Below are 72,089 nucleotides of genomic sequence, written 5' to 3'. Positions count from 1 at the left end.
GTCCTAGGCACTGAGGTTTTACCCAGAGCACCACCCGCGTCCCAATAATAATAATAATTAATAATAATTCTGAGCAGGCATCAAAAACAAAACAGTGAAGGCATCTTTCTAATATCAACAACTTCCCAATCATTTTGGCCACAAAATAAGCCATGTTCCATATTCCTGTCTACTGTAGTCAAAACTGAGGTGTGTGCTACCACCATCATTTTCTTTCCAAAGTGCTATGCTTAAAATAAGAAGTGAGCAGAGAATTCTCAAAGCAGTACTCACTCTTGTCTTGTTTGACTCATTACCTCAAATTCTACATCTCATCCTAGGAAAATAAAATAGGTTGAGACAAGGCTAATAGTTCTTGGCATTGGTATTCTGGGTGATCCTGCCTGAGTGACTTAATAACTCCACATCCAATTGCCTGCCAGGCTAACAAGGCAAACAAGAGGCGGCATTTCCTCCTGAATTTATTCCAAAGGGCATCAGTAGGCTCTTGTTGCCTCTTATCTGCAGTCTTTAGAGTAAAAGAGCCAAGATGCTCAACCTGGCATAGCATATCTACTGTAGCTTAAAAAAAAAAATATGCTTAATTTTGTGATGGCTTTAGAAAGGGGGGGGGGGTTGCAATCAGCCGGATGCTTCAGCCAAATCAGATAATTGGCATCTCATAAATCTGCTGTTAGGGACTCATTTTTAAATATACCGTTAATAGCTTCTAAACTAGGCATTAAAATGCCCACAACATTACTCACGAAAGTAAAAAAAAAAGAGCTATATATAAAAAAGGTCTGCTTGGTTTTCTTTAAGTTCCTCTTTGAGATTTAATGGATAGCCTGGGTAGGCATAATTACCGTAAATTTTGATTAATAGACCTTTAGTATATCTGCAGAATGAGAATTATTAAGGATATTGAAATAATTAACATCAAGTGTTTTAATGCATTCTAGTTTATTGCTTTTGGAGAGGATGAGAAAGAAACAGGATTCTATTTAAAACCATGTCAGGCTTATGCAAACAGAAAGTTCCCTCTCCCTCCCCCTCACCTCCGCCCTACCTCTGTACATCCTGCAAATGGCTCGAGGGAAGTATAAAATATGCAAACCTGTCTGGTCCAGAAATCTGTGGACAGTAGGAGATGTATTGGATTTAAGCAGATGTTAAAAAGCGGGCAGGCGGGCAGGCGGGCAGGCGGGCAGGCAGGGTATTTCGGCCAGGGTTGGTGCAGACAACACACAGGATTCAAGAAGGTGTTTGGAGATACTTACACGATGAGTTCGCCAGGACACCAGACAGCAATTGCGTGTTCAGACCCAGAAACCTCCCCCCTAAATAAATTCACACACGACTCAAATTTTGGTTTGGTTTTTGACAGAATTTAGGCCACAACTTTATTGATTACAGAAAGTGACTGGTTGCATAGGCTCTGGTTGGACTAGCTCCCTGCCATGCAAGTAGCGCTGACCCAAGGTTCCAGCATAGGTCAGCCAAGGGTGAACATCTGGATAAGCGGAAAGCCAGGAACAGGCTATCTCTGCCACCCAAATGTCCCCCTGGACTCAGGCATGGCAAAACCCCCTCACAGGGTTGACCAAACCATCAAGTCCCTGGATTCCTTTAACAGAATACCCTTCACATAGGGATGGCGAGAGCGTTTTCCCATCACTATCACCTGAACAAGAGCCTATCCACAACCTTACAAGTTGTGACGATTTGCTATGTGGCAGGCAAAACCCAAATGGCAACGGCCAATCAGTCAAGTGGGGAAAATTCCTGCCATGCCCCTGTCCCAATGACAGAGGACACATGACAGCATAGCAAGGTCAAGGGCAGAGCCCTAAAAGTAGGGAGAGGTGGGCGGGTGTTCCGAATGCATGCGCCGAAAGAGGAAGCTCTGAGTCACATGCCTGGGTATAAATAGGTCCCTCAAACCGTTTGGACTGCGTCCCATTGGCCAGATTGCACCCAGCTATGAGGGACCTGCCAATTGGGTGTTGCGGCTGACCAATCGTACCCACCCACAACACAGGGTGTCCAGGTCTCACCGCAATACATGCCCTCTTTAAGGAAGGACCCGATTTATGAGCAAATGTCTTTATTAAGTGGGGCATCCACTCACTCATTATCATGGAAATTGAAAGGCAAAAGGTCTGCCCCTCTCCAGCACCATCTGAGTGCAAAAAATAAAATAAAAAAATCTATCATTCATTACATTCTCTTCATATTCAGGAGAGACTTTCTGAAACTGAGTTGGCAACTTCCTTGAATGACAGGGGCAGCAAAGATTGCTGACAGAGTTGTGGTGTGTGCGTTTGTGTTTGTGATATGGCATTCCCCGACTTGGAAATGAAAAAGACACCGTGTCTTCCCCTCATTTCGCCCCTTGCTTTGAAGTAGCTGATCCAAATGAGCGTTGGGAGAAAAAAGGCCTGAAACAACCTGCTGCAAGCTGTCACTTCTGTGGCCTGGAGTATTCCAGCAGCGAAAAGAAAAGAAATGAAGAAAAGAAAAGGGAAACAAAGTGTAATGCCATGTCAAGTGAGACATTTTGACTACTTAAGAGGCAAACTAGATGTGACATTAATGGTGTACGAGCAATTAACCTGCAAGGTGCAGGACTATCCTGTGTGGGCATTTAACTCTTGCTCACCCAGCATGGTCCTGGAAGAGCAATAAGAACTATTAGAGGGAAGTTCAGCTCTCACTGTCACCAAAGGGAACTTTCCTCCTGAAGTTTATGAGGGCAAGCAGGTTCATTGACATTGGTTTGTGTGTGTGTGTGTGTGTGTGTATGCTTAATTCCTTGTGTTTTGGGGTACTGATCTTGTGCTACTGACCCCGTTCACTCATCCAACCTCCATGTTGGCTATTTGGCAACCTCCATGTTGGGGTCTGTGTGGAGAGGGTAACAACGTTCAGATTTTTGGGCATTGAATTACAAGAGGATCTGTCCTGGAGTGTCAACACAAGGGGGCTTGTGAAGAAGGCGCAGCAGAGACTGTACTTTTTGAGAATACTAAGGAAAAACCATCTTCCGCAGAAACTGCTGCTTGCCTTCTATCACTGTGCCATTGAGAGCGTGCTCACTTATGGCTTACATGTGTGATACGGAAGCTGTACTACCCAGGACAGGATGGGGTTGTGCAGGGTTGTTAAGGCAGCAGAGAGCATTGTTGGCTGCCCACTCTCCACCTTAGAGAGGATTTATGCCACAAGGTGCCATAGGAAGGCACTGGACATAGTAAAAGATCCATCGCATCCTGGTCACTGTCTATTCGAGCTCTTGCCGTCGGGACGGAGATACAGGACGATGAAGACAAGAACGAGCCGTCTTAAGAACAGCTTCTTCTCCAGAGCGATCTCGGCCCTGAATGGGAAGCCCGGACTTTGAAAGTCATCTAATCTCCCTTGCTGTATTATACTGTATTGTTTAATTAGTGTTTTTATGGAGCAGTCAAGTAATTTCGTTGTCCCCGAAGGGGGCAATGACAATAAAGATATTATTATTATTATTATTATTATTATTATTATTATTATTATTATTATTATTAAAGTTTGAATCACACGCACATGGAATGCTACCTTCCATGCATTTAGCTTCATGTCCAGTTTAGCTGTAATGCTAATATGATAAAAGTTCTTTATCTCCTTCAAGATTGCAAGCTAGAGGAGACAACGAAGATTCACAATGAGCCAAAGGGATGTGGGTGATCGGATAAGGACCACAGTACTGGTGGAGATTAATCCCTTTCTGTAACATTTATTTATCAACTGTTTGCAAATGTTAAAAAACAAACAAACAGAACAATCCCAAGGTGGCTTCAAATAATCAATACACAATATAAAGAACCATAAGCTTCAGCACAATAAAACCATAACACAAAAAGGAATTAGAAGGAAGAACTAGCAATAAGACTAAAACATATCCACCCTGGTAAAAGTGGTAAGATGCAATAAATGAACAACTTACTCAGTTGCAATCACAAGTCCACTTACCTTGGAGTAAGTGGGAGTAAGTCCCACTGATGTCTTCTCTGTTAGGAATGCAGGCTAAGTAACTAAAACAGTTTTATTAAATCTTGTTTAAGAAAACACAGCTGAAAACATGTAAGCCTTTGGGACATTTTAAAAGGCCTGAACTGATGGGTCTGATGTACCCCCTACATAGGAGCCAACTCCTCAGGGATTATCTACCCCCCCAACAAAATATTTAAGGGGGCTGGGCAATTGGCATTGGCACCTGAAGTGCAGCTGGTACAATATAGATGTCAAATGATCCAGCCACCTGGATTTCACCACCACTTGGACAGCTGTACCACATGATGCATCCGAATCGACTTGAAAGGTGGTCCCACAAGGAGTGTATTACAATAGTCCAGTCTGAATGTCACTGGTACACAAATAACTGAGAGGGCCACAGTAAGTGAACCAGTCTAAATTAATAAAAATCACACTATCCACTATTTGAGCTTTGTCAGTTTAAGAATAGCCATTGTGGCTAGCAGCCATTGATAGACTGTTCCACTAACATGTCCAACACACACAGAGGTTTTCTTTTCAGCCTCACAGTTTCTCTAGTAGGTCCCTTTAAAAGGTAAAGGGACACCTGACCGTTAGGTCCAGTCATGGACGACTCTGGGGCTGTGACTGTCTTCTCACTTTACAGGCTGAGGGAACCGGCATACAGCTTGCAGGTCATGTGGCCAGCATGACTAAGCTGCTTCAGGCAAACCAGAGCAGTGAACAGAAATGGCGCTCACCTTCCTGCCGGAAGTAGCTAGCCTATTTAGCTACTTGCACTTTGATGTGCTTTCGAACTGTTAGGTTGGCAGGTAGATAGACCCCTTTACTTGGTCCTATATATGTGAGTGGTTATTAGTCATTCCTCTGAGGAGGAAATACAGTGGTACCTCGGCTTACAGACGCTTCAAGTTACAGATGCTTCAGGTTACAGATTCTGCTAACCCAGAAATAGTACCTCGGGTTAAGAACTTTGCTTCAAGATGAGAACAGAAATCGTGTGGCGGTGGCGCGGCGGCAGCGGGAGGCCCCATTAGCTAAAGTGGTACCTCAGGTTAAGAATAGTTTCAGGTTAAGAACGGACCTCTGGAACGAATTAAGTTCTGAACCCGAGGTACCACTGGGACACTATTTGGGGAAACCAAAACTCCACCCCCCAAGATACTATGAGCTAGCTCTAAGGGATCCTATTTGGTGTGTGTGTGTGTGTGTGTGTGTGTGTGAGAGAGAGAGAGAGAGAGAGAGAGAGAGAGAGAGAGAGAGAGAGACTGCACACACATGCGTGCAGTTCTTTAGAAATAGAAACCTTCCTTTCATGCACAGAGACAGAACACAATGGCAGGCATTTTTTCTGGATAGAAATAAACTTCAGCAGCAGCGATGACTGAGCAACAGAATCAAAGAACGGAAATGCCTGGCCCACAAGGCCTGTTTTCCCTGGTTGTACCCACAGTGTGTCTGCATGTTGTTTGTCTTCCGCTTTGTCTAAAGGTGCTTGTTCTGCAGATATTGATGTTGTTTCTGACCCTGACGACATGAAGCATGGCAAGCACTTTTTAACAGAAGCAGAGCGCAAGCAAAGGCACCCCTCTGCAGCTTTGTGCTCCCTATGCAAAGTGCATTTGCAGCTTTTCTACTGTTCCCAGCCCAAGTACATGGTATATGCAAAGTTCAAAACAAAACATAATATGTGAGACCCACATTGTTTTTCCTCTATGCTAAAATGCAATTTCTCTTGTGTCGTGGAGTAATTTGAAGAGAACCCACTGAGTTTGCTAAGGAGAGGTTCCATTCCCTTATTATTTCCTGGAGAGCTCAATGCAAAACCCAAAGCAGAAAATGTCAAGGCCACTAAACATACAGAGGCCACCCCTAGGGTTGCCATATTTCAAAAAGTGAAAACCTGGACACAAAAGTTGTTGGACTTTTTAAAGTTTGTCCAAGTTCGTTGAGCTTTTTTAAAGCAAAATAACAAGAAGGGGAAAAATGAAATTTTGGAGCTATTTTTAAGGAAAATCATTGAAAACAACACCGCATAGCCGGAATACTGCAGTCAGAAGCAGCGTCTGGGTGGAAATCACAAAATAAATATAAAAAATGGCTGGGAAAATCTGGACGTATGGCAACCCAAGCCACCCCAGAATGTTGAGAAACAACTAGGAGGCCCTACCTGCATTACGTTTGTGATATGAGATATGAGAACCACGACTGTATACCACAAAGTTTGCATCCAGCCATACTTTGTCCTGTGATTTCAAGTGACTTCAAGCCACAGGTCCAAGAGGTGGTTTTTTTTGTCTCCCTGTTTTACCCAGGCAAACACTGTTTACTCTTGAATCAGAACAGTATGAAACATGATTGCCATTTCTTCCAATTCAGCAGTAAGCAGTGGATTTTTTTTTCAGGGGAAAGCGGTGGAACAAAAACCCCTAACATCTTGTACCCATGACTTGAAATCACTTGAAATCACAGGACAAAATCTGAAGTGTGGGTGAGCCCTTTGGAGGAGGGATGTGGGACAAAATCAGGTTTCATTGTTAAATTTATTACTTGCCCTTCCCCAGGAGATTCCCAGGGCAGGCTACAACAATTTGAAATCTATAATTCAAAACAGTTAAAACAGATTACGTTGGCAAATACAGCCACAAAATGGGTCCTGAAAATACACATCTCAGGCCAAGCTAAAGAGGTGTTCAGCTGAATAGCAAAGAGTCCAGACCCACCTCTGGGCTTCGGTCACAGGAGAGCAGAGAGATTTATGGAGATACAGAGTGGTGAGCTCTTCAACACTGGAAGTCTTGAAGCAGAGGCTGGTCAGCCATCCGCTGGATATGTTCTAGCTATGCTTTTTCTTGTATCCAACAGTGGGTTTATCATGGCTGACAAGGCCCTCTTTACCACATCCTATAATGTGTAATAGGGATGCGGGTGGCGCTGTGGGTTAAACCCCAGAGCCTAGGACTTGCCGATCAGAAGGTCGGTGGTTCGAATCCCAGGGACGGGGTGAGTTCCCGTTGCTTGGTCCCTGCTCCTGCCAACCTAGCAGTTCAAAAGCACATCATAGTGCAAGTAGATAAAGAGGTACCACCCTGGCGGGAAGGTAAACGGCGTTTCCGTGCGCTGCTCTGGTTTGCCAGAAGCGGCTTAGTCATGCTGGCCACATGACTCGGAAGTTGTACGCTGGCTCCCTCGGCCAATAAAGCAAGATGAGCGCCACAACCCCAGAGTCGGCCACAACTGGACCTAATGGTCAGGGGTCCCTTTACCCTTTACCTTTATAATGTGTAATAATCTACCCATTATTCTGTCCTATTATCTATCTCTGTTTTCCCCTAATTATCTATTCATGGTTCTATCCTATTGTAGGGTGTATATTATAATTTTGTATTAGTGGACAAAATATCACAGGTCTTGTTCACACACAGTGGGGCATGGGAGCAGATCTTGTGGCTCTGTACCCTTCCCCACTATGCATAGTGCCTCCAGTGTGAATCAGACTCTCTGAGTATAAATGTGCACTTATATAGGCTCCACTCAGGCCAGGCCCATTATTTCTGAGTCCCATCATGTGACATGTGAAATCACAATACTGTACCACTCAATTATATAATTTCCCAGAGGATTGTACAGCATAGAGGTTGCATCATGTGCTTGGCCCCATTTCTATGGACAGGTACAAAAAGGTAAAGGTAAATGACCCCTGGATAGATTAAGTCCAGTCGAAAGCAACTATAGGGTGCGGAACTCATCTCGCTTCAGGCCGAGGGAGCCGGCATTTGTCCACAGACAGCTTTCCGAGTCATGGGGCTAGCATGACAAAACCGCTTCTGGCACAAGAGGACACCGTAATGAGTGCCAGAATGCACGGAAACATCATTTACCTTCCTGCCACAGTGGTACCTATTTATCTATTTGCACTGCTATACTTTCGAACTGCTGGGTTGGCAGGAGCTGGGACAGTGCAACAGGAGCTCACCCCGTCACGGGGATTCGAACTGCTGACCTTCTGATCAGCAAGCCCAAGAGGATCCATGGTTTAGACCACAGCGCCACCCACGTCCCTGGATTCTAGGGACAATATGATGACTGAATAGGACTATATATTTGATGCTGTGAGCTGCTCTGAGATCCACAGCTAAAGGGTAGTATACAAATTTAATAAATAATAATAGATATGTTTTCCCTTCCAATGTCTCCCTGCCCAACCTTGACTTCCGCACTTCCTGCCCGCTGTCTCTGCTATATTCCTGGCTCTTCCGAATGGTCCACATGATGTATATCAGAGATGGGTTATGCTGTCTAGCCACAGCTGCTGCACTTCATGTTTCAGAATAGTTTACTCACTCTCTTCCTAGGCAGCTGTGACACTTTGGCTGCGACAGTAGAGGTTCCAGCAAGGAAAGCCTTGCATGTTGCTGTTCATGAGCTGGAAACTGTGTTGCTAGGGAAGCTGGCCCTGTTGCAGAGTGTTGAGGCGCACAGTGTGATGTGCCCTCTGCGTTGTGACCACTGGTGGGGCCTTTGGCTGTGTGTTGTGATCCCGTGTGGTCATCTGAGTTGTCCAAACCTTGGCATCATTCCCATCTGGAAGATTGTTTAAAAATAATTGTATCATGGCCTAACCTTTATTCTTGCTTTGGTGAGCAGCATGCCTTTGTCTCTTCTGATTAGCAGCGGCTGAGGCTCACAGGGCTGGCCCCAGTGCAGCACTTCTCCCGTATTAATGTGAGATAATAGTTGCCTGAAGACTTCTTTTTCTTCTGAGCTCCGCGGCTTATGCATCATCCCCAGAGGTCAGCGACCGCTACAGCCTTCCTGAACTGCTGAAAGCTGGTGTGAATTCAGCTTCCGAAGCTGCAAATGAAGCTGAGAGGAGCGACTCTGCTTATAACCCTTCATCACTGAGGAATTCTGCGTCTTTCTGTGTGTGCAGTGCACAAAACCCTAAAGACGTATAAAGGGCCGTTTGGTGAAATGTGTGGTGCCAGCAATCCCTCAAACAAAGGGAAAACATAGGACGTTTCCTTGACAGGCCTAAGAGCAAAAGCTGTGTGTGTATTTAATGGAATTGGGAGAAAGTGTGTAAAATTATTTCCCCTGTGTGGCAGATCGACTGGTTTACTTTCAGAAATATCGAACGTCGCTTCAGGAAACTCAAATGACAAGAAGGCTAGCCTTTGACTGGAGCCCATTTTGGACTGGGGACTTCTTGTGTGTGGTTAGAGGAAGACCTCGGGAGAGAAGCATTTCTTGGTAACATGAAGAAAGCTTATTTGTGTGTAAAACACATGTCTTTAATTTTTACTATGACCCACCAAGTCCTTGGAGATGGCGCACTGTGACCTTCCTTGGTTTGTTTTGCTTTTCCCCCTCGGGCTAGCTATAATTTGGATAATGTGGGCAAATAAATCTGCTGTTAAATTAGGAGTATTTGGTTATCAGATGTCCAGCTCTATAGTTCTGAAGAATTAATCGAAACTCCCCCTACAAGCCTCTGGACAGAAAGGCACGCAAGCACACACCAGTTGTTAAAGGATGCCAGCTGTAGACAATTGTTATGAAATATTACCTTGATGTGAGAACTGAAGTTGTGTGCATTTGCTACCTAATGAAGCACAGGAAAGGGTTTTGTTTCAAGTTCAGGAACCAGCTATTAAGACTATACCCTCCTTTTAAAAATTGATTCCTGGGCAAATTCAGCCTGGGGATTTGCTATACATCATTCAAAGCAAAGGGTACAGTTTAACCCTTGCTATCATCTTAAGGCAGCACTCCCACTGAAGTAGATGGTGTTAGTGCCAGCGATGATTTATGGCCCCCAAAACTGCAATGCAGTGGGTGGGTGCCCTGGATGTATCAAAGAGGGTGCCTTTGAACTTTTAACCATAGTTGTCAACTTACAGATTTAAAAATAAGGGACCAGCAGCCTCAAAAATAAGGGATCAGCAGCCAAAATAAGGGGTTTTCAGAGCACAGGTATGTTTAACTTCTGAGCCCCTCCGAGCCAAAGGCAAAAAGCCCAGCCAGCAGCCAAACGAAGCCACAGCGCAGCAAGCTGGCAAAGGGGATGCAGCAAGGAAAACCACCGTCACCACTCTGCTGGGAAGTGCTGAGCAAAGGCGAGTCCCCAGGCAACGTGGCCGATTTGATCGGCACAAGGCATGCAAGCTCCACCCCCCAGTCATTCTTAGACTCCTCATTGGGTGAGCAACTCAGCCAAGAAACACAGTTGGAGCCTCCCTCCTCCCTGGCCAGCAGGGAGGGAGGGAGGGAGAGGAGCTGCTTCCTTTGAAACCCGGGAAATTTAAGGGACATCATCAATAAGGGACAGCAGTGGGACACGGCACTGGGATAAGGTACTTTCCCGTCAAATAAGGGGCGGTTGACAGCTATGCTTTTAACTGGATCAAGTTTCTTAGGAAGCATTTCTGAATCGTTTTAATCACTAGAATAATGCCTACATTAAAGTGGCTGACAAAACAGAGTATTTTCGCCGATGTGGGGAAACATATTGATTTCCATCAGCTGCTGTGATAAAAATGACATGATGCTCTTTCCAAGGTGGCAGTTCTGGAGCTTTGAGGATGGGAAAGCTCATTTAATCACAGCAGCTCCTGAAGTTGGGAGCCAAAATGTTTTGCCACTTAAATGAAAAAATACTGTTTTGTTAATCACAGTAGAATCATAGAATCGTAGAGTTGGAAGGGACTCTGTGGGCCACCTAGTCCAACCCCTGCAATGGAGGAATCTCATCTAAAGCATCCATGACAGGTGTTCATCCAACCTCTGCTTAAATACCTCCAAGGAAGGAGTGTCCACAACCTCCTGAGGGAGACTTCAACTGTCAAACAGCTCTTACTAACCCCTGTGTTGCAAAATATGAGTCAGCAATACCAAAAGCAACACAATGGCCAGAAACAATAACAATGTGAAAAACTTTATGGAATAATTCAAAACATCAAAACTAACAAATTGAAGTCTCTACATAATCACATGAGCACTGTTCCAGAGTATTTTTCATTATATCGATTCGAAAAATGATTGGCTAATGAAGAAATTGCATATCTTTCTACTTACAAGTGTTGAACTAATTGGCTGATGAAGAATTCAGCGAAACAGTAGTTGTTATCCGGAAACACTGTTCAGCAGAGTTCAGAGTTGGACATCAGAATTGGACATTTGCTAATTATACAAAGCTTCACAGCTTGCTCTCCGCCGGGTAAAGTCTGGCACCGCGATTCATTTAAGAACTTTCAGAGACTTTCAGAGACTTTAGTTTGTTAGTTTTGATGTTTTGAATTATTCCATAAAGTTTTTCACATTGTTATTGTTTCTGGCCATCGTGTTGCTTTTGATATTGCTGACTCAAACAACTCTTACTGTTAGACAGTTTTTACATATGTTTAGTCGGAATCTCCTTTCTTGTAACTTGAAGCCATTGGTTAGAGTCCTACCCTCTAAAGCAGGAGAAAACAAGCTTGTTCCCTCTTCCATGTGACAGCCTTTATTTGAAGATGGCTATCATATCTCCTCTCAGTCTCCTCTTTTCCAGGCTAAAAGCCACACTAGAGAGCCAGTGTGGTGTAGTGGTTAAGAGCGGTAGTCACGTAATCTGGGAAACCGGGTTCGTGTCTCCGCTCCTCCACATGCAGCTGCTGGGTGACCTTGAGCTAGTCACACTTCTGTGAAGCCTCTCAGCCCCACTCACCTCACAGAGTGTTTGTTGTGGGGGAGGAAGGGAAAGGAGAATGTTAGCCGCTTTGAGACTCCTGAAGGGGAGTGAAAGGCGGGATATCAAATCCAAACAACAACTCTTCTTCTTCTTCTTCTTCTTCTTCTTCTTCTTCTTCTTCTTCTTCTTCTTCTTCTTCTTCTTCTTAGCAAACCCAGCTCCTTCAACTGCTCCTCATAAGGCTTGGTTTCCAGACCCTTGAACATTATTGGTTGGTTGCCCTCCTCTGCGCCCATTCCAGCTTGTCAACCTCCTTCTTAAATTGTGGTTCCCAGAATTGGACACGGTATTCCAGGTGTGGTCTGACCAAGGCAGAATAGAGAGGAACTATTATTCCATTTCATCTGGACACCATAGTTTTGTTGACAGATATGCAACATATGTGTGTATTTTACTACATATATACACAAAGCCCTTGATTACTAGGCAGCTTTCTTATAATTTCAGTTTTAATAAAGATGCAACTACCTTTCATCAGTAGCAAAAATGGGAGTGGAGAATGGCTTTTTTAAAAGTTCTTGATCTTTACAAGTTTTAGCAACCTGGTTAAATGAATGACACACATTTCTTCTCTGTGCTGTATGGTATAACACTGGGAGGCTAGTGAAAGAGGCTCCCCTTCTGCTCTGCTCTGTTCATGTTTGTTTATCAAATTCAAAATGGATAACACTAGCTATCTATTTGTTTTGCAAAGAGGTTACTTGTTTGGCTTCCAAGGGCGCAAAACATTCTTGGCTATCTACCAGTAGCCTTTGCTGTTTATTCTGCAGTGCAAACAGATAGCTGTCATGCTGACTTTTGGAATAACAAATCCAGTCAGCCAGAAGGGTTTTAATAACAAATCCAGTCAATCAGAATGGCTTTTAATAATTCTAATTAAACAATAACAACAATACCCTTCTCATTTATGCATGAACAGCAAAATAATTTATTAATCAGAAGATTGGGGGGCTATGAAATTGCAGCACATCTGTATATTAGTCTAAAGTGTGAAGTAGATTTAAGATACCAAGCAGAAAATACTTGGGCATGCACAATTTATGGAATTCACTGCTAGATTTAGTGATGGCCACTCATAGATGTTCTTTTTCTGAGGCTCTGCTTTGGGTCAGAAATCCAATTGTGGATACCCAAACCTTATCAACTCTGTTACATTAACAGCAACCACAGTTTTATTCTGGCAACCTTTCTGGAGTTTATTCCATTCTTGAATGTATCAGATCCCAAGAAGCACCAGCAGAAAGGGGTTTAGCAGGAGGGGATTTTCCCCTCCTTCCCCTAGCAATCCCCTGAAAACCCTTAGGGATGCCCTTGAATTCCTGAGGGTGGGGGGGGGGCTGAGGGAGAAGGTGGCACCACCAAAAATCAGGAAGAAGTTGAGTTACTCTCATGAAAGGTGTCTCTGCCTGACTTTTGAGATTTTCTTCTGAGCACACCTACACAAGGATGGACTGTTAAATTCATGGTCTATGGCTTCTGAAGCTTGCATTAAAAGTGTAATATTTTTTTTGCAATATGTGTTTAGTTTTTTATACTAGTACCCAAAAGAACCGGCTAGTGTGAAGCGAAAAAATGTCACTTCTATCCAGTGTAAATCTTGTGGGTCAATCATGTGTACTTTTAAAAAAAAATCTGCATGGGAGATGGACTCTTGAAATGCTCTATGACTGAAACATCATACAGTGTACTGCTGCCTATATGCATTTATCTGGAGAAAAATAGTTGATCCCAATGCAGCTTATTTCTAAATAGAGATGCATAAACCCCCACATGCTCCTTCCATAGCAGAACAGTAGATATAACCCATTATTTGATCTCATGCAATACTCAATATTTTTCCTTCTGTGCAGATTTCATTGGTTTGGGGGAAAAAACACTATGTAGAAAAAACAATCTCCAGAATTTTAGTCAAGTAAAATCCATAACATTCTATTTCATTAGTTTCAAGTCCAGAAAGAATTTGAATAAATGGTTGCTAAATCATCTCGTATCACTATGGTTTACTTGTCTGAGAATGGGGTATTTCAGTGGCAGACAAGTTCTTTGATAACAGCTTGAAAAGAGATAAACCATAGTGTTGAAGAGACTCATAAATTTGCCGCAACCATGAGTTTTTAAATAATGACTCTTCCTGAACTTCTTCCATCAGACAGAGTCTCAGAAGATTACCATCAGTTCTTTGCATATTTTGAATTCAAAAAAAGACAAGGCTCTTATGTGAGGAGCAGCTTTGATTTTTAAGACTCCACTTTCTTTTCTAACCAAAGGAATTTGGATATTATTTCGAAAGGAAAGAACTTGCTTTCAGAAACTTATTTTGTAATACTTCAAGTTCCTTTTCTAATCCCATGCCCCAGAGTTCTACAGAATCTCTCTCTCAAGCAGGGTGAGGGGAGAGAAAGATTTAGCTTATTACAAATCAAGGACCTTCGGTTGCTGGAATAAGTACCCATCACATTTAGTGCTCCAGAATTTTAACATGGCTTAAAAAGTTTTTTCAACCCAAAATTTAGAAAGGTGAAATGTGATGTCGCTCCCCAATAGAAGATTAAAAACTCACCCTTCACTATCTGAAATACTGTTCTTCTAGGGCAGAGGTGGGGAATGTCAAGTCTGGGAGCCAAATGCAGCTATTCAGCCCTCTTCATTGAAATTCTTCCTAAGCCACTTGGAATGTTCCTAGAATGCCCCTCCTTTTAAATAAACTTTATTGTTTTAAAAAATGAAGACAAATATAAACAACATCAAACATACAGGTGAAACTTGGAAGATTAGAATACCCTGGAAAAGTTCATTTATTTCAGTAATTCAACTTAAAAGGTGAAACTAATATATGAGATAGACTCATGACATGCAAAGCGAGATATGTCAAGCCTTTATTTGTTATAATTGTGATGATCAAGGCGTACAGCTGATGAAAACCCCAAATTAACAATCTCAAAAAAATTAGAATATTAAATGAAATCAGCAAAACAAGGATTGCAAATAGAGCAATATTGGACGTCTGAGAAGTAGAAGCAAGGATGCATATGTACTCAGTACTTGGTTTGGGCCCCTTTTGCATCAATTACTGCCTCAATGCGGCATGGCATGGATGCTATCAGCCTGTGGCACTGCTGATGAGATTCTGCGGATGAGAACTGAGAAGGGGTAGTTCGACCCCCTTTCCCAAAGAAGACACTGTTAAGTCTCAAGAAGTGGGAGAGTTAGGAGGCAGCCAGAGCATTGCTAAGCAATCCACACATAAGCAGAGGACTGAGAGTGTGTTGAATCCCCATTCTAGGAGAATGGATAAGATCAGATGACAATGAAAGGGCAAGAGGGGAAAGGCAGGAATTTGGCATCCTTTCTGCAGTGAAAGGGTTGGTGATTCAGGCTGACCAACTATTGTCAATGCGAGCAGGTGAGAAGCCGTGCTTTGGATGTGGTTTTTTTGCAATTAAAGGTCCATAAAACGTAATGATAAGAGTCATTACTTCTTATTGGGGCTTGCTTGCCTGCCTGATATCATTACAGTTACATGTCACAAGATTGGGGAAGGGAAGTGGATGCACAGCGCATGTTTGTACATGCAATTTCCCACCCAGTTATGCATATGAATACAGACATACACATAGTGAAAGCATTTACAAAGAGAAGAAGGTGGACAGCCTTGAAAGACCTGCGTATAGATTTGGAGTAGGCAGTGTGATGCCAAGCATAAGTTGTTAGACTATCCCTTACCTATGTTGGCTGATCTGAAGGGCACCACATTGGCATCTGGCATAGATTCCAGCATTCTTTGCAAGCACATCATTTTCTTTTCCAGAAACCAACAAAAGATACACAGCAAAGTTAACTGTTTGTTCAGAATGTCTGTATAGTCTCGCGATTTTCCGGAGCCCTAATATTTCCCTCTAGGTTGATATGTGACTTAGGTTAATTTTAAGCTATGGGATAATTATGCAGGACAGAACAATTTACCCCGAAGGCATATTTTATAAACCAAAGATATTGAATGCAGCTTGTTCTGTAATGGTCTCTGGGTAACAGGAACTTTTTTTTAAAAAAAGAAGAAGGTTAAATTACCAGGTAACCTTGAACCAGTTTTTTCAGATCGTTGCACCTGAGAAAAAGATAAGACACCTGGCAGAGATGTTAGATCCGATTGTTTGTGGCAGTGAGGGAGATAAGCAATGTGGACATGAATATTGTAGCTGCTTGGAGTCCAAGGAGTCTCACACTGACCTGTACATTAAGTTATGTATTTGGATACCTGCCATGATTTAAACTCTGTTCCTTGGCTTCAGGAAGCAAAGACAGATTTTGCAATACTCCGACCTCATTTGGACCTCCTCCATGTCCTGTTTTTGAGCACTGAGAAGAATGAGGCCAAATTGTAACCAATTAGGGGTTTTTATAGATTTATAACAAATAGATTTAATGGACAAATAAATACTGCATAATATTTTTTAATAGGTTCAGATTTACATGTGGAGAGGGTTTCTCTGGGTAGCCGTGCAAAATCATTTAGTGGTTATGCTTAAATACCACTGTAAGTTGTGGGCAATAGTAAACACGGAAGGTAATTCCTATGGAACTATTTTTTCATATTTCATTGAGATAGAAAGGGAGTCTTCATTTTGCAGTTTGAAGATGACCTTTTCATGAAGAGTCAGTTCAGACCTGACTTCAATCCATCTTCTTCCTTGTTAATGTCAATACATTCATTAGGTATGTGAGTACATAAGTTCCCGTTTCCTGTGTATAGTTACGTAAATGGACAGATTATGCGACTAACTTTGAACAAGGGAAGACCATTTGCAGGAGAAATTGTCCAAATCGGAGAAACTCAAGCGAGTGACTGTGACTTACAAGGCCGCAAGAAGCAAGATTATTATGAGAAGCTTAATGGGAAGCAAGACTTGCAGGAAATCATCCAATAGTACTTGGAAGAAAGGAAGTAAGATATATTTTGCTTAAATGATTTAATGCTGAAGACTTGATATTTCTTATATCTTTTGTAACTCAGGGTCAACCCAATGTTTTTCCTCCTCTCTCTCCTATTCTGAATAAAGCAAGCACTGAAATTCAGTTCATTGCTAGTCATGAAGTCCCTTTAGGGCACAGAAGTGAAACAAAGAATCAAATCACTGAAATAGAATGCTACTTCTCTATGGTTTTATCTTCTGTTTCATAAAATGTGTATGTGTGTGTGTGTGTGCGCATGCACACACACATGCACACTGTATATTTCTTCACTTAAAAAGAAATAGTACAGGGCAAGTTCTGATGGCCGTATTTCAAATGAATATTTTTTTTGGGGGGGGGCATATTGATGGTAAGAGCAGTTTGAAAATTTAACCAATTACCTAGAAAGATGGAGGACTCTCTCTCACTGAAGGTCTTCACGCTGGGCTGGGCTTGAAGCTGTTGCAAGTGCTCTAGCTCTCCATTTCCTGCATTGAACAGGAAGGTGGACGAAATGCTTTACACTGTCTCTTTCAACTCTATGATTCTGTGTTTAGCCCATGGAAGCAACAGCTCTTTGCCAAAAGAAATTGTACACTCAAAGCTCTATAGCTAAGCCAGTGCTCCCCCCCCCCAAAAAAAATCCCTGTTTTGCTCATATTCAAGGAAGGGGAAGGGAGGGAAGACCCCTCCCCAATCCAGACAACCCCCAAACAGATGATGAAGTGGAAGCTGGTCCATTTGGGCAAATGGGTCCCTGTTCCACCAACCTTATTGCTGGCGTCCTTGTCTTCTGCTTCACCAATCCCAATGGGCACCAGCAACCACTGGTGATGTTCATTCCCGACAAAAACAATTATGTGAGCACTCTTTGCCCAGTGCTCACTCTTACGCCATCTCATTTCTTGAAAAAAGGAAGTTGGGTTGTGGTTGCTGTTGACAAAATCTTGACAAATCATGGGGCACAATCTAAACATACAGGAAGCTGCCTAATACTGAGTCCATTGGCCCATCTAGTCCAGTGTTTTTCAACCACTGTTCCGTGGCACACTAGTGTGCCGCGAGATGTTGCCTGGTGTGCCGTGGGAAAAATGGAAAAATTCAAAAGATTTTTTTTTTAAAAAAAAAAAGTCAAATTTTCGCCCACTAGGCGGGCGTCGGACTGTGTCCACCCTATTTTCCATCCGTCCTGGGTGGGGATCAGATCGGATGGGATCGGATGAGAGCGGACAGGCGGTCCGCTCTCATCTGATTCCCTATAGAGAGCAGCGGGACTCTGACAGCTCCCTCTCCGCACACAGTGCAGAGACGGCGCTGTCATCCGCCAGCTCAGCGGGGATCAGCGGATCGATCCCCGCTGAGCAGAGAACGGTACGCAATGTTTTTGTTTGCCATTAAAGAAAAAAAAATTAAACCATGCTTGAATGTTAAACCATGCTTCTTTGTGTTTATTTGATTCCTATTCAAGAGAATTACTTTATATATAGTCAATATAGGCACAGAGTTAAATTTTTTAACATTTTCTAATGGTGGTGTGCCTCATGATTTTTTTCATGAAACAAGTGTGCCTTTGCCCAAAAAAGGTTGAAGGATTCTAGTCCATTATTTTCTATACTGATTGGCAGTGGCTATCGAGGCAGATTCTTTCCCAGTCTTGCCTGGAGATACTGGGGATTGAACCTGGGATCTTCTGCATGTCATGTCTGTGTTCTACCTCTGAAGTATGGATGAAAAATGAGGTAACATGTTTAGAGAGGTTCATCAGAACTTCCAGGTACCGCTAATTTCGAATGTTTAGTGCTCTGCCATTGGATTCAGCGAGATTTGAAGTTTGGCTCAGCCATGACCCATGATTTGTACTCAAGTTGCTGAACATACCAGCAGCTTTATTAGACCTGTCAGTGAATAATAAGAGGAAGTGATGTGACATCAATTTCTGTGGGGCCCTGCAAATCATTTTGATCTAAGATAAATCTCTTTTGTGTGACAAACCATTTCTGATTTGCTTGCATCCCACATAACTGACATGCTTATGATTGTATCTTTAGAAAAGTTCATTGAAAATATCCTACAAGTTGCAACACCAGCAATTGTGTCTAATAACCGCTATATGATTTAAAAGCAGGAATTGATCCTTCTTCCGTGTATAATAGCTAAAGGTTACAATCATCCACCCCTCGCTCCCCACACTGCAATAAAAAGGAGCTACCTTTTCTTTTGTGTTTGATGAAACACAAAGTAACTTTGCCGGAGTTAAAGCAAATGCCACTCCAACTCCATATACTAGTTTTAGCATGACGATGCCAACAAATATAAGCTTGGTTCCTAGATTCATTTCTTCTTCATCCTGGGATGGGCAATCTGTTACTTGCAGTGGTGAGTGGTCAGCTTCTGGCCTACTTAGGGAGTGAGGCATAATGCTCTGATGGGTCCAATAGCCATTCCATCACCTTGCCAAAACCTGACTGGCTTTGGAAGGAGGACTACAGCATCCCGTCAGATAGCACCTCCTTCCCAAAGCTCAATGTCAGGGGCTGGACTGTGGAGGAATGGTGAGAACAGGAGGATAGTACCTCGGGTTACATACGGTTCAGGTTACAGACTCCGCTAACCCAGAAATAGTACCTGGGGTTAAGAACTTTGCTTCAGGATGAGAACAGAAATCGTGTTCTGGCGGTGCGGTGGCAGCGGGAGGCCCCATTAGCTAAAGTGGTGCTTCAGGTTAAGAACAGTTTCAGGTTAAGAACAGACTTCTGGAATGAATTAAGTTCTTAACTCGAGGTACTATTGTATAGATTTAGAACAGTGGTTTGCAGAAGGCCATTGTTCAGAGGCTGCAGAAGGAAAAAGCTGGGAAATATTGGAAGAGGAACAGCAGGAAGAAGCAGCACTGGGGGAGAAACAGCTGACAGACTCAGTGATTTTGGAGAGAGTTCCTGATCCCACCACTCCCAGGACTAGGTAGACATTGAGGGTAGGCGAACAGAAAGCTCTGATCAGCTGGGATGATGTAGGATAAGGGAGATGGAGGGGGGGTTGGACTTTACTTGGAGCAACCACCATTATCTAGAGAGAGACCGCATTCCTTTCTCTCTCACTGATTATTGAATAAACTAATTGGTAAGAACTCTTTTTTTTTTAATTTGCTTCTTTGCTGCCACTGTGGGAGGGAGTAGATTTCCTGAAGCTTGACACCTGGGAAGCTTCTGCCCAGCATAGGGAGGGAGGCATGATGCTCACACGTGCGACATTAAGACATCATGATGCCACACACATGATGTTGCCCCCCATTGCTCTCACAAGCTGGTGCCTCTGGTTCTAACTGTACCCCTTTGAAAAGTTTAGCCGCACATCATTGGTTGCTTGGCCTAATTGCTTGTGCATGGTAATGGGTGGGGTAGAGAGGAAAGGGAGTTGGAGGTGGGTGCTTGGCTGCTTTGGGTTCTGGCCCCACCCAAATTTGGCTTTGGTCTTGCCCACCTCTAACTTGCTTCTGGCTCATGTCCTGCCTGCTGACAGCAGGCACTCCCCTTGACAGATTACCTCCTTGAAGGAATGCAACTCTGGACTGATAAAGATCAAATATTTGGCATGCTCTGATGAAATTGGCTCTGGCCTACCGAAATGTATGTTGCAATGTGTTTGTTTGTCTTTTAGGTGCCACAAAACGCACCTTGGAAGAAGACTCAAGAGACAGAGTAACAGTGAAAAGGTTGAAATAAATAAAGAAATAATAAAAAATTGTCCAGTAGCGCCTTAGAGACCAACTAAGTTTGTTCTGGGTATAAGCTTTCGTGTGCATGCACACTTCTTCACATACACTGAAACAGAAGTCACCAGACCCTTATATATAGAGGGAGGGTGGGGTGGGGGTTTTGCAGAAGGGTAGTAGGAGATGGGTGATTGACTCAATAGGTATGGTAAACCTGTTGACGACTGTGAACGACTGCAATTAGTCCTACAGGAAAAAGCAAGGGATAGTATGCAAATGACCAAAAATAGCTTTAGCATATGTAATGAGACAAGAATCTAACATCTCTATTTAGACCAGGTCTCTCCATAGTTTTAAGTTTAGAAATACTTAAACCATGTATCTGAAGAAGCGTGCATGCACACGAAAGCTTATACCCAGAACAAATTTAGTTGGTCTCTAAGGTGCTACTGGACAATTATTTATTTATTTTGATTGTGTCAGCCCAACACGGCTACCTACCTGAGTGAAAAGGTTGTATTTATTCAAATATAGCAATAGAAGATCTGCCAAACAATAACCAAATTATGTAAGCATGAGCAGGTGGGTTTAAATTGACCTTCTGCTGAAGAAGGTTTGTCACATGAAAGGCAATGGTGGCGAGTTGCATACTCTCTTGGTCTCCTCTTTGAACTTCTGCAGATCTGGCTACTGTCCAGTGAAGTGAATGGACCAATTGCCCAACACATCTCTAATGTTATTTCTTTGGCTGATAAAGCAGAAGTTGTTTTAGTTTGCACAAAAAATGTATCTTGGTTTATAGAGCTATTATGCACCTGTTAGTGATCATAAAGAGCCTTCTGATGTGCCCTTCATAGACCAGGAATCTCCTACTGCTCATCAGTGCAGGAGTTCCTGGACAGATGGAACACCCATTAAGCTGGATTGCGCACCTGCTATTGGCTGTCTTGGGCTATGTAAATTGGCAAAAAGAATGGCTGGTCCAAGTATGAGCAAATGGAATATCAAAATCCATCTTATGTGCCATAGAACAGGCAGTTTCCTGATTATATTCTACCTGGGCTATTTAAAGTTATTCCTACCCAGAGAAATGGGTAATAGGCACATTCAGCCTTTCCTTTGTCGATTAAGAAGCATAAAGTGGTCACTGGAGTCTGAAATGTCTGATACATGCCATTGCATTATGTGAATGCTGATAGTCCATTGCTGTTTCCAGCAATGAATACACAAAATATGAATAGGACATTTTATTAAAGAACTATTTGCACATGCTGGGGATTCTAGTTGTGCCAGTGTCACTACAATGTACCCACAGATTCATGCCAGTCGTATTAAATGTGGAATTATTCGAAGGTTAAAATCACATCTACATTTATTTTGAGGCAAGATGCAAAGTACTGTCTCCTGTTATTGTGCTTAACTCTATTGTCTTGGAATCAGAGGAAATTTAGGCTATCAGTGAGTGCCATGACAAAGCAGGGAACACTTTGAGACACTGGCTCTTCCTTCTGAATAAACATGCATAGGATGTCACTGTTAGTTGATTATTGAGTGCTATGGTATCCCACAATCCCTTTACATAAACTCCATCCTTAGTGAAGTAATAAAGATACTTTCCAAAATATGAATATTCTAAAATTGCCCTAAATATTTGTTAATAAAATAAAATCCAGTTCAGTCTTCTAGTTTAGCAGCGTTCTTGGCAAAATGAAATTTAAATTAGCAAATCAATCTACATAAGAGCTTGCATGTCATCAACTTTTTAACACCCTTGTTGAAAGCTAGGCTCTTCCAACACACATTATAGATGCACATAATTATTAGCCAGAAATTAAAAGCAAGATTCATATCCAAATATTTATAGAGTGTTTAGCTAAATTTATGGAATGCACACATACATATACATTGCCTCTCCATAGGAGTCCATTTGTGCAAGTTTAACTTGGAGTATTATTGACATAAAACACTACAAATTTATCACCAGGATCCGGGAGAAAAAGTCAAAACATTATTCACCCTGCTTACCATTAAAAAATCTGATTGTAAAAATGTCTGATTCATACTGCAAGAAATGATAATCTTAAAGGTGTCTTCTATTATGCACATTATGAAGCATATATTTATATGAAGCTGGCTAGAGCCTACAAATTGTCCACATAGTAAAATGGTACCAAACTATGGAACTAAGTGTATCATAGATGCTGCCACTGTCTTTTTAGCTGACTAATTGAAAGGACTGAAAAATGAAATACAAGTGGTACCTTGGGTTACACATGCTTCAGGTTACATATGCTTCAGGTTACAGACTCCGCTAACCCAGAAATAGTGCTTCAGGTCAAGAACTTTGTTTCAGGATAAAAACAGAAATCGTGCTCCGGCGGCGCGGCGGCAGCATGAGGCCCCATTAGCTAAAGTGGTGCTTCAGGTTAAGAACAGTTTCAGGTTAAGAACAGACCTCTGGAAAGAATTAAATACTTAATCCAAGGTACCACTGTGTGTTGTTCTGTTTTCATTACATTTTTTCCCTTCAGTGATCAATGTAAAATATGAATGTGTAACTCAGGAAAAATTCTGTGGTATTCTTGCTCACTGTGGTTACAGAAAAGACACAAATCTGATGTCAGGAATGGCATTATCCAGCAACCAGGAAGAGAACATTTCATTGAAGTATGCCATCAGGTTGCAATTGCACCCAGATGTCATTTGTGTTCTGTCAATACTGTATGCGGCATCTCTTTCAGCTTCAACATTATCACTTCCCAAAGAATTCTGGGTGGCACAGAAATGGGGGTGTAAAACCTTGCCTTTGAATCTGACGGTTCTAAATCAAATTGAAGATGCTTCTTTTAATATCAAAAAGCCTTTAATCCTGTAAAGAAAGTTCCTGCGCTTTAGTGGGGATACTAAAGTACTTTCCCTTGTACTGATTGTTCAATCAAGGGTGAAATTCTTCCTTCACATTGAATGCCTTTTGTATAATGGAAGGACATTTCATACCATTAATGTTCAGAACAAGAAAATGCTTTAGTTACTCCAACATCAAGGACTTTGACTTTTATTTTCAATTAATTCAGAGGATCAATGTAAAGAGGGCCATGTGAAGCTCTGGAGTGTATTGAAGAGTTCATGTGCTCAAAATTAACCATGTATAATGAATTTTAGAATACTTTTTCTGGGGCTCCAAATAGAAAGAGACATGTGGTGTGGGTGTGAAGGTGGAGCCTTTGCAACCTCATGGCATCCACACTTCCTAGCCATTAGAGATGTGGGAATATGTCCATTTTGGTTTCTCTCATTTTCTCTTCCTCCCCCACATCTTAAGTTCAATTCTCCACATCTCCACACCAGTTTGAAACCCCTGCAACTATTAGAATTGGGAGGCACACTGGAAACTTCTCTAGCTTAACAATTATTATAACTATCTACCCTAACCATCTGAGTCTGGGAGCCTGAACACTGTATAACATGACAAACTACTGGACATCAGAAATGAAAATGCTGTAACAACAAGAAGATGAGAATGAGAGGAAAGGGAGAGAAAATTGCAAGGTAGTAGACTCCCGATGCAGTTCTTCTAAAGAAAAATGTGTATCTACTGAGAAAACCACAGCTTCTTGCAATCTAAATCATAGCTGAAACAATACTTTTTTTTAAAAAAAAGTCACTCTTAGTAGGTTCACCTATCACTGTCCACATACTGATTTAAGAATTCATAGAATCAGTTCATTAAAATGGGCTCCTCTACATTTACCTTTTGTGCCATGTACAGTATCGAGGCAAAGGTCCACACTTTAAAGTGCTGTGTGAGTGGGTTTTTTTTTATTCTGCCAGGGAGCTTTCCCCACAAAAAACCCACTCTTTACCACTGAATGGGAGCAAAGGGAAAACCTAAATAGCCATGTTAAAGAGTATGTGGGTGGGGGTGATGGTCTGATATATTTTACCTTCTCCACTGTCTTTCAGTCACCTTGTTTATCCTTTGACCCTCTGTGAGTTCCTCTATCCCAAAGCACAGATGGTGGATTTAAGTTGCTTCCTCTTCAGACTCTGGAGATCTTTCTGCTGGGGAGATGCTATGAAACGGTTGGCTGAAGGTCCCAAAATAGTCTCTCCTGTGCACATAGCTTGGTGCAAATATATTGTCCCATCCATCACATTGTGAGTTCAAGACAGGTTTACACTTGTTTTCCGAGATAACTTGTCCAGGTGTGTTTTCAAGTTGACAGGTCAGCTTCTATGCTCATAAAACCTGCTTGGTACATTGGCCACAGACACAACGCCTGCTCCAAAGCTCTTGAGGTCACCAGAAATATTCCCATTAACTTCAGTGGACCCAAATTAGTCCCATTTGCTCAACAACCCGGCGGAAGTTTCTGCTGAGGGAGTACAGATTTATGACCATACCATGCCAGATGCTAGAATTGACATTCCCTGTTCCATAATTCAGGTGTCAAACCCAAGCAGGAAAAGAAAGAACATCAACATTAGCAATCATAGGAGGGCACCTTCTTCTTGTTTCAGTGTTTCCTTCTTGTATCCACTGGAGAGCTCTTAGGAGATCTCCTGGTTGCTGAGACCTAAGAGCAACCTTAACTGGGAAGCTTTCATACAGGTCAAGACATATAGACTGATAGGCTGTAGTCTACTGGCACAAGGAGGGTTTTGTGACAATTCACCCAATGCCTTATCTGCCAAAGTTGTGACAGTTGCTATGAGGAAGGCAAAAATCCCAGGTTGGCCAACAGAACTGCAGGACAAATTCTTCCCCAGTCCTGAATACGACAACTGATTGCCCCAGCCAGAGCCAGCTAGGTTTTTCCCTTCCCTCCCACCCGCTAGGATAGGTTCTATGACGATGCTATGGGCTTCGGTCGGTTGCCGTCAAGGGGCCTGGTAGGAATTTTTCCATTTGGCAGATTGGCACCAGCCACTTGGTTTTTGCCTACCTCGTAGCAATTCGTCACAACTCCCCGGTATTGGCGGTTAAGCATTGGTAGGGGTATGGATCTTTTGTTATGCAGATGAAGCGGGGGGAAGGAAGCACCATCACCTTCCCCCAAAAGCAAAGGGTAGTCCGTTAAAGGATTCCGGGGGGCATGGCCCTGTCCTAAGCCTATGGAGGTGTGGGCCCACGGCACGCCCCCGAGCGGTAACTCTGGGGGGAGCTCCTAGTTGACGTGCCTCAGCAGGACTCCCCCTACTGGTGGTTAACCCTCACCGGTCTCCCAGCCATCGGGCTGAAGCCGGTTAATTGTTAGGACCAATGCCTAGGCCAATACCACTCAATTCCTGTAATCAATAAAGTTGTGGCCTAATTTGACCCATTAACTCAAATTCTTGTGTCTCGTGTCTTTATTTCTGAGGGGGGAGGCGAGAACTCACCACGCAACTGATTGCCATCCATAGCAAGGTCAACAATGAAACAAAACCTTGAATAGGTAGGTGTAAACCTAAAAAGAGGGTAGATGAGTGGGAGATCCTAATGGGCAATATTGCCAGGTAAGGGACAACCACTCACTTTAACCCCAAGGGGCAGACCAGAGTGAAGTTCTCATGAGGACGCAGTCAGCTCCACTCCTTGGCCAGGTCAGTCTGCCTGCCATTGGCCAGTTTTGCAGGTGGGTGATTCAAATTTCCTAGCTACCAGGAGAGGCTTCTGCTTCTCCTGCTGATGGGAAACCCAGCTAAGGGCAATGGGTGGGGGAGGTGGGGCAGCACCTTGCCACAACACCACACTACTTGTTAAAAGTAAGCAGAACTGTATCTGGTCTCCATGCAGTTCCTCATTTTGACCAGCACAAACTGCATCACCACCTGGTATCCCTCAGGTCCTCAGTTTCAGATCCACCATGGTGTTGTCCTAACACTAGGTATAAAGAGGGTACTATACCTTTGGTGAAGTTGAATATCTTACTAGGGCTGACCATCCACAAAATTAGAAACATAGGAAGCTGCTATAAACAGTCACATCACTGAGCCATCTAGCTCAGTGTTGTCTACACTGATTGGCAGCTGATGTTTCAGGCAAGAGTTTTCCCCAGCCCTGCCTAGAGATGCTGAGGACTGAATTTGGGTACCAATTTTATATTGTCAAGTGTCCTGATGATCTCTCCCAGGCGTTAAACTTAGGTATGGAGGCTGAAGTCATACACACATTTACTTGAGCGTAAGTTCCATTGAGTTCAGCAGGTTTTACTTCCGAGTAGCTAAATAAAGAGCCGCATGGTAGCTTTTGCAATCAGGTGTAATGTTGAAACGTAAGGGAGCCAATCTCACAATAATTTAAATATGTTCCCATCACGGATTCAGTTTTCTATTAAGACTGAAGGGATAGAAGTATAATTGGAAAGGTATCAAGAGACAAAGCAATGCGAGGCTTTGCTGATTTCTTTATTTCCATTATTGAGCAATTTCAGCCTGGTTTTCCATTTTAATGAGAATGTTGATTACGATGGCATTTTGGTTCTTAGAAAGAGGCTGGTACATCAAAAATAGGAGTGTTGCCAAGTTAAGTGTTAAATGACAGATTCACATGCAATTGCTTTGTCTCAGCATAGCTGAATTCTGGACACCTAATTCCAGTGGAAGCAGAGCTTCAAAGTTTATAAAGCATAGCATGGAACTAAACCCTTACTGCAGTCTTGGTTGATGAAACAGTCAGCCAAGTCTTGGTGGAGATTTATGTTGCAAAAGTTTTGTGACCGTGCTGCCGGGAAACCTTTGCAAAATAAATACCCACAGGTTTAAGATTTTTTAAAAATAAAAAATAGACTAAATTAGCATTCCCCAACCTAATGCCTTTCAAATGTGTTGGGCTACAACTTCCATCATCCCTGGCTATTGACCATACTGGCTGGGGCTGATGGGAAGTGGAGCCCAACATTTGGAGGGCAACACTCTGGGAGAATTACACATCCTTAAATTCTGCATTTCAGATTGTGGTGTTCTGTTGGAGGAGGGTGGAGCCTGGTTTGTATTTTTAAACTTTTATCTGTACAAAACCAGGAACATGGTCAACCACCTAAATGCAGCTAAAAGTTGCTAGAAATTAATAAAGAATTTGAGCACATTGCTAATATCAAGTTGAAGCTGTTAAAGCTCGTTGCTTTATGCTTCCTTTCCCCTGCCATGGTTGTAGCATGCAATGCTGGATGTCAAATCAATGTGGCACACAGTTTCCACACCAGCAACCAGCAACCAGCTGCCTTCTGGTAATAATACTGACATGGGAACTCTCTGCACCAACAGACAAACTGATGTAATGGTTGGCACACTGCACAGTATGACTGTGTGACGGAGGATAAAAGTCCACACACAGTGTTTATATGTAATTGGTAAACACACCATGGCTCTTATTAGCCACTAGTCCAGCTGGTCACTCATAGATCTGATGGTAAAACTGGTTCCATTAGACTTACATCTCATCACACAGAAATGTCATTTGGTATATTAGGTATTATTCAAAACCCAAATGGCAGAATAGACTTGTCCCAGACTAAGTTAGTTGTGAAATCAGCCAAAAAAGTCACTCATGCGTAAGTTTTCAATGGGTTTCAACTGGTACCAGGAGAATCTAACTTACTGTGGATCACACCTAATCATGTTTGGTGGTGACACAACTCAACAGAAAATGGCTAGCCCCTGAAAGATCAGATTTCTAGAGGAAACATTGTTCAGGAAGGGTGTGTCTGATGATCAGTCGGATATCAAGACAGGAGGTTCCAATTAAGGCATAAAAGCCAACAAGGAAAGCCCAGGAATGATGGAATCCAGCATGAAGGGTTTAAAACTATAATTTCAGTCCAAAAGCAATGAAAGGAGTAGTGGGGAAATGAGGACACATCACTTACTGAAACATTATCTTCCTTGTAATGACATAAATTAAGCACCTCCCTCACTTTTTTATTTAAACACACACAAGGGTAGGGCATTTGATGCGGAAAGTAACTATATTGTTTGGACATAATTAAACTCTATCATTTATCCCAAGATACAGAGCTGATTTCCCATTGTGTGCTAAGATAAATTGTAAAAAGATAACTGGATTTAATAGCAGATTATATTTAAAGGTGAAGGAATGTCCAATTTGGTTTTTGATGCAGCTAGAGATTGCTTATCAATTCCGGAATGATTATGTTCTCATGGAAGGAAAGATATATTAATAGACTATAAAAATGCAGCTATAAAGAAAATGTGCTAAAGATGGATATGTTTTAAAACATACACACACAGAGAGAGAGAGAGATATAGTAGAGGAATGCCAAAGACAAATGGACCTGAAGGAAAATATTAACATGACAGAATAACTTAAGGAGAATGACATCACTGGGAACATATTTTTAAAAATTGTAATAAACCATACATGCTGATATTTCTTGTGAAAATGACTTTGGCTATGAAGATGGTTGTGAACAGCAAAAAAGCAAACTGAATTACCTTGATTGAATCATAAATATGCTTTCAGATCTCATGAAGTCTGTGAAGATGATTTGACCAAGTACAAATTCTAGAATTGTGGAAAGGCTGATCAGTGATCATTTTAGACATGTGTGGCAGTGTTATGTACAGTGGTACCTCGGGTTACATATGCTTCAGTTTACATATGCTTCAGGTTACAGACTCCGCTAACCCAGAAATATTACCTCGGGTTAAGAACTTTGCTTCAGGATGAGAACAGAAATTGTGCTCCAGCGGTGCAGCAGCAGCAGGAGGCCCCATTAGCTAAAGCGGTGCTTCAGGTTAAGAACAGTTTCAGGTTAAGTGCGGACCTCCAGAACGAATTAAGTACTTAACCTGAGGTACCACTGTATAGATAGAAAGATATTCAGGCAGACCTCACAAAGCAATCTGTATTAAATGATTAAAACAATAAACACAATAACAATTATAGAATTATAAAAAAAAGAACTTGGAAAGAAACCCTTTTTGGAAACCTTTTCAGAAGCTGCTGTGATGGCAGTTCGGGTGAGAAAGAGGGGCCACCTCAGGTGGACAGTTTGAAGCTGGATGATGTCCACCAAACAGTCTCTGCTTCTTCTAGTTTCTCTTCAGCCTATGATAGTTATTTCAAAGAACCTGTGGGGACAGTTGGGTGGAGGGACCACCACTGAGAAATGGACAGTGGCAGCTTGACGAGCTCTTCCAGTTTCTTCTCCTGTCCCCTCAGGCCAAAATGGTTCTTCAGAAGAAATTCTAGGAGCAGATGGTGGGGAAGGACTGCCACTAAAGCTGGTAGTAGTGTTTCTACTTCTTTTCTGCTCCCCTTGGGGCAGTATGGTTCTTCTGAAGACCCTGAGGTGGCAGTTGCCACGATTGGTTGTGTAATTGTGAGTCACAGTACTTGAGAACTTTGATTTAACTTCACTTGCTGATGTGCCATTTGTTTGTTTGTTTGCAACACATTGAATGAATGAATATCCATTGAATGCTGGGAAAGTGAAATGAAATTTGATGTGCATGTTTAGAACACAATTCTACATTTCACATTCAAGCACCCATTCCACTGGTGTTCATTGTCAAGGGGTTAGGAAAATGCAAAATATGCTATACAGTAGATTTTGGACAGCGGTTTGTTAGTTCTCGGGACGCGGGTGGTGCTGTAGGTTAAACCACAGAGTTTAGGACTTGCTGATCAGAAGGTCGGCGGTTTGAATCCCTGTGACGGGGTGAGCTCCCATTGCTCGGTCCCTGCTCCTGCCAACCTAGCAGTTTGAAAGCACATTAAAGTGCAAGCAGATAAATAGGTACCGTTCCGGCGGGAAGGTAAACAGAATTTCCACGCTCTGTTCTGGTTCGCCAGAAGTGGCTTAGTCATGCTGGCCACATGACCCGGAAGCTGTACGCCGGCTCCCTCGGCCAATAAAGCGAGATGAGCACCGCAACCCCAGAGCAGGTCACGACTGGACCTTATGGACTGGACCCTTTACCCTTTACCTTTGTTAGTTCTCAATAGGTTTGGCTGCCTCTTGAGATATCCTTGCCAAGCTCAGCACCTAAGGTCAGAGGTCATCATCAATGTTTGGATGCTGGGAGTCATTTTGAATCAAGACGGAGGGCTAAAATGTGACTTTGGTGTGACTTCAGTCTATTCTTTGGTGTGATGGGCTGTAACTATAAGGATTTGGACGCCTCTGAAGATATCAGGGCCCTCTTGGGCAGCCCTTCACCATATTTGGCATGATGGTTCCAACCTGTGCCAATTTGGATGCCTCTTAACATACAGTGGTACCTTGGGTTAAGTACTTAATTTGTTCTGGAGGTCCGTTCTTAACCTGAAACTGTTCTTAACCTGAAGCACCACTTTAGCTAATGGGGCTTCCTGCTGCCGCTGCACCGCTGGAGCACGATTTCTGTTCTCATCCTGAAGCAAATTTCTTAACCCGAGGTAATATTTCTGGGTTAGCGGAGTCTGTAACCTGAAGCGTATGTAACCCAAGGTACCACTGTATTGTGACCCAACTCAGCATGAGGGTATCCGAGGTGGAGAAGGTGCTCTTCATCAATTTTTGGATGCCAGACACCATGTTGAATTAAGATGACAGACCAAATTCAGCTAATTAAGCATTAGTTCCCCCCCCCCCATGAAATTATTCAGGGTAAGGTAAGAGCCATGGGCTCGTGTGTGTGTGCACAGCTCTAAAACACACAAATTATACTATCTATTTAAAAATAAAAATCCCTTCAAATTCCCAGACAGTACTGGCCACTTCCCACTAGTATATCCTAAATATTATACCTGCATTGAAGACTTAGATGCTGGAAAGTCAATGCATGTCTGTGCATTCCCTTATCCAACCTTAAGTGCTGTGGATGCAAGGCACCAGTTTAGAATTTGCCATGACCTAGCTACCGCCATGTTCATCACTGCTTCCAAAGTACCCAGGAAAATGGTAAAACATGCAACCATGTGATCTATCTAGGGATGGATGGATCAACCTGTTTCTGAAGCATCCTCTCCTTGATATAGAAGCAAAACAAGATCTTCTGAAGGGCTGGGTGGCTTTTCTGTTGTTGGGTTTTTTTGTAGAGGTGTTTTGTGTGTAAATATTTGAAAGGATACAAGAGGCCATCCAGGAAGAGGAGATAAACATTCACTGGGTATCTTGGGGCAGGTAGACTTCACTACCAACAGTGATGATAATTTTATGTGGCTGTTTAATAATACACTTTCCCCATGATGTGGAAGAATGACATGTGAACCCTATTTATAATTGACAAGCTACCAGATTTTACACTCAATAGTTGTTGCAATATTGACATCAAGTAGTTCTGCACAGTTTTAAATATGGACACCACATCCTCGCCTGGCTCATCTCTCTCTGCCACAGGCTTCGCTGTGTCTCCCAATCCATGCATTATACAATATGTTAATCTGAATATCCATCAGGTGCATGGAAATGCATGCTGTGTTTCACAAACAACTTTCTATATTCCTCAAGCATTTACTGCTATGGACATTCTTTGATTTGATTCAGATTCCCACTGGAAGACTGATTTGGAGGATTTTCAACTTTATCTTCTCAGCCCTTAAATAAAATTCTCATATATGCCACTTCCCGTCCAGGGTCATTGGGAGCTAGAAAGCTTGTCCTGAATAAATTAAGAGTATTTATTGAACAACTAAGTATAGGGAATGTTTCTTTTACACATCCTTAAAACGAGCTAGAGCTTTCACAAGCTATGTTATGTTATGTTATGTTATGTTATGTTATGTTATGTTATGTTATGTTATGTTATGTTACGTTACGTTACGTTTTATGTTATGTTATGTTATGTTATGTTATGTTATGTTATGTTATGTTATGTTGTTATTTTTGTTATGTTATGTTATGTTATGTTATGTTATGTTATGTTATGTTATGTTATGTTATGTTATGTTGTTATGTGTTGTTATGTTATGTTATGTTATGTTATGTGTTGTTATGTTATGTTATGTTGTTATGTGTTGTATTGTGTTGTGTTGTGTTGTGTTATGTTAGGGTTAGGGATTGACCCATTGAGTCAATCACCTATCTCCTACTGTTGTTGTTTAGTCGTTTAGTCGTGTCCAACTCTTCGTGACCCCATGGACCAGAGCACGCCAGGCACTCCTGTCTTCCACTGCCTCCCGCAGTTTGGTCAAACTCATGTTAGTAGCTTCGAGAACACTATCCAACCATCTCGTCCTCTGTCGTCCCCTTCTCCTTGTGCCCTTAATATTTCCCAGCATCAGGGTCTTTTCAAGGGAGTCTTCTCTTCTCATGAGGCGACCAAAGTATTAAGTATTGGAGCCTCAGTTTCAGGATCTGTCCTTCCAGTGAGCACTCAGAGCTGATTTTCTTAAGAATGGATAGGTTGGATCTTCTTGCAGTCCAAGAGACTCCTTCATGGATCACTGCCTTGTCATGGTGAAGGGGCTTGAATAACCCAGAGATGCTATGAGCCATACCGTGCAGGGCCACCCAAGACAGACAGGTCATAGTGGAGAGTTTTGACTAAACATGATCCACCTGGAGCAGGAACCGGCAACCCACTCCAGTATCCCTACCAAGAAAACTCCATGGACAAAGACAACAGGCATATAAAAGTTATGATGCTGGAAGATGAGCCCCTCGGGTCACAAGGCGCCCAACATACTACTGAGGAAGAGCGGAGGACAAGTACAAGTAGATTCAGAGCTGATGAAACAGCTGGGCCAAAGCCGAAAGGTCTCTCAGTTGCAGATGTGCCTGGAAGTGAAAGGAAAGTCCAATGCTGTAAAGAAAAATATTGCATAGGAACCGGGAATGTAAGATCCATGAACTATGATGATGGTAATTTTATTATGTATACCCCACCCATCTGTCTGGGTTTCCCCAGTCATTCCTGGCAGTTTCCTGCACATATATAACATAAAAAATGTCAAACATTAAAAACCTCCCAATACAGGGCTGCCTTTAGATGTCTTCTGAAAGTTGTGTGCGTATGTGCGTTGTTGTAAATCAAATGCAAGAGCTGCATCAGCAAAACTGAATGTTCATTTTTTAAATGGCTTCCTTCATTTTGTTTAAAAAACAAACAGCAATGGCATTTAGAATGTATGTCTGTTAGTTTACTTAAAATATAATAATGGTGTTACTTGTGAAGTCTAATGGAGCCACAAAATAAGGGCTGGATTCAACTAACCCAGCATACTAGCAGGAGCCAACACAAGAGCTCTCACTATTGCAATGGGTCTCATCCACACCTCTACCCACACATTGCATTGGGGGGGGGGGGGATAAATTTGATTCACTTCACATGTAAAGGTGCACTTTCCGAAACTATGTGAGTACCAAAACACAGCTGTGCTCCGAATTTTGCAATGCCGTTCTCCAACCAAGTATTGTGTACCAAAAATGTACATAATAGGGTAAAGTGTGCATACAACTACACATATAATAGCAAAAATGGAATACAAAATGCTGGGGAGGGGGAAGTCTTTGCAAAAATGTGTTTGTTAAGCTAAATTGCATATTCAAAAGTCTGTAAGCAGGAGACATTCATGTAAAAATATTGAAAAATGTTCATGAGAACTTTTTTTAAATAAAAAATAACAAACTGATATAATAATTTGGAAAACTGAAATTAATTTTGGGGGTGGGGGTGGAATGAGCAATTGAGAGAACCAGAAATTGACATATTCACCCATCACTAGATTCAAGTGTGGCTGCATTCAGATAGCACTTTATTCACTTTTCCTAGCACTTGCTCACCTGTTAATTTTTGTGTTTTATGTGATCTTTCATACACCATAAAAGCCACTTCTGGAAAACAAATGGAGCCTAGCAGATTTTACCCCTCCTTTTTTGTTTCTAGCGGGGGGGAAATCTGTTTGCAACCCCATTAACTCAGAAAATCATGGGAGTTTTGTACTGTAATTTCCTCACCTTTTTCAGGATCATGTTACCGCCGCTCATGAAATAGGGTAGAAGGAGGGTGTATCTTGGTTAAAATGTCTTTCACACTGTTAAAAATGTAGCAGAACATGGCAGTATATCAATAAAAATAACCGCAGCTCAGTAGCACAACAGGTACTGCAGTGTAAAAGCTACATTACAAATGAGGACAGAAATGCTAGCATTGTAATCAGTAAAACTAACACAATAAAACCCATGTTTGAATGCAGCTTGTGTTTATGTAGGGGGAGTCATTGCAACCGCGATGCAGTTCTGTCGATCAGCTTGGTTTTCCTGCTCAGGTTGCCTGTAACCCAACTGCTTTTCCACATGAGTAGCTTTATCTTATAGCAGTTTGGTAAAGCCTCTCCTTCCAGAGAGGAGGTGTTGTGGGCGGGAGACGATTCCCGCGTCACGCAGGGGGCGTTATGTCCCCTGCCCCATCCATATGGCTGGTGCGCCACGCCCTCGGTTGAGCACCCAATCGGGCGGCTTGGTGGGGGCGTGGTTTGCTGCTCGAGATGCACCCGCTCCAGCCATTCAGTCCATTTGCTCACCTTGTTGTTGGTGTGTGGAAGGGCAAGGTGTGACCATCGCCTACCCCTTCAAATTTGGGTATTCCATTAAAGGAATCTGGCAGTCGTGGATCCTGTCCGATGCCTGTGTGGCGGGGGGCCATGGCACGACCCTCGGTAACATCAGGGGGAGAACTTATAGTTGTATTAGCATCAACAGGCTCCACCTTCTGGTGAATAAACCCCCTTTGGGCTCACCCCTCTCCGAGTGGGTGGAGTCAACCTGTTGTGGTTCAATGCCTAAGCCAATACCTTCTCACTTGCTGTAATCAATAAAGTTGTGGCCTTTTCTTGCCCATTAACCTTATATTCTGTGTCCACTTGTCTTTATTCCCCAAGCGGGGATCGGGTCCTCGAATCACAATATTAAATAGTCAATAGCACGAAGGGAAAAGGTTGCTTTCCATTTGATCCATGCAGCATCTCCTTCTTCCAGATTCCTGATACTATTTCTGCATTATTAAAAGAGAGAGAGAGAAAGAGAGTCAAGGAACTACACATAACGTATATTTTGGCTCTTGTTGAATATGACAGAGGGAAAAGAGCAACATGAACGTTAAGTTAACACATTCAGGAAGAGAGAGATTGAGCAAGCTGATGGTGTGACCTGGAACAATTTCACGCTTCAGTAAAAAAAATTAAGGCAAGTGTGCTTGGCCTGGAGCTATTATGTAAGGGTTTTTTCCTTAATCCTGGAAGTCAATGCAACAGAGCAGCGAATGAACAATCTTGGTAGGACCGCATAATTAAATTAGGTACAGACTAACACTGTGAAATTCAACCAATCTGATTATAGTGAGATATGTTGGACCAACTACTTTAAGAATGATCCAAACTAGTTTGCTGCACAGCTTGTAAATGCCTGTTCACCCACAAAACATTTCTACTGAGAGCCAGCTCATACAGTCGTGAATACCAGCTGTCCCTATTTATTCCTAGATTGTGCTGATTCTCTGATACACATCCCTAGTAGATCACTATCCCTGCTTTCTTAATGTTGTTAGCGTGAGTTACTAGGGATGTTCTACTGGTTTCAGTTCCTGTCAAGAATAACTTTAATGAATTAGGTCCAGCCTGCCAGGCTATTGAATACAACATAAATTAGGCAGAAAGATCCTTCAGCAGTGTGCAATAGAGGCATAGGGGAATGGGGGCATGCATATAATATGAGAACAGGGGAGTAACTAGGAATGCTTGAGATATTCATCTTTTGTGAACTGGTCTGATCCACACATCCTGTATGAATGTGCTGATTGGGACTTACAGTTATGCACCAGTTTTCACATTTTCCAAATAGGTTTCTTACTATGGTACCCTAGTGTCCACAAGTTACGTTGGGAGTGGAGAAGTTCACATGTAATTCAAAATGCAAAGTAGAAACTTCATACAAAATATTCAGATTTTCATAATATGTTAAGCAGATATATTTGGTTTCCTTGGGATAAAATTGATGGTGGAGGGAGGGGAGTAAAGATTCAGAATATTTGGATTGGACGAGTCTTTTTCACTTTTTTCTGATATAACAAGTCAGATCTTGGGCTGTGGTTAAATGAAGCCAAGGACATGAATGGAAGCTATATAATTGCTTAAATAATGCATCACATGGGAAATTGCTGGGGTGCATAAATCATTATAACTTATCTTCAATGTGTGCATTATTTCTAGATTTTGGATTGTAGAAAGCTCTTTGAGGAAGGCACCAATGTTATATATGGAATCAACTGTACTTATCAAATAATAATACACTTTCATCTGTATACTCATAGAATTGTAGAGATGTATTTGTATTATTTTCAGCTGTTCAGGTAGAACATGCACAGAGCATCAACCAATCTCTTCAGCCAGGCCACATATTGGAATCAGCTCAGCTATAGCTTCTGGGCTCATAGCTTTTTCTTTAAAAGTGGTCATGTGCCAGACATTTGCTTGATAAAGTATACATTATAGTATTCAGTATATCACAAATTCATTCATAAACAGAACCCATCTATCAATTTAGTGAGTCTTGTCTGTGGTTTCTAGTTAAATTCCTAAGCTCTCTGTTACAGCAAACTCTGCAATCATTAATTACAATGTAAAAGTTGCCTCTTATATAACTCATTTCTTTAGCTTGTAAAATTCATTTAACAGGATGCCAAGACTTCTTCCCGTAGGTTATGAATGCAGATGGCTTATATTTGGCAAGCGTGCTATCCTGTGAAATCTGGCAAAAGAGTTTGTGACAGCTAGCCTCCAGTCACCAGATATTTTTGGATTTCTATATAAATACCTCATGAAAGGGCAGGAAAGACAAACTCAACAGGAGCTTACTGTCCTATTCATACATTTGACCATTGTTGCAAATGTCTGTTATGTTCCTTCAGGTCCCCAAAACTAGCTTGACTTGTCCTCCTTATAATGCACATTTCAGCCCATGTGGAAGTCAAGTGTTTATGCTTCCCAAGCCCTGACATATTGTACCCAGAAATAAGTTCCAAAGTGTTAAATGGGACTTACTCCTAAGTAAGTAGAGATCTAATTTCAGTCTTAAGGCAGGAAGTTGCATGTGATACGAAATACCGAAGCTGTTGTGGCATAAGAGAAATCAGCAGAGCTGTTTGTAACTGGCACAAAAGAAAGAAAGAAACAGAAGAAAGAAAGAAATTAAATTCTGCAGTCAGAAAAGCTGACTTCTGTGTCCTGAATTCCCTCCCAGGTGAGATCAGAGCCTGTTGAGTGCCTGTCACTTTAATTTATTTATTTCAGCAGTTTTAAGCCATTTCTCATTTTATGATTTTAAACTGATTTTATATTTGTTGAATATAATCGTAATTGAGCAACATATAAATTTCTTTCTTTTTCACAATAATTCATATTTTTTTCTTCTGTTTGTGTGGCTTATAGCCCTTTTGCTAGTTAGGCGGAAGAACAAAGGACATTGTAGTCCTGCCATCTTATGACTAAATACCCTACCCAGGAACCTCTCTGGTTTCTGAGATTTCACCAGCCGTTGCCACACCTTCCCACTTTTACCTGGAAAAAAAGGACTGTAAGCATTATTTTCACAAGAAAAGAGAAAGAAAGAAAGTTGAGATCCCAAAGGAGCATTATAATGACAAACCCCTCCTCTCCCTCCTCCATGTTATATGTGTGTGCTGAGTATGAGGATTATAATTCAAACAGATTTTTCATAACTTGTTCTAGAGATGTAAGTTGTTTAGCCCAAGTGTACACATCTAAAGAACTTGTTTTGTGGCTCCCTTTCTTTTACTCTCACTCTCCCCTCTTCCTCATTCTGTCCTTCCTCCCGCCTCCCACTGTGAAAAAACATGCTGGGCCAACTGGAAGATCTGCCCACCTATTGTTGTCTGGGTTGGCAGAGGATGTGGGTTACTAACAAGACTAATTGCATTCTTGGCAAGGCTAGCTGATTTCCCCATACACACACTTTTTGTGGCTGAGATATTTTAAGCACTGAGAAATAAGCTTTCCTCCAAATCTCCTTTCCTTAGCAGCTGTCTACTTTGCCTATAGCTAAAGCAGCCTCTGGTTTAGCTTCATTTTGATGCTGCTGGTGAATGAATAAAGTCATATCGCTGGACCTCAAGCTTGTTGATCTTTGCATAGGATTCTTAGCCATGGGACTTGGAGCTTTTTAGATTTAAGGGCCTCATATCAGCAGGCAGGATGGGAGCTGACAGATTAAAGTTTCATTTGGTTGCCTAACTGAATGGCTTTAGTTAGTGCCGTGCCAAAACGTGTCCTTCATTTTCTCAAAAGCTTTCCCCACCCCTCTTAACAAAGGAGGTTTGCATTTTCCTGCCTCATTTTTGGGACACCTGAACTTGTCTTTAGGACTTCTGACACTTTGGTGATTTGAGTTGACCTCACTGATGCAAACTGGCTAAGGATAGCTTGTGTGTTTTCCTTCCTAGCAAACATTTCCTCAGCACTCTGCAGCCTCCTTGGCTACCCACATTTCCCAATCTGAAAAAAAATGCCTCATGGAGTTACCTCGCAATTTCTGCCAACCTAGCCCTTTGAAAGCATACCAGTGCAAGTAGATAAATAGGTACCACTGTGGCAGGAAGGTAAATGGCATTTCCGTGTGCTCTGGCTCCCGTCACGATGTTCCTTTACTCCAGAAGCGGTTTAGTCATGCTGGCCACATGACCCAGAAAGCTGTCTGTGGACTTAACTGTCTAGGGGTCACTTACCTTTCACTTTACTTCATAATGTATTCCCCCAGACTTTGATCAAAGTGTGGTCAACTGGTGAGATGCTTTCTAGAATGAAGGAAAGGACACTTTTCAGTCATTTTGAAAGCAAGGCAAGGACAAAAATATCCTGAACCCCACCCAGGATAATTCCACTGAAATTTTATCTCACTTTTGTTACTTTTCAAATGCAATTTCTTTTCTCATTAATTCATAGAGAACAGGGCAATTTTTTGGCACAGCTGTAACTTGCACAGTATACCAAAGAACTCTGGAGTTTCTCAGAAACTTATGAGAGGCTCTTTAAAGAGGATTTCAAACAAGCCGGACCAAATATTGCTTGAGATTGTTACACATCCCTGAAACAAGAAGGTGCAAGGAAATGTAGGGTACATTCAAATATATATTTATATTGTTGTAACCCACACCAGGTCCTTGTGTTGATGGACAGGTAAGTTATCTCAACAACAACAATAAGCGCAGCACATCACAAGCATGCAAACTGGCACTCTCAAATTATGTGGGGCAATTGCCCAGATATAGTTTCAGACTATGGTAGTATAATGGTTGGATTGCATTCTTTTTAATAACTCGGTTGTAGACTATGCCATATGCTAGGCAATATGCCTCTATGTACCAGTTGCTAGGGGAAAGTGCCCTTGTGAACTTCCAATAGGTTGGTCACCATCTAAAGAGGATGTTGGACTAGATCAAGTGTTGGGAAGCTTTTTCTCTCCAGATTTTGATCAAGGACAGCTCCAATCAGTCCCAGAAAGCATAGACAATCTGGAGGGCAAAAGGTCCTCTATGCCTAGACTATAGGGATCCAGGTAGATTCTGATGTTCTTTTCTAGTCAATATGAGATGTTGGTTCTTTTTGTGTCTGTGTTTTATGCATTTAAAGCAGGTATCCAATTGAAATTTAATGAACATTCTCAAAATGCATTGCATTCTGAAGACTGCTATTCTATTCCGTGCTGTTATTGATGATAATGGTATATGCAATTTTATGCTCTTTAGCAATTGCTTGTGAAGTAATAAGCTCATGTTTTGCAAGATTCTGCATATCCTCCCCACCATTTTTCACAGACTACCTAAACTATTTCTTAAAGCAAACGAACAACTTTTCACCACACTTTCCATTCAGATAAGAAATAATTCAATCCAAAAGTTTTGTATAATTATTAGAATTATTGCTGCCTCAAATTGATGTACAGAACTACTGATTTTTGTGTGTGTGATTAATGAAAAAAGAGAGAGTGATTTTCGTATTTTTCACATTTAGTACTCTTAGAATTCCCTGTATGTCTGCTCCTCCAGTACATTTTAATTAATCCGTTATTCAGATTGTCTCTTAGCACTGTTTGCAAACATGATCAAGATGCTTTTGATGGCTCCCAGTTCTTCATTTGACATGGGACTCAAATATTTGTAGAAAAATGACTCTGAACTGGATACACTTTCTTCCTGTTTCCCAGAACTGAACCCACTCAAAACACCTAGCTTATAAAAGGTAGGTTTATTGTAACTGGCCAATAGTTGAGAAAATCATCTGTATCTAAGGAGGATTTTTTTTAGGAGTGGCCTCATGAATGTTTCCGACATTTGATGGGCCCAGCCTGCCAACCCTGAGGGCCCTGCATCTCCAAAAACAATTTGCTGAACAGCACTTATAATGACAAGGGGAAATTGCTCATTTGTTACCATTGCCATCCCAACAAAATATGCTCTAAAGTGAGCTCTATATTGGACTTGTGATTTTCCTTCAAGTGTGTTCTAATCATTGTTCCCAACTGCTTCATTGTTCCTTGCTCCTGAAAAGAGTTGATGGCTTTTTTTTGCAGCAAAAGAAGTAATTTTGAACTAATCATATCCAGCGCCTGGGACTAGGATAGCCAGGATATTGCCCTCCAATTGTTATTGGAATACAATTCCATTCAGACACAGTCAGCCTTTGGAAACACCTATTGCCCAGAACTTCACCACATCCTCCTTGTGGAAAAGAGAAGGATGATGTGAGTTTCCTTTTGGATTTTTTTAGGCCACAATGGTAAAACCAGACTCAGCAACATCCTGTTACTGTTGAAGGTTGATCAGGAGACACATCTCCTTCTTCCCCCGAGGGTATCCAGCTGTTGCCAGAAAGGAAATTTCCACCAAAAAGAGTTGCTTGTGCTTCTTTGAAATGGTTAGTTTTGGAACATTTTCTCTTGTGCTTCTTCTGTCAGTTAGTCACCCTCTTTACAAGTGGAAACTGATACCATGCAAAAATAAAATAAAAACCTACAGACTTGTTAGAACACTTGGGCTGTTGTTGTTTGAAGTGCCAAAAGATTAATTGTGTGAGCCAAGTACTTCATAAAGAGCTCTGTGTATCACAAAAGATAAAGATAATGGGATGGGAGGGGAAGGGGAAGAGAATGGAAAAGTGAAGAAATCATGGCTGGATCCAAAACAAGTCTGGGATTTTTATAGACCTGACAACCAATGATGAGTCATGTTGCTTCAAATTGTTTGTCAGAAACAGAAGTTTTCATAGGTAGAACATTTGTGCCATCTGGGAAACCCTGAACCACATTTGCTTTGTGGTGATTTTAGAGTCCGAATAGCAGACTTTGCACACTTACTAGAGAAAAGCTATGTAGATAATAGCAGAACCTACTTCCAAGTGAACCTTCAGTCATAAAGGTTGTGCAAGAGTAATATGAGTAGACTTAGGAACTTCCTCCCCAAGGTCCCCATCCCTGGCTTATGCCAAAGTCTTTCCTATGAAAATTATATATGAACATTATAAGATGCTTTATGCTGAGTCAGAATATTCATCTATCTAGTACAATATTGTCTGCAGGGTCCAGTAACAGTTCCCATGCTTTTATGCTGGAGTTTTCCACAGCACAACCTAAAGAAAGCAGAAATTGGACCTTTTACATGCAAAATGCATGCTCTACCACTGAGCTATGGCCTCATTCTCCAATGAGATCCTTTAACTATGGACAACCAAATCTATGTGCATTTGGTCGAGGCGAATTTCACATTTTTGAAATCTGTAATTCCCTTACATTCCTGTATTAACATGAGATTTATATTTATTTATTGGTTTTAAGTCTCACATTATATTAGGCATGCCATTTTATATGAAATGATCTAATATGGTTGATATGTCACTTAAATCTGCCGCAGGACCATTTGTTTTTAATGGAAACACTGGTGAAACTGGTCTAGGGTTTTAGACATGCAGAGCATGTTCTCCAGCAGTAAACTACAGCCTTCCCCATGGGACTTTCTGCTGGAATAGGTGACAGTTTAAAAAGCTTTGTGTGTTCAGTGGTGGCAATTGCAGAGCAAATTGGATTAAATCATCCCTGGAGTCCCTATGACAGCTATGGAGGCTTGGGGTTTACATGAAAATGGTATGGGATTTTTTTGCAACTTGTACCTTAAAATTGTCTCGTGCATTTCTCTTCTTTTACTGTAATTATTTTTTTTCTAACTAGGAACAGATGTCGAAAAATTAAATCCATCCAGATGACTGTTTTGTAACTCATCTTAAACGTTATCATGATCTTCTGTTCAATTGGGGTAGGTGGGATTGAGTGGCCAGGTGATGGGATTTCTGAACCTTTAATAGTGATGCAAAAGGGAGGGGGGAGGGAAATTCACTGCAGGAGCCCAGTCCTCTTTTTAGTCCAGCTATCTGAGAAAACAGCACAAAATGAGTGCTGTTCAAGTAGGTGCTGACACATTGTGTTGTAAGTTCTTTCGTACTTGAGCAGGAGCAATTAGGTATGTCAATAAAAGCCAAGCTAATTGATTCTTGATTAATGTTGATTTCATTACCTTGGAGTCTGGGAGGTGCTTATTGATTGTACTGTATTTCAAGACAGTGGTTATGCATTGCCTACATTTCTTTCCCTTCTCAAATTCTGCCTTTGGAACTTCAGGACTGAAGACACACCATTAAGATGGAGCTCTGATTTAATGATGCAGACATCAAAACAAGATGTGGGCCCAATCTGCCTTTGCTTTGAAGGACTAAAAAAAATAGCCAGAAGGGGAGAGTCTAAAGCTTGCACTGGAAGAAGCAAGGTCTATGGTTGGAACATGCAGTATTCATGTAGACTTTGTCAGCATGGAAGTGAGAACAAGCCTGAGATTGCTCTAATTGGCATGGTGAAACATACATCTGGATATCCCCCAAATCAGCCTTTCCCTTTTGGTGTGTGTGCTGTACAATCCCTGCCTTCAGCCTCTAAAGTGTCAACACAAGGAGTGTCAACACAAGGGGGCTTGTGAAGAAGGCGCAGCAGAGACTGTACTTTTTGAGAATACTAAGGAAAAACCATCTTCCGCAGAAACTGCTGCTTGCCTTCTATCACTGTGCCATTGAGAGCGTGCTCACTTATGGCTTATGTGTGTGGTACGGAAGCTGTACTACCCAGGACAGGATGGGGTTGTGCAGGGTTGTTAAGGCAGCAGAGAGCATTGTTGGCTGCCCACTCTCCACCTTAGAGCAGATTTATGCCACAAGGTGCCATAGGAAGGCACTGGACATAGTAAAAGATCCATCGCATCCTGGTCACTGTCTCCTCGAGCTCTTGCCGTCGGGACGGAGATACAGGTTGATGAAGACAAGAACGAGCCGTCTTAAGAACAGCTTCTTCTCCAGAGCGATCTCGGCCCTGAATGGGAAGCCCGGACTTTGAAAGTCATCTAATCTCCCTTGCTGTATTATACTGTATTGTTTAATTAGTGTTTTTATGGAGCAGTCAAGTAATTTCGTTGTCCCCGATGGGGGCAATGACAATAAAGATATTATTATTATTATTATTATTATTATTATTATTATTATTATTATTATTATTAAAAATAAAACAACAAAAGAGGCATGGGACTGATTCTGCTCACACTTCTCTTCCAGTTATTTGCTCTGGCTATTGTTGGCATCCATCCGTTTCAAGAGACAATGGAGTGCTTCTCCGGAGGTGAAGGCAAATTGCTGGAGAATCACATTACCTGCTGCGGCTGCAGAGGCTGGTAACTCATAACTGCTGCCTTCCACATTGTTTCTGCTGTCTTAGTAGCACCATATTGACTTCTCCAGAGTACAAGCCTGGGTGGTGTGTATGGAGGGCCTGGGCTGCCCACACAGCAAGACCCCTCTCTCGGCCTCACTGATGTGCTCCAAAGAAAAGCAGAGCAATATGTCTGGCACCATCTTGGCTGCAGGAGTTATTGGAAGGAGGCATACAAGACACCATCCAACCACCTTAGGGACTCCACTCCAGATTTGTGTAGGGTTTACTCCTTAGCCTTTCCCTCTCCCAAAGATTTCCCACAAGCCAGTGGGTCCAGATTTTTCCTCAGGCTTTACTCCCGAAGCCTTTCTCATGAATGAGTATAGTTACAAGGCAGCAGAGGTTTAGGATAAGTTTTTTACTTCTTCTAGACAGGCTACTTTCCCAGGTTGACAAGCCCCATCTGCCCCTCAGAAACTTCTTTCTTGACTGTTGGACCCAATATTGGTCTCACCCACTCAATCTGCCAGAGGCTGTCTTTGCATACAGGTAAAGTCAATAATGCACCGAGAGGTTGAGACCATCAGCTACTCTCACCTGATTTAGCCATTGGAAGTAAATATTATAGTGGGGAAAGGATATATGCACCAAGTATGTATCAGAGAACCACCAAAGCATATGCCATCAGTATGCAACATCATCAAAACGAGAAGTCAGGTCATTCATTATTCAGATCAGAAATCCCCCACATTTCTCATGCATGTGCTCTTGGGTTGGGAAAACTGGCTAAAATGTTTTATAATGTTTTAAATGGTTCTAATTTTGGTTCCCCTGTTTTGTTTTTGTTGAGTTGATGCTGGTTAAAAGTTTAGTTGGGGTGGGAGTTATTTTAATTTGGGTAGAAACTGTAAACTGTTTATTATTGTTGTTATTATTGTTGTTGCTATTATTAGTTTCTATTTATTAATTTTTTTGTTTGTTTTTTGGTTGCTCATATAGGATATGTTGGGTTTTAAAAAAATGTTTGATGCTTTGTTGTCTTTTTATATATGTTGTAAGCCTCCCAGAGTGGCTGGGGAAACCCAGCAAGATGGGCGGTGTGTGTGTGTGTGTGTGTGTGTGTGTGTGTGTGTGTGTGTACAATTTAAGAGGGCCAGTCAAGGCCATTCCCAGGGTATGGCCACTGTCACATGCTGACAGCTTCTAGGAATCACAGGTGAGAGCTGAGTGTAGGGTGGGGACCAAATGTGGACAAATTATCCCAGAAGGAGCCACATGTGACCCCCTTTCCTTTAACGCCCCATTTACTCTAACTGCTCGGTTCCTTCCTTCCTTCCTTCCTTCCTTCCTTCCTTCCTTCCTTCCTTCCTTCCTTCCTTCCTTCCTTCTTGCCATAGAAAATTAGGCACAGAAGTGAGCTTGCCCCTGATCAATAAGTTTAAAGTAAGCCAGATAGACAAAAACTGTACTTCTGTACAGCTCTTATGTTGGAAGCAAGTTTGACTGACCTCCTTCAAAGACAACAGTCCATTTCACAGGATGGGACTATCCATGAGTATCTGCACACTATGCTCTTTTAATCTGGATCTATTAATCATGAAGCCTCAATATATAGTAGTAGTTTACCTCAGATTACCAGTGATGAGTGTGGCCTGGGGAGAGGGAGTCTGACCAGGGGAAGGGCCTAAGAGATAAGCTTTGAGGGCCCTATTTGGTCTCTGCCCCTGCAGTTCCCCACTCTTTTCTACAACATACCTGCAGACAATATATACCATTTACCCCTTCCCCCCCAAGAAAACCCCTGAGAGGAAATATCTAGCATTTAGACTAAATTTATTAAGATGCCCTCTGCCCCTTTGTTCTATTGTGAATGTTTCCCCGCTCTTTTCCACACACTTTGTCAGGCTTTATCTGCAATAGCTCCTTATCCACTTCACAATCCTGTTCTTGGTGATGGTTGTTCCAATTATCATTTTAATTCTCGAGTTCATGTACCGACTGTTCTTAATTACGAAGATAAAAATGTGATGTTTCTAATTTAAGATGTGGTGCTCTGTAGCTGTCACTGTTATCATGGTGCAGTGGGCCCAAGCTATCTTGGACCCAAACTGTTGAATGTGATGATTCAGCCAAAATAAAACATAGCAAGAAGAAATTTGTGACAGTGACTGATTTAAGAGCTTTGCAGCAAATTGTCAATACAAGGATTATGAATGAAACCAAGGAGGTTTCATTTTTATTTTTTATTACAAAAAAGTTTATTTTTTGGGGGGAGGGCTCTCATTTAAAAATTGTGCGCGATGACCTCCAAGAATGAAGTGAGTGACAAATGTTGCGATCATAGGAGGTGGAGCAGGGAGATAATTAAAATGTAAAGCAGAGTTTCCGTGTGGGAGGAAGGACAATATTCTGCAACTGAAATAATACATCAGCTTTTGAAGCACCTTGGTGTTGAGACATCATTGGAGTTTACTTCTGGGTTCCTAATGCCTTCTCTGTCATTGCCCCCCACCCCAATATATAATAACTGTATGCATAGCAGACTCATTTTGATCCATTCACTAATTATTATTATTATTATTATTATTATTATTATTATTATTATTAATAATAATACACCGCCCATCTGGCCGGGTCTCCCCAGCCACTCTGGGTGGCTCCCAACAGAATATTAAAAACACGATAAAATATCAAACATTAAAAACTTCCCTAAACAGGGCAGCCTTCAGATGTCTTCTAAAAGTCAGATAGTATTTTATTTCCTTGACATCTGATTGGAGGGCGTTCCACATGGCAGATGCCACTACTGAGAAGGCCCTCTGCCTGGTTCCCTGTAACCTCACTTTTGCAGTGAGGGAACCACCAGAAGGTCCTCGGAGCTGGACCTCGGTGTCTGGGCAGAACGATGGAAGTGGTGATGCTCCTTCAGGTATACTGGGCCGAGGCCATTTAGGGTTTTATAGGTCAGCACCAACACTTTGAATTGTGCTTGGAAATGTACTGGGAGCCAATGTAGGTCTTTCAGGACCAGTGTTATACGGTCTTGGCAGCCACTCCCAGTCACCAGTCTATCCCAGTACACTATCAAGTGTACAAATGTACATGCAAACTTCGTCTTCTCTGTGTTTGAAGCTTTATTTGGTGGGATAACCTCTCATGACAGTATACTGAAGGTCAGAGTGGATAACAAACTAACATTTGGACTTGATCTGAAGTATGGATGTAAGGAGGCACCACTTTCCATTCCACCCCATGTTTGTTGCATGCAGTGCTGTTTGCATGCCACTGCAATTTGGTTTCCGACAAAGAGGATATTATTTGTCTTGCTGTCTGATGTGGAAAAATTATAAGTAGTTAATGATGTTATCATTACATCATTCCACACCATGCATTTCAGTGGAAGGGAAATCCAATGCAATGTGTGTGTTTTGTAGGGGACAAGATAATCAAGTATGCATTATCTGTGGGTTGCAAACAGCAGCAACAATGACTACCAACAGTATTTACTGGATTGGTTTCCATTCTGGATATGGGATGCACAGCAAACACCAGCAATTTATTCTCCCATTTCTGGCAGAATTTTCCAACTTTCTCAATCTGATGGCAAGAATCAGGATGAGAATGGGAGAAGCGCATGGGAACTGTTTGTAACCCAGGATCAGGACCAGAATCATAAGCCAAGTTGCAGACTGCCTGCAGTCAGCAGACGTGGCAAATATATACCTCTCAAGAATCCTGAAACGATCAAAGACAACCATTGTTAGCTTGTTAAGATCTAGAAGACAGAAGCAAACACAAAAAATGCAAAACACAAAGGAATGTGTCAGCCAAGAAACTTTATAGTTCAAAAACCATTGAAATACACAAAGCAAAGCAAATGTTGACTAGCTCTTGGGGTTGGCTGATTTTTTCCTCTCCCTGTTTTGCTTGCTGCACACCCAGTGAAGGTGGTAGGTGTGCAGACTGATAAGGAGGTACTGGGCTATGAAGCAAGAATGGCAGAAACAGGACAAGGGGATCAGTGATGGGACTGAACGAAGCCATCCTCCTTCCTAAACAGCCTATAAATTTCACGGGGCATTAACTACTAATATTCAGCATATGCAAAGGAAACAGGAGCAGGCTTGCCCTTAGGAACAAGAGACTCCCCAGCCATCAATATTTTCTGTTTGCATTGTTCTGCTAGTGAATATGGTGCCATATATTCTATTTTTAAATGTATCTGCCAAGATAAACAAAGTCTGCATTTCTTAACACAATACACAACGGGGGACAAGCCAGCGATCATACAAAGGATATGCTTTTAAGTAGTGTGAAGGAGCTCTGACAGTTATCCACATTCTCATAAATGTTTTGGCCAGTTTTTTTATTGACTTCCATAGATGGCGTCAGCATTGCATGTATAATCAAGCCCGTCAAGAGGCAAACACAGGTGCTTTGTTGTTTTGAACAGTCAATTCTCCGTATTCAACCACTGTTTCCCTGCTACACTTCATGAACTTTCTCACTTGATCTCCACAAACAAAGGTGAGTTTTTGTATTAGCAGTGGGCAACCTTTTGTATGCTGAGGAACACATCCCCTTATGGGAGGTCATGTACAATGCTGAATGGAGCCAAATACTAAAATTGGATGGAGCAATTAATAATAATAATAATAATAATAATAATAATAATAATAATAATAATTATACCCTGCCCATCTGGCTAGGTTTCCCCAGCCAGTCTGGGCGGCTCCCAAAAGAATATTAAAAATACAATAAAGCACCAAACATTAAAAACTTCCCTAAACAGGGCAGCCTTCAGATGTCTTCTAAAAGCCAGATAGTTGTTTATTTCCTTGACATCTGATGGGAGGGTGTTCCACAGGGCAGGCACCACTACCAAGAAGGCCCTCTTCCTGGTTCCCTGTAACCTCACTTCACGTAGTGAGGGAACCGCCAGAAGGCCCTCGGCACTGGACCTCAGTGTCCGGGCTGAATGGTGGCAGTGGAGACGCTCCTTCAGGTTTACTGGGCCGAGGCCATTTAGGGCTTTAAAGGTCAAAACCAACACTTCGACCTGTGCTTGGAAACATACTGGGAGCCAATGTAGGTCTTTCAAGACCGGTGTTATGTGGTCTTGGCGGCCACTCCCAGTCACCAGTCTAGCTGGATACGTCTCTTACCTTTGTACAGTAGGCTACATTCCAGCCATGCACATCCCATCTCTCCATCATCCATCAGTCCAGCAAGGTCCAGAAGAGTTCAATGACACTTTCAAATCATGAGCAGGATGCTCATTTTAATTATATTTATTTTGCCCCAGGCTAGATATTGGCAGCACTGACAAGTGTTTTAGGTCTGCCTTTATTCTGGTAAGTATTCAAGTGGAGATGAATTCCTGAAGGCCTTCGAGATGTATCATTTATAGTGCTACAGCTGCTGTAGGTTTTATCTTTATTTTTTAAAGGGGAGTTCAATTATATGAAAACATCCACACCGTCACTCACATATCGCTGAGTTTTGGAAGGTCATTCTGACAGCTCCAGGATCCTGTTAGAGCATGGTGTCTCCTTCCCTGAGCTGGGCAAACACTTCTCAGACTTGAGGATGGAGGTGCGATGCTCTGAAGGGGTCCAAGAGCCATCCAGCCTCCTTCCCTCCCCCAAAAGTGGGTAGTATTCTGTACCGTAGCGTACCGCCAGAAAAAAAGCACTGGCCATTTTGCTTTTCCCCATCCACATCAAAGAAGGGATGTGTTCTGAGTCAAGTCAGGGAAGTGCTGTGCCTGTAGTCATATTCCTTCTAGTTCCCTTGTTTCACCAAACAGTAAATGCCAGAGCTATGAGCATGTGCATTGGTGTCTAATTTTTACCAGTTGATCTTCTTTCCTGACAGGTGGCTGAGGTATTATTATTGACAACAGGCGCTGTGGGTTAAACCACAGAGTCTAGGACTTGCCGATCAGAAGGTCGGCAGTTTGAATCCCTGTGACGGGGTGAGCTCCCGTTGCTCGGTCCCAGCTCTTGCCCACCTAGCAGTTCGAAAGCATGTCAAAGTGCAAGTAGATAAATAGGTACCACTCTGGCGGGAAGGTAAACGGCATTTCCATATGCTTCTCTGGTTCGCCAGAAGCAGCTTAGTCATGCTGGCCACATGACCTGGAAGCTGTACGCCGGCTCCCTCGGCCAAAAAGTGAGATGAGCACCGCAATCCCAGAGTCGGTCATGACTGGACCTAATGGTCAGGGGTCCCTTTAAAGGTAAAGGTAAAGGTACCCCTGCCCGTACGGGCCAGTCTTGCCAGACTCTAGGGTTGTGCGCTCATCTCACTCTATAGGCCGGGAGCCAGCGCTGTCCGCAGACACTTCCGGGTCACGTGGCCAGCGTGACAAGCTGCATCTGGCGAGCCAGCGCAGCACACGGAACGCCGTTTACCTTCCCACTGGTAAGCGGTCCCTATTTATCTACTTGCACCCGGGGGTGCTTTCGAACTGCTAGGTGGGCAGGAGCTGGGACCGAAGACGGGAGCTCACCCCGCCGACCATGTGATCGGCAAGTCCTAGGCACTGAGGTTTTACCCACAGCACCACCCGTGTCCCAGGGGTCCCTTTACCTTTACCTTTATAGGAACAAGATTGAGTGGGTCACTTAAGAGCAGTGTGTCATCTACATTCCTGTTTGCCCATTTGAAGCCTCTCAGTTCATTGGACTCTTTAATGAAGCATGCTATAGGTTCTAGGACTATATCAAATACCATTGAGGAGAGGGGACAATCCTGCCTTAATCTCCTCATCAGAGGTCAGGAACGCATGGCCTTGCAGATTTCTTGGACTTTAATTCCTATGAGCCCCAGCTAGCATGGCCAATGGATTAAGGATAATGGGAGTTGTATTCCAGAAGCTTCTGTCATTCTCTTCCCTTGCTGAATAGAGGCTGAATAGAGTCTGAATAGTGGCCATTGGTTGCTCTTTCAGTCCCTTTCAGACACACAGATGCCCAACATGCAATGACAAGAAAGGTGTAGAGATCTAAAAGCCCCCTTAAGACCATCTCACACAAAACAGGAAGGTAGGGGTGCAGCTGGTGAGCTCAGTATGTTTGGGAACATTGTGGGCACGATGAATGCCTGTACCTCTTTCCTTCTACAAATATTTCACCTCCATGTGCTCAGGCTGAATGCCCGAAGAAGGCTCAGATCCTGAGAATTTGTGATTTTAAAACACCACTCTATAATTTTAAACCCTGATCCTCCTTCAAGTACTGTATATGCCTTCCCTCTGGTGACCTGTACTTGGCACCAAAGATTAAAAATTTGTTTGGGGGTTCTTCCTAGCAGACTATGCAGCTGCTAAGTCAGTCTTTGAACGGGTGAATCAAAGCTGCTGCTGCGAGTGTCCTTTGTGTTAAACACCTCCTATCATTTGATGCCTGACTGCTTTTAAAATGAAAAACATGAAAAAATGCTTAAAGGGCTAATACTGTAAAGTAAATCGCTTAGAAAGAGAGATATTCCCACATGCTGGCTTTTTTAGAAGCTTAATGGGAAGAGATGTCCTTAGTTTACTACCTCAATTTTTGTTCCCCTCTCTCTCTTTCTCTCTCTCCCCCCTCACTCCCCCCCCAATCTGAAGAAGGAACAAAAATTCTCTTCTGGAGATTTCTTCAGGGGAAAGTACAAATATATGGGCAAGGTAACCAGGGGCGCCGACTTATAAAAAATATTGGGGGGCCCATACCGGGGTCCTGCCGCTGGTTCGCTCGGGTAGCCGGGAGAACGCAGTTCGAGGTGGCGGTGTTGGGGAGAGACCCTCGCTCAGGGCGCCACAAGACTTGGCGGCCGGCGGCCTATCTGGGGGGTTTTGGAGCGTATTTCGGCGGAGCGATTGGGGAGGAGGGGGCTTGTTGCCGGATTCTTCAGCTGGGCCGGAGATCCACTGCTGGGGGGTCCCTGGGCCGAGTTGTGAGCACGGCCTGCTGAAGGGAGATCCAGCCGATTGCGCGACGGGGACGGCCGGGGCTCTCCGGCTAGGGCGCGCGGCTGGCTGGCTGGCTGGTGAGGGAGCAGGTGGGGATGAGGCGGGGGTGACCGACCGACCGCCGCGGTCACCAATGCCAGAGGAGAGCCAGCACCTCCCGAACGCGGGCGGCGCCCAGAGGCCCGGCGAGAAGCACCTCCCCTATTCCTTCGTTGTTGCTGCTGCGGCGAATGCGCACGGAAACTCCTCCTCGGCGAGCCGCTTCAAACTGGCCACGGCGCTAGTCCCTGGCGTTGTGTCCGGCCGCTGACGAGTCAGGAGCTTCGCCCTCGCCGAGAAGGAAAAGCTAACGCTCTCTTGAGCCACCGCCCGCCTCGCTCGGAGCTCCGAGGCAGGCGTGGCCGGGGCTGACTCGCGTCTCGTCAGGATCCTTCGTGCGCACGTGGCCGCCCCTCCCACCCCCTCAGAAGACATTGTCGTCGTCGGCTTGTCGGCCAGCCGAGAAACAGCGTCCCCGAGCGACCTCCCTCCTAGGCCCACCTTCACCCTGTCAGTTAGAAAAAGGAGGAGAAAAAGGCCCGGCCTGGGACAGGCGCCTCAGGGAGAGATTCCGATGGCAGAGGCATTGCGGTCTAGGCAGCCCATGCTACCGCGCGCGCGCGCTCCCGACAGAGCCAGAGCGGGAGCCGCCGCCGCCGCCCCCTTCGCAAGGAACGAGCGCCTACTTGCCGCTGGTTGCCATGGCAACCCCGCCTGCTCCGGCCTTCCTGAGGAAGCGCCGGGGACGAGCACACGGACATGGGGTGGGGTGGTTTTTTTTGGAAAAGAAACCTGCAATTTCCCCCTGTGAGCGGCGGCGGCGCTCTGCTGGAGGGGCGCCCGAGATTATTGGGGGGGGCGGAGCCCCCCAAACGAATTTTTGAGGGGGCTCGGGCCCCCTCAGGCCCCATGGAGTCGGCGCCTATGAAGGTAACACAATTTGTGTGTTCCACCAACCTGAAAACAGCCCACTAGTCATCTATTCTGTTTTGCCATGGGACAACCAATGCCTCTCCCCATATGAACCAATACAGACTTCACAATTACCATCGAGTCCCTTCCTTGTGTGCATCTTTCTTGAGAGGTTTGGAGGGCGGCAACATAAGAAAGGGCCTTTTCTACGGTGGCCCCCCATTTGTGGAATGCTCTCCTCAAAGAAGCTAACCTGGTGCTTTCATTACATATCTTTAGGCACCAGTCAAAAACATTTATCTTCTCCAAGGCCCTTGACTGATTCACACACACACACACACACACACACACACACGTGTGTGTGTGTGTGTGTGTGTGTGTGGCATTTAAACTGTGTGTGTGTCGGGGGGTATTGTTTTTGTTTGCTATTATGTTACATATTTTTGTATTTTTATATTGTAAACTGCCCTCTGATCTTCGGATGAAGGACAGTATAAAAAATTAGTAAATGAAATAACAATAAAATAAAAATCTAGGAATTTAGGAATAACCAGGGCTTTTTTTTCAACTGGAACTCAGTTCTGGCACCTCTCAGGTGGACACCATTGCCATTATAAGAGAACAAAGGAGGCGTTCATGGTGAGATCCAGCACCTCTTTTTCTAGAAAAATAGCACTAGGAATAAATAATTCTGCTTTTAAAAATGTTGCTAATTTGCCTCAGGTATTATTATTCTTTTATCTGCCATTTGAAATGCTGACACACATGATTTTGGGGAGAGGGAATGTAAAAGGCCTTCATGAAATGCCTGTGGTTGCTTCTCTCTTCCTGTCTGAAGCTCGTTGTACAGAGTCAGACCCAACCAAGTTTTAATGTTACCACACTAAATGATACACCTCCCTCTCTCCCTCTGAATCCATTGCAGAAGGCAGGAACCCTGAGAGGCTGCAAGGCAGCAGCTGGAGAGCCCTAGGCTGAATAAACAAGTTAAAAAAATTTCATGGCTGACTAAAACATATGGCTGATGTGGGCTAAAAGAGTTGTGCCCCTTACTTTCATCTAGAGTTTGCTCTGTGGAGAAAACTATTTAACAGCAGGTTGGTTTTGCTTCAGGTATCATGCCTGTCAAGCTAAATGCTCTTGCATTGATTATGCCTCACTGGCATCGCAAGGGTTCTGCTGCTATGAGTCAGTCTAGGGCTAGAGACAACCAGATTTTTATACAAGTGCTGCGGTGTTGCCTATGTGAATGTGTCTACCTCTAGAGTCAAGTATTTTATACAAGCACAATGGCATTGTATGCTGCTGTGGGCATCCGGTAGATTTGAATTCTCCTGTCTCTATTGTTAAGACTTTAAACTCCGCAGGAAACAACATTAATCTTTGCAACTTTTGAGAGATTTAAAATCTTCTCCAAACAATATACTATACCTCGATTGCCCTCAAGGATACATTAAGATGCATATGCTTCATATCTTATATAGCATGTGTCAACAGGTATTTCCAGACTACCTGCTTATTGAGCATTTATCCTGATTTGTTTGCAAAAATGAAGTTATACTTTAATAAATACAACCATTTACCAGACTTTCAAGTCTTCGTTTTGGATGTGTGGGCAATAGAATCAGAATGTATGGCTCTCAATGCTCCTAGTACTCTACTGTTCTGCTTTGGACATCGTACCAATTTGGAACATAATAATAATAATAATAATAATAATAATAATAATAATAATAATAATAATAATAATAATAATAATTTATTTATATCCCGCCCTCCCCAGCTGAAGCTGGGCTCAGAGGGAGAAATGCAGGTGAGAATTTTTAGAAGCATCCTTAACTCTTCCTGATCTGTGGCCTTCCTGAAATAAGGTCTCTGAGAACATTGATGGGACCTGGACCATTTATTGCTATAGCCACACTGCCTGAAAGTAATTCCCATGGTTGCGAAAAGATAATGAAATAGATGCAAAAATCGTGATGCGGTAGCTGTGAGCATCTGCCTGATTCATTTGGGAAGCCAATAGCAGAGAGATGTACTTAAGTGGAGAAACTTAGTGAACAAACTCTGTTTTTGTGGACACATTTAGAATATCCCCCCTGCCCCAAACCCAGCTGCTAGGTGTGTTTTACCCTGATAAAGTCAAGCTGACTTTATGATTAATAGGCATTCATGATATTAAGCTTTGGACATTACTTGTTTCCTCAGCTAACACAATACTGTCTTGAGTCACTGAGGGTTTTTTCCCCCCCCTTGGGAAAACAAAACTAAGACACTTTTCATCAGACTGACATTGTCACAAAAAAGTGACAAGCATGTTTTGAATCTGAAATGGTTGCATTGGTGCATTCTGATGTCTATAAGAGAGGATGTGTTAGATTTAGAACAGTTGAGGCTTAGAGGGATGTTGTCATCCTTAAACAATCTTTTTTTATCTTTCCTTTTTGCTACACCTTCCCCCCTTCCCCCAGTCAGACACACAAAGATTATTTGGGCATTTGTGCACTTTTCCATATTTGGGTTTTCAGCAGAAGGATAAGTGTGTGTGTGTGTGTGTGTGTGTGTGTGTGTGTGTGTGTGTGTGTGTAATTCTACCTTATTTCTATGCAGCTTAAGGAAACAGAAAAGATATGTCGCTTCTTGCAACAACCCTGTGAGGTACATCAAAATGAGAGAGAAAGTCTGGTCCAGTGTCTACCCATGAATCTTCTTACTGAGTGAGATTAGAACTCAGGTCTCTTGTCCGCCCTTGTCTCATCTGGAATTCTAACCAACACTCCCCTGACTCACAGTGTTAATCTTCAGATGGCTAATGTTTCCATGGGATGTCACTTAGCTGTAAATTAATTTTCCTTTTTGGCCTCACAATTAGCTTGGTACTTCATCTCCATATTCCAGTTTTTTAAAAGCCCTCTGTTCTTTCCATCTCTGTTATGCCTGCAGTAGAGTTTAAGTCTAGGAGAAGGGATTGTATCTATTTAATAGTTCACTGTACAGCTCCTTCTTGTTGTCGGTGCTGTTCAACATTTCTCTGATGAAGATAGGGATGTACTATTCAATAATAATAATAATAATAATAATAATAATAATAATAATAATAATAATAATAATAATAATAATGTGCTTCCAACGTATATAAAAACATAATAAAACATCAAACATTTTAAAACGTCCCTATAGAGGGCTGCCTTCAGATGTCTTCTAAAGGTTGCATAGTTACATATCTCCTTGGCTCAAGGCCACATAACTCCATACCTCCCAACATTTCTCCAATGGAAATAGGGACATCCTAAGGAAAAGGGGAACATTCCAGGATCAAATCAGAAACTGGGACAGCTTCTGTAAATCTGGGACTGTCCCTGGAAAGTAGGAGCACTTGGAAGGTCTGAGTTATTTTACTTCAGGGTAGGGAATATGGATTGGCATTTATTCAGAGCTAAATGAAAATACTTTCCAAACCTAATGAAGCCTTAAAGAAGTTGGCAGTTACAAAGCTAATGTTAAGAACAAGAAGCCTCTAGGTCAACTCAAAAGTTAGTCCCATTGAATTCAATAGGATTTACTTCAAGATAAGGGGATATAGGATTGCAACCTTTAACTCGAGAAATGTAGAATTGTAGGAATGTTGGTGTTAGTCAACTTTTCATGGTACCTTAGTGGTTCTGCTCTCACAGAAACAAGAGCATTTGCATTAGTAATTCCCCCCCCCCTGCCTCTCTGCACCTCTGCTTTCAATTAAAATGTGTCCTGGGGATTTTTGTTTTTACCTCACCTGAGGTAAAGAATTGTCCTAAACCACAATAACTTGTTTCATCTTAAGGAATTTATCCCTAGGGTCTGGTAAAGCTTTCCAAAAGGTCAGCTTGGTTTCTTCAGTGCTTCAGGCTCCAGGGTTTTATTTATGTTGGTTATAGTTATTTAAATAGGAATGCATTAATTAGACATCCTGTGCCTGTGTTTGTGTGCGAGAGAGAAAGATAGAGAGAGAGAGTGCATCACCTAGTATGCATGTAACCTTTTAAAAACAGAATTTCCACAATAAAGCTTAAAACTCATAATTGGGACCTGTTTCCTCTTTTGTTGTGTGCCTGTCATTTTAGAGAGCTTCTGAAGGATCGACCATATAATCCATGTTCCTTTGATCAAAAATATTGGTTTAATACAATGGGTTATGTTATTATCATGACATCCTCTCACGGCTTGTTGAATCTAAACTTGGCTGTGGAATCTACAGTGTATATTATGTGGATTGGCTTTGTATAATGTTTGCTCAGTAAATTCCTTCAGAGTGCTTAAAAGTCTCTCCCTGGAACTTGGCAGTTGTGTGCAGCAAAGAACATTGGAATGGGTGCTCAGCGACCACGCTGCGATTTCATTCTTTGCTTGACTGCAGGTTAAAGTCAGTTTGCTGCCCCACACAATATTCTGCAGCTTTAGTTAGACTTATTAATCTTCATGCAATATGGGTAAGAGTAGGGCCATATATTTCTGCCTTTTTGTGGCATCTCAATACCCTCCATCCACCATACATTGGATAGTGTGTGCAGACATTATGTACAACAGGGAGGCTCCCCACAGACTTTAGAGCACTGTTTCCCAAACTTGGATCTCCAGCTGTTTTTGGACTACAATTCCCATCGTCCCTGACCATTAACACCGCTAGCTAGGGATGATGGGAGCTGTGGTCCCAAAACAGCTGAAGACCCAAGTTTGGGAAACATTGCTTTAGAACATGACTGGCACAAAACAAGTTGGAACCCTCCCCTCAGTCCCATGTACAGAAGCTGATGGGTAGCTGAGTCATACTTGAATCAAAACTGGTTTCATAAAGAGCTAAACAGACATTTATCAAATGCTTCCCCTCCCCCAATGTTGGGTTCATTTTCATGACATCCTCCATGCACTAGAGAGAAGCATTGGGCACAGAAAAAGCAGAATAGCAACCCAGCTCTGTGCTCGCAACAACTCCTCGGCCCCAGTCACCTGTCACCTGAGGCCAGCCTTGCTGAGCACCATTTCTTCAGTGCTTCATGGTTCCTTTCTCCCAAGAAGATGTCAAAAAGGGGTCCTTTCTCAGAAGCTTGGTGGTGATGCCAGTTAATGTGATAGAAAGCAGGATTGGACCTTTCTGATTATGTGGGATTCCAACTCCCCTCAATCCCAGCCAGCATGAGTTGTAGTCTAATAACAGCTAGAGAGTCACAGGTTCTGGTGCAAAGGATGAAGGCAAACATAGGAACTGTTGCTTCCTTCTCTTATCCTGTGATGAAGGGCCTCAAGGAACATGTGCCCAGTAACAAGGAGCATGACTGCAACCAGAACCATGCAAAGAAGTGGCAGTTGTTGTGAAACTGTTAAGAAGAAGGGTGCAGCTTCATGAGAACCTAATTGCATAGCCACCAGATTCAAGTCATAAAACGTTCTCTAAAGAGGTTTTGGCTCAGCTCTATGAAAAATGGGGTTTTTTTATTTCATGAAAACAGGATGTAACCTGAAACTTTCGTCAAATCAGATTTTCTTATCTACCGTTTAATACTTAGCTATCTACTACCAGTTCATAATGCTTATCTACCAATGTCCAGAAATCCCGACATAAATCTAAGCTTCCCCGGGATATGACATTTCTGCTGGATGTGATAGGCCCTGGGTTACCCTAAGGGATGGGTAGTGTTGATGAGTAGATTTGGGCGTGCACAAATCATGTTATTCAGCAGATTTCTCAACAAGTCTGATCCTCTCAAAAGGAATGTATTTGATGAAACATGCATGCTAAGTAGCTATGGCACTTGCCCAAATCATGTTTTGTGAAATTAAATTTGTCTGGGAGCTTTTTGGATACACAGAGGCTAATGAAAGCATTATGAAGGAATATCATACCATTCCTGCTGCCGTAGAACCTCATCTAAAATTAACACTTTAAAGCCTGAGCATTTCTAAGTAGTCGTTATCAGATGCGTGTTGAATATTTTAAACAGGGGGCAGAGCACTTCCTTGTATATTACCCCGAAGGTCTTCAAGATCAAAATCTGACAGTGAACCTTTGTCTGCAACTAAAAGCCAAGTATGTCTGTCTGATCTTTCTTGGGGGTGTCGGGCGGGGGGCAGCTTATATCCTGAACAGAAAACAAACCAAGAACCAGCATTCCATTGAAGAGATACAATTCTATTCGTAATCTTGTATGCTTCGGGCTAGGGAAATAGTGTCAACATGACTTTTGACAAAAGATCAAGAACGGGGCTTAAAAGATCTGAAGAGCCAAAGTCTCACACAAAGGCGATAAGGATTCCTTCCTTTAGCAGTAATAATTTTCTGGCTTTGATATGACCTCCTATTTGGATTTCATCCAATGGGTTAGCACTAAGAAGTCCTGGACAATCTAAGGGCTCACCCACAATTCTGTTTTTCCCATGGTTTATAGGCATGGGTCTGAGAAAAAGAGAAAAGAATAGAACTTCTGGTTCTTTGTCTGTCATCTCTATATAGAAGAAATATTCAAAACATCCACCCAACAATTGCATTTTCTACAAACCAACATTTTCTTCCATCCTCAAACCCAGATATCACAAGTTCATTTTCTTTTTCAAGCAAAATTGAATATACAGTATTTAGCAGAATACATGCGGCAAAGAACTGATGCAGCAAAGCCAAAATGGAAGCTAGGCTGAAGGAAGATCCTAGGTAACCTACAGGTAGGTACAGATAGAAGGCGGGAAGGCAGAGACAGAGCCTAAATGGACTGAACTGAAAAGGAAGATTTCCCATCCCAGAAGCTTTTGTCAACTGCCAAAAGCACTCTTGCTCTGTTTCTTTTTGATTCTAGAAATGGGGCTGTGGACAGGGTTGTTATTTTTTCTCTCCCACTCTTGGTAGGCAGTATTACCATTGCTCTGGGATCTATGACATTGTGTGTCGAGGTCCCCAAGACACCCCCACCCCAATAACACACACGTCAAACAGAATTTTTGTTTAAGGTTTTTGGCATAATTTTGGCCAGAACTTTATTAACATACATGGATATGAGTGTTTGCTTAGGCATTGGTTAGGACTATCTGTCCCCCCGCCTGGGGACAGAACTGACTTCCGGATTCCAGCAAAAGTCAGTGAGGGGAAACAATGTTGGGGAGACCTGGAGCTGCGCCACAGGCCTCAGCTTCTCCCCGCATGCTCCCAGGGGCTTACGCGGCCCGAACCCGATTCCAGGGGGTTGGACGAAAGGATGGCAAGCCCCTGAATTCCTTTAATGGAATTCCCTTGCAGCAGCAGCATCGGAGGGACAGGCCCAGCCAATCCTTACCCCTCCTCCAACCAATTTTAACCAATGCCTAACCACAACCATACAAGTTGTGACGATTTGCTATGCAGTAGGCAAAAACCAAATGGCGCCAGCCAATCAGCCAAATGGACAAAATTCCTACCAGGCCCCTGCCCCAAAGCAGACGACCCCATGACAGGCATAGCAAGGTCAATGGGCAAGACCCAAATTAAGGGAGGGAGGGCAGGTGATCCGGTGCACACAGCGAAAGAGAAAGCAGATTGCTGTGTGCACTGTTCAAAAAACCTCTGTTCCCACCCCCAAATTTGCAAAATCAAAATTACCCCAGCAACTCAAGCTACCAAACCCTGCCAGAGCCATCCCATCCCAAACTGTCTGGCAACAGAGGGGTGTCTTGGCTGGCCCCCACCGCAACACGTGCTCTCTTTTAATGAGAACACGCCTTGTCATGCAGACCAGTCTGGCTGGCGTTACAATAGTGTTCAGAGTCTTAGATTCTGTGGGTATGAGCAATGCCGGCCAGCTAAATGGTGGATGAGAAGGCATTGCAGAACTCTACCTCCACAGCACATGGTGCATGGCTAAGGTCTTGCCAGCAAATCCTGTCTTTGGAATTTTCCTGCAGTACTGCTGCCACCCCCCCCCCCCAGGCTGGCACGTTGATTGGGCCTGCTGCCATCATACAACAGCTGTGATCCAGCATATCCATGTCCAACCCCTTCCCATCCTCAGAATGCCCCATATCAGAGCTTTCCACTGGCCCCCACCACTGGGCCTGCCACCCACCCATTTGGCAAGAGAAAACAAGGGGTCATCACTCTGCTGATGGAGACCAGCCGGACCCTACACCATTGCTATATTATCATTTCAGGAAATGCAGCACCTGTAGATTTTCTGTTTTCCATATCATAGAGCCACTGTTAGGAAAAAGGTGGCAAGAAGCCCTTTCCTTCAGACATCTGTGGGATTCCAGCATGACAAGACCTCAGATCTAATGTGATGAGCTAATGGATGCCATGGTATAATTGTTAACAGACATCTGCCAGATCTAAATATAGGTTTCATAAACTTTCAGTCTGGACTTTTCCGTTTCTTTTCCCCCCCCTGCCTTAATCTGTTTCATCCCCTCTTATGTTTCAAAAAGAGTCGGTACCATTGTCTGTAGTGGTGTGTAAATGTAACCACATGCATGTATGTGGTTAATAGCCTTCGCTATTACGATTCCTGTAAGCGATGGCTATTTCCCCCTCCCTTCCCAATTACAAAACTGTGGCTATGATGCCGCGATGACAACAAAAGAAAGCTATTCCCACTTCCTTGACTTGCAGCGGAACAAAACGCTCACAAATGGAATGCAGATTCTCAAATTTATATTAATTGCAAGGGAAGTGAAAGACATGTCTGGAACAGACAAAAGGAACACTCTCAAGAAATGAGAATCATGGCTGTGTCAGAAACAGTTCTCACCAGCAGCCATTCTCTGATCTGTTTATAAACTTGATAGCCCTGAATTCTTTTACATTCTGCTTGGTATAGTAAAAACCTTGCGGATTTGTCCATCTAGCCCATAGCATGCATGTGAATGTGTCTAAAAATCTCATTTTATTGCATTTCATTTTGTTCTTGAGGGGCTCTTTCTCAAATGTTACTTGAATATTTTTAAACCGTAGAATCTTAAAGCAGGCATTGGGCCAAAAATACTTCTAATGAAACTTGATAGCTTATGTAATGCTTTATTGATCATTAGCGACGTAATGAGCTGTATCCTCGAGTTCTTTTCAGTCAACATCTTCCTCTACGTAAAATTAAAAAAAAAACGCTACTGTTTTCCATTCCAAGTTGGATCATGGGACAATATATAGCATTTATAGTTTGTGCTGAGTTGACAGAAGCATTTTAGACAGATGAAACAGGGATTTTGGTGTCATGCAAGGGGGGAAATTGTGAGAAGAGTAACCAGAAGCAGCTAGAAGTATGGCTTCATCATATGTCCCCCCAACCCTTAGAATGTGACAATTCATGAGAAATACCTTGTCTTGAAAGCCAGCCTTGCAACAGGTGCTTAGGCAGTTGTTACTGATACTGAGCAGTTTATCTGGGTGTTGACATGTTAACAGCATATCCAGGAGCTGTAATTCAGCGGCAGGGAAACTGCTTTGCATGCAGAAAGATCCTGGTTCAGTCTCTAGATGGGGGAGCAGAAAGCTCCTGTCCAAACCTCTGAAGAGCATCCATGGTCTGTCCTTCAGAAGTTAGCTTCCTATGTTCCACACTAACTTCGGGGCATGCTAATGGCAAGTAACCCTTCCTCTAACTCTGCTGAGCTGGAACTCATGATCAATAGGTGGCTTCTTCTTCTTCTTCTTCTTCTTCTTCTTCTTCTTCTTCTTCTTCTTCTTCTTCTTGTTCTTCTTCTTCTTCGCTATAGCGTGTTCTCCTTCATGGAGAGCACGTGTTGCGGTGGGGGCCGCCAGGACACTCCAAAGTTGTGGGGCGGGCTAATTGATCATTGGCCACTGATGCGATTGGGCTTCCCTTGTTGTTGGGAAGAAGTTAATGATGCCATTTGTTGATTGACAGCCAGAAATGCTAAAACTCCTTGCACGAGGCTAGGGCTTCATCTTTTCACCCGTGCATTGGATTGCCCCCCCCCCTATATTTAGGGTTGTTCACTTTGACCTTGCTATGCCTGTCATGGGGTCATCTGCTCTTGGGGCAGGGGCCCGGTAGGAATTTTGTCCATCTGGCTGATTGGCTGGGGCCATTTGGTTTTTGGCTACTGCATAGCAAATCGTCATAACTTGTAAGGTTGCGGTTAGGCATTGGTTTATGGTTTGGTTGGTTGAGGGGAATGGATTGGCTGTGCCTGCCCCTCTAATGCTGCTGCTGCAAGGGATTCCGTTAAAGGAATTGGGGGCTAACGATTGCTTGTCCACTCTGTCAAGGGGGTTCGGGCTATTGCAAGAGCTCCTGCTTGCATTTGGGGAGGGCTGAGGGCAGGTTCCCTGCTCCATCACTACCCCCAATTGTATTCCCCTTTTCTGACTTTTGCAGGCATGAGGAATGTCAGTCTGTCCCCCATGGGGTGGGGGGCAGATAGTCGCAACCAATGCCTAAGCAACCACTCACATTTTTGTATTTTAATAAAGTTGTGGCCAAAATTATGCCAAGAACCTTAAAGAAAAAATTTCTGTGTGATGTGTGAGTTATTGGGGTGGCCCTGTGGACCTCGACACGCAACAGGTGATTCCTTGACATGGTCATGAGAAAAGATTTGAAGCTCCCTAACTAAACCTATTTGGGGTTTGACTTCCTTGTTGCACAGCTTCTAAATTTACTGCATGGCATTTAGCCTGGAAGGGAACACAGCACTTTTGTTTTAAGATGTTGTTAGCACCCTACTCCACAGAACTTGGGAATACTGTAGTAAAATATCCAAAAGAAATGAAACTTTTTGCTTTTTTATGAGACTGTTCTGAAGCTGATTTGTACGAACAGGACTTCCGTTTCTGTTCCGGGAGCCTGCTTATATAAGCATTTATTTGCTTTCCCATGTTTCGGTAATGTCATGACTTTGTCAATTTATTGAGCTCTTACTTTCTCCTTGAATCAGGGTCTGTCAGGTGAGACTGCCTCAAATAAATTTTGCTGTCCCAATATGGCTACAAAGGAATGAGATATCAAGAAGGACTTTGCTTTGTGAGAGGAATACAGGTGCCCAAATGTAGACACAGGTGCTTTATTTTATGCAGTTGAGCTGGAGAGCTTTTGCTTTGCAATTTTTTTATAGTATCATAATTTTCACTCATAAGAGTGCCATAAAGTTTAATGGAAAAACACTGCTACTCTTGCCAAATACAAGATGGGAAGTCAAATGTTGCCCCACCCCAACAATTTGGGTGGATTTTTAAAGAGACTGGACAAATTTCATCCAACATAAAGGCTAACAGTGGGTACTAACGCCTCACTTTTGAATTTCTGGTGCTTTTCTTCTTTTTTGAGGAAGCATTTAAAGTACTTTTTATCTGATCCTACAGCTAATTTCGAATGATTTTATCCATATTGTAAATCATTTGCAACCTCATCATACAGTGCTTAGAAACCAGTATATAAATTGTTGAAATTAAGGAAAATAAAATGAAATAATGGCTAGATCTGGTTAGCTACTGTGAAGACAAAATATTTCACTTAGCAATTTCATGTAAGTGTAGCTGCACGTTATAACTTACTCTAAGATCACAATGATGAAAGGCGGGATATGCACAAATAATAATAGGATCAAACATAGGTAGCCCTTGCGTGCTAATTTGTGGCTTGATTCACACACACACACACCCCAATTTTTTCCCATTTTATTATTATTATTAGTAATACTACTACTACTACTACTACAGTAGTTTGTGGATTTTTTCCAACTGAAATGCATTGTAAGGTAGGTAAAGGTAAAGGACCCCTGGACGGTAAAATCCATTCAAAGGCAACTATGGGGTTGAGGCATTCATCTCACTTTTCAGGCCGAGGGAGCTGGCATTTGTCCACAGACAGCTTTCTGGGTCATGTGCCAACATGACTAAACCGTTTCTGGTGCAACAGGACACCGTGATGGAAGCCCGAGTGCTTGGGAATGCTGTTTGCCTTCCCGCTGCAGTGGTACCTATTTATCTACATGCACTGGCGTGCTTTTGAACTGCTAGGTTGGGAGAAGCTGGGACAGAGCAACGTACGGATTCAAACCATGCTGTGGTCTAAACCACTGAGCCTCTTGGGCTTGCTGATCAGAAATACATTGTGTGGCAGAGGTTATATGAAAGTCCTCTCCAACTCACAATGGCTCATTTAAACACACAAGTTATTCAGTAGAGAATATGCATGTGATAGCAAGCCTAGATAATGGTCTAATCATGGGCAAGGAAGACACTCTATAACGAGTGCTTCACATGACAAGTAATTGCCAAGAATATTTTTAATGGACAAGTCAGAATGTGTAGGTCACACTGGCTGCATGGATGAGTTCAAAGCTACTTGCACTGTGTCACAAATCTTATGGCAAACTCCCTGAAGTCTCAACTAAAAGCATCAGGTTAGAACCCACAAATGCAACCCCCCCTGAGCGATTCCTGCCCTCAGGCACCAGCATGGAAAAAACATCAAAACATCACTCTGCTGCAATACAAAGTAATGAAAGGAAGTGAGACCTCTGACAAGCAAGCATGTGAAACACAGAAATGTCGAAATAAGCCTGGTATCCCAAATTGCACAGGTTTCCGCTCGGTTCATACTTTGCAGGAAACATGGAAATAATTGATTCCTTAACCTTGGCACTAATAAATCATTGGCCTTAAAATGCAGAGGCCAATTAATTGCATTGAATACAGCATACCCTTCAACATTTCTCCAATGAAAATAGGGATGTCATATTCAACAAACAACAACAACAATGTTATCACTTTGTGGGTGGATATTGGACTTTTTGTCAGACCGCCCCCAGAGGGTTCGGTTGGGCCCTTATACCTCTAGTATGCTTAAGACTAACACAGGAACACCACAGGGATGCGTACTCAGTCCACTCCTTTATATTCTCTACACGTACGATTGTGTCGCTGCTCACCCTAGTAATAAGGTTGTCAAATTTGCAGATGACACAACCGTGATTGGGCTCATCTCAGAGTGGTGCAGAGCTAACAACTTGCTCATAAATACAAGGAAGACAAAGGAGCTTGTGGTGGACTTCAGGAGACAGAAGAGCAATGTCCAGCCACTTTTGATTGATGGGGTCTGTCTGGAGAGGGTAACAACGTTCAGATTTTTGGGCATTGAATTACAAGAGGATCTGTCCTGGAGTGTCAACACAAGGGGGCTTGTGAAGAAGGCGCAGCAGAGACTGTACTTTTTGAGAATTCTAAGGAAAAACCATCTTCCGCAGAAACTGCTGCTTGCCTTCTATCACTGTGCCATTGAGAGCGTGCTCACTTATGGCTTATGTGTGTGGTACGGAAGCTGTACTACCCAGGACATGTTGGGGTTGTGCAGAGTTGTTAAGGCAGCAGAGAGCATTGTTGGCTGCCCACTCTCCACCTTAGAGCAGATTTATGTCACAAGGTGCCATAGGAAGGCACTGGACATAGTAAAAGATCCATCGCATCCTGGTCACTGTCTCTTCGAGCTCCTGCCGTCGGGACGGAGATACAGGACGATGAAGACAAGAACGAGCCGTCTTAAGAACAGCTTCTTCCCCAGAGCGATCTCGGCCCTGAATGGGAAGCCTGGACTTTGAAAGTCATCTAATCTTCCTTGCTGTATTATACTGTATTGTTTTAATTAGTGTTTTTATAGTTGATTGATTTTGTGTGGAGTGCCCTACCTGGGTGGATGGAGCAGCCAAGTAATTTCCTTGTCCCCGAGAGGGGGCAATGACAATAAAGATATTATTATTATTATTATTATTATTATTATTATTATTATTATGCCTGACAACAAACCCTAACTATTGGATTCTTTTGCCCCATCTTTTTGTGCCTGCCAAACAGCCATGTCACGCTTAGGATAATATTTTATTCGCCTGCTAATTATGCTGTTTTAAATGTGCATTTTATATTTGAATTCACTTAGCAATGTTGTTGTTTTTTTGAAATGTTTAAGTTTTTTTGTTAAGTTTTTTTGTGTTAAATATGTATTCTCTAGCTGATCGCCTTTGTAATGTTTTATTTTGAAATCTAAGATAATATTTTTGTTTTCTGTTAATTATGTTGAGATATATTCTCTTACACTTTCTGGAAAGTACTGTCAGCTGCTCTGCACATGGCACCAGTGGCGGAGGAAGGGGGTGTGGTGGGGGCATTTTGCTCCGGGTGTCACCACTGAGGAGGGTGACAAAATGTTAGGTGGCACTCACCATGGGGCCTGCAGTATGCCTGAGCCACGCGTCTCTCCTGGGAGAGACGCAGTGGCTTGCACATGTGCAGGCTCCGCGCTGCCCAAATGGTTCACCCGCATCCTCCCCCCCCCCAGTTGTAGGGTGACTGAGTGGGAGGAGAGAGACAGACTCCTCAGAGGCCCCGCAGAGCGTCCTGCCCCGGCTGAAACTCCCCCCAGGCGTCTGGTCAGCTTGCTCCACCACTGCATGGCACAAGACTGTCAGGTGGCCTTGCTCTAAAAGTCTTGAAGAAGACCATCAACCAGTCCCTTAAATGTCATTGGGAAGTGTCCCATTCGTAGCATGTGTGTACTAGCCTCAGCCACTGGGGTTCTATGACCAAGAGATATGACTTATGTGTGCTAGAAATTCGGACAGAGTTTGCCATAACCAAAAGGCCTCCCAAGCTATTTATGACCTGGGTTCAGCTGCATATACCAGGCCTGTCCCAATACATTACTGCTCACAATGGAAATCCACCCAGCATCCCTGCTTCTTATTTTTTGAAGACTTTCTAGTCTCATGTGGATTTTTTTATGTTCCTTGATACATTTTCTGCTTTTATGTTTTTCTTATGTTTATTCCAAGAAGCTCTGTCCACATTTGTGTACTGGAACCCCACAGATGCACTTGACAACTCACCTCTTGCAAGTTCACAGCTTATCTCTCGCCTTTCTCCATGACAGCAGGTTTCTGAGGTAATTGACAATAACTGAAAAATAATACCTAACAGCACATTATTATTATTTTTTTAAGATAGTAATAATCTACATGGACTCGAGGGCAGTGATGATGGCAAAGGTACAGGCCTCAGGCCTTAAGCCAATGGAAAAGGAGGGCTGTATGCACAAGGAAGGCATGTTTGTAGATATGTAATTAATTTCAATGCATTGCAGTGGAAGGGAAATGTCAAAAACAGTGTAGAAAATAGTGTAATTATTTGCATTAACATTTGTTGACAAAAAACCCCAACAATAGCAAACATTGCTACTATTCACTTGTGTGAGTTCCATTCTGATCTTTTGATATACATACAAATTGCAGAAATTTCTGCTCCTTGGTTGCAGTGGATTTGTCTAATATCACTGCAATTGGCAGGACAGATTCCTCCACTGAAATAAAAGAATGAAAAAAAAGTCTTGATAAAGAGACCAACCTTCATTAATAGGTCAGTGTGCTGTTTCCAATTATGGTTAGCCAATATGGAGTCCCATGTGAGTGTGATAGCTATCCCAGTTGTTTCTGCCCAGCTTCAGTAAATGAGAGTGATAGCAAGTCCAAACACGGAGTTTCAATTATGGCTAATGGTCATTGATACAATGTAGGGCTGCTGTATGGCTAGAAACATCTGGGAATCGGGCTGCCAAAATGGCGGCCAGGTGGATTTTTGCTGAATCGCCAAAATGTCCGGGGAAACCCAGACATATGCATATGGCAAGTACGGATATATATATATATATATATATATATATATATATGGGTTTTGGTGTTTTCGGGTATCTTCCCGTGTAAGAGTTGGGGTGTCTAGGCGACGTTTCGACGAGGTCTCACTCGTCATCTTCAGGCTGGTGCTTTCGGCTTCTTGTTACTAGAACAGAGCAGGATCTCAGTGTTTGAGTTCCTATAAATACTGTTGAGGGGGTGTGGTGTATAGCCTCCAACGTTCTGGGCAGAGAGGAAGTTCCCAGGTTATTGTGCCTTTTCTTCTTTTGTTCATTAATTACTTGAGGGATATCTTGAGTGATTTCTTGAGTGATATTCTGAGTACCACTTAGGAGGGTCATTAGGTGTGGATTAGTTGCTAAAGCTTTCGTGTCTTGACCTCTTGAGCTTGTGAAGAGTTTTTCTGAGTTTTTCTGAGAAGAGTTTTTCTGAGAAGATGGCTGTACTGCACTTAGTTGTGCTCTGGCTTGGCTTCGTGTATAGGGGCGAGCTGTGGTTTTGTGCCCTGTGCCAGCCAGATCTGTGTAGGGATTGCAGGGGGGTGCAGCATCCGGAGGTGCCACTATGGTTTGGCTACTGGATGGTATCTGTAAAGCTCAAGAGGTCAAGACACGAAAGCTTTAGCAACTAATCCACACCTAATGACCCTCCTAAGTGGTACTCAGAATATCACTCAAGAAATCACTCAAGATATCCCTCAAGTAATTAATGAACAAAAGAAGAAAAGGCACAATAACCTGGGAACTTCCTCTCTGCCCAGAACGTTGGAGGCTATACACCACACCCCCTCAACAGTATTTATAGGAACTCAAACACTGAGATCCTGCTCTGTTCTAGTAACAAGAAGCCGAAAGCACCAGCCTGAAGATGACGAGTGAGACCTCGTCGAAACGTCGCCTAGACACCCCAACTCTTACACGGGAAGATACCCGAAAACACCAAAACCTGCATTCCTGTACCCGTGAAAATCTACGAAAGCATATATATATATATATATATATATATATATATATATATATATATATATAAGCTCAACAACTTTGTCCAGATTTTCACTTTTATGATTTTCACTTTTATGGCAACCCTATATACTGAGCATTCTCACAAACATGAACTCCACCTGTGAATATTCCTGTGACCAGGAAAAAACCCTTGAATGCATATCATTATTCAAGCGACAATATCTTACAAACTGTTTTAGTGTTTTTATTAGGATACTGTAGGAAATCTGTGACTTCCTGTTTGAAAAAAGATCAAAAGAATAAAGTGGGTAGAATTAGGATTTGCTCATTTCTTCTTTTAAAATATTTCGGCTAGCTGGGATGAAAGCAGGATTTTAGTGCTGCTTAAGGCCATTGCTGTAATTAGTGGGTCACTTAAAATGTATCAATATCATGCCTAATGAGGCAAAAGTGAAGTCAGAGTTAAGAATGTGTCTGGACAAAGTGCTAACAGACAATGTTTGCTTAAATCGGAGTCCTCTTAAAATACAAGCTGTGTCTGCTGCAATTAGTGCTACTGCTCATTCCAGGAAAATGTAACCGCAAAGGAACTGCTTCATCTTGAACCCCATCTGACTTTTGAGTGTCCTTAACTGTCTGCAAAATGGCAGCACTGGGAGCTTGCTGTATAAAACCCATTACATCATGTGTGGAGACTGGGAGGGATCTGGGAGAATTGCTTCATGCGAACCACTGCTTTTCACCAGTACATTATCAATTTAAAAAGCTTTGTGGTTTGTTTCTGATATGCTGTTTCTGCTAACCCATTGCAATTGCTTTGCTGCTCATCATAGGCGCTGAGTATGCGGGCCACACAACATTCCCCATGAAGGGGCAGGGCACCCACAATTTTTGTGCTGGGGCCACACCACGGGGACATGTACACCCAATGTCAGCATGCCCAGTGGCAGAACATATGCTCCTGCCGAGTGCGCCCCCAAGGGAACCCACTGCACTGAGCCCAGCTTGGCAAGCTGCCCAGCTGAGGTGCGGGGTGGCCAACTCCAGGGGCCCTCAAGTGGCCCCGTGTGCCGCCACTCCCCCCCACCGCATGCCTTCTTACCTTCTGGAGGCCCATTGCAGCTTCCAGAAGGCCCAAGGGGGCCCATCATGGCCACGGGGCCCAACGAGGCATGACAATCCTCTTTTTTAAGGAACAAGTGGCAACCCTAGTGGTACAGGTTCTCCAGCAGACACAAGGAGTCATGATTTGGAAGTTTAAGAGCAGGCCACGAAGTTCAGAACTGGATAGAAGCAACAACAATGTCTCCACCAGCTTCCCTGCCTTGCCCCCTAAGCTTTTAAAGATGAGGCATGGCGTGCTCACTTGCACGTTGTGGGAATGTCAGGATTACAAGTGTGAGCTCCTTGGGGTTGTTGAAACTGCTCCCATCTGTGAAGGTGGTGTCTAGTTTTAGGCAACAAGACCACACACTCCTGCATGAGCTGTTCAGTCGCTGCTTTCTTCCTCTAAGCCTCTCCCAGCCTCTGCTGAGTTTCTGTGCTCTGCAGGAAAAGTAGCAGAGGGGAGCAGTTTCCCCCAGGGTGAATGTCAGGGAACTGCCATTGGTTCAGGGGTGAGAGGGGAAAAGCCAGATGGATTACGGAGAGCCCCCGAAGATCGTGGGAAGCAGCACTTCCTCAGCAGAGGAAGGTAGCCACGCCTCTAGTGGAGAGGAGATGCAGGGGGCGGAGGAGGCAAGGCAGTGCCAGGACACCTTGCCTGAGCAAAGCGGGGAGGAGGGAGGTCTCCCTTTACCCAAGCCTTCCTTGCGCAGAAGGCTTCTGCGCAAAGAAGGGAGGCCCAGACTGGGGGTCAAGAAACTACTCTGCTGGGGAAGGTTTAAGGACCGCCCACTCTCAGATTCTGCCAGTGAATGAGCAAGACACGGAATACAGGCGCTCTGCATTCTAAAGGTTTTTATCACCGATAAGAAAGCTTTAGAACACGCTTCTGAGGCATATTGCCTGATTGCTCTTGAGCAACCAACCGATACCTCTAATAGTGAAGTGCAACCTATTTCTCTGTTTCTTGCCTATCCTGTGCTCCAGGGCTTATGACAGAAGGTCACATTTCCAACTGGCCAACCTTCCACCACCCAAGCTACCAAGAGGCATTATCATCCACATCCCAGCCTGGAAGGAAAACATAAGGATGGCATTATTGTTCTTAATTAAATCTGTATACTGCTCTTCATTTGTAGATCTCAAGGCAGATCTACAATGTTTTCATCTGGCACTTATAGGTGAATAATGAAGGTGCCAGGTGAACTTCCCTAAGGAGAGCATTTCACAAATGGGAAGCCACTGCAGAAAAGGCCTCATGTTGCCACCTTCTGGGCCTCTCGTGGTGGAGGCACGTGAAGAAGGGCCACAGGAGATGATCTCAGGGTCTGGGTAGGGCTGCTGAGGGGAGTGGCTGAAAAGGGTGGTGGTAGCCTGGGTAGAGTCCTGAATGCCAGGA

At 42.9% G+C, this 72,089-nt stretch overlaps 1 long non-coding RNA gene across 1 annotated transcript; it reads left to right on the top strand.

Moving 5' to 3' along the window:
* Window positions 1–37,207: 37,207 nt before the first annotated feature.
* Window positions 37,208–43,270, top strand: LOC308588878. Its single transcript, XR_014008959.1, has 3 exons — window positions 37,208–37,570; window positions 42,566–42,650; window positions 43,013–43,270. It is a non-coding gene; the product is annotated as an uncharacterized lncRNA (long non-coding RNA).
* The last annotated feature ends 28,819 nt before the right edge of the window (window positions 43,271–72,089 follow it).

The sequence above is a fragment of the Podarcis bocagei genome (assembly GCF_964188305.1).
Source record: "Podarcis bocagei genome assembly, chromosome: 6".
NCBI lineage: Eukaryota > Metazoa > Chordata > Lepidosauria > Squamata > Lacertidae > Podarcis > Podarcis bocagei.
This window is presented reverse-complemented; position numbering and strand designations above follow the sequence as displayed.